Raw genomic sequence first — 64,801 nt, 5'->3', positions numbered from 1 at the left:
ATAACATGGAGAGCTGGTACTTTGACTGTATGTTATAGTGAGACAGGGACAAGGACACTGTTGCCAGTGGATTTGTGCAAAATGTCATGATTTTACAGTCTCTTTACTGGGAGCAGTATTATAGAAGGAATATGGAGCTTCAGTTAATCTCACATTGATATACACATGCCTTTACCCAGCATTCTTCTGTGGAGAGCATGCCCTCCGTCTGGGCACCCCCCTCTAGCAGACTTCACCTTCAGTGATGACTGTGGACGGGGGATGCTCTCGCCTGCTCGCCCTGCAGAGGGGAGCATCAGCCCGCAGTGACGCGCTGTGGCTGACGGCAGAATTGCTGTCCCCGGGCAGCGGCAGGAAAGCGCTGGGGAAACTAAACGAAGCAGAGTAAAATACTCAACATACCAGTTTAATCTCGATTAAATATGTATATCGATACCTACGCTTTTAGATGTAGATCAACACCAAAGCTTTTGAACAAGCATCCACCTGCAATGTATACAAGATACCTCCAATTCAGTCGAAGTTTCACCTGTGTGAAAGGGAGCCCACCTAAACCATAAGACATGTCAGCAATGGATATTAAACCTGACACATGGAAGACATACCATAATGTTAAAGTTCACCAGCGGGTTATAGCTGAGATGGCTGCTGAGTATAACTGCACTTCTTTTAGGGCTTAAGGTTCTGGGAAATACATACTGTAAATATGGTTAAACTTGCCTATTTTTGTAAGCCAATGCTAAAAATCAGTTTGATACTTGCAACAAAAATATAGTTGGTTGAATAGTTAAAACTGCAAAAGAATAAAAGAGAAGAAACCTTTCTTTAATGTCTGAATTCAGTGGCAGCAACTAGGCGCTTCTCTCCCTGTGGCCTTCACAGAGCCGGAGGGTTTGCTGTATGGATTTCAGAGTGTCACTGGAGAGCGTTTGGTTTGTCGCAGAGGCCTCTAGAGAGGGCTGAGCCTTGCCTCATCTCCATTAGAAGGCACCAGAGATCTGCCGTGGTGCTCCCGTGTCAGCCGCGGGAGGCTGAAAGTGGCTGTCATGGGGAGGCCGAGGTTCTGCTCAGCATGTTTCGATGCAGCCACAGCCCCACAGCTCCAGTGAATACTGCACCTTGGAACATCCCTCCTGGTTCCCAGCAATATGTCACCAGGAGCTCACCTCCAGCTGATGCCCAGAGATGTCCCTCTGTGGTGGGAGCCTGGGGTGGGACAGGGCATCTGCTGCTGTGGCATGCCTCAGTCCTAATCTCCTCTTGGTCTTGCTGCTTTCTGGTCTGCCTGGTAGGAAGTGTTGGTTTTGGTGTAAGAAACCTAAGGAAAATCTATGCAAATGAGTCTGAGGTAAGTTCTAACATGCATTTTGGACAGGTAGCACATAGGCACACATGGGCCAGGTGGCATCCTTCCCTCTCTGGCAGGTAGTTGCCTGGATACAGATATGACAGATATGACAGTTCTGCATGCCATCTGTTACATATAATAGGAAATTTGCTGCATTTTCCCTAAGTTCCAAAGTTGGACAAGTGGGTGCTGGTAGCAATGAAGGAGGGTTGTGAGTACAGCAGCAGGTAGCAGAGAAGAAAACTCTATTTGCTATCCCCTGTACACAGCACCTTTGTTCTGTGCTGTGGATTGGTGCCATGTTACACTGGTAAGCTCAGTAAATGGGTGTCTGCTTTTGGGACAATTTTCATTTTCTGTTCCCACTGGAAAACTTCCAATACTGGGAAGTGCCTCCTGGTTCCGAACTGGCAGACTGGGGAAGCTCCTTTTCCTAAGAAAACTGAGCTTTTTTTGTTGTTTCGATTGCAGGCCAGGCAGAGCCCCGGCTGAGGACTTGAGCCTTTGTCTGCTATAGAAAATGAATCCCATCCAGTTCCCATCCAGTTCTGAGCTGAGCAGCATTTTCCCATTTCCCAGCAGTGCTGGGCAGTGCCAGCTGGGCTGGAGCTGGTCGGAGCAGAGGTTGGCTGTTTCCCAGAAGCTGTTGCAGCAGAGCTGCCTTCTGCTGTTCCCTTGCCCTGCTCTGGAATTCAGCTTTACTATTTTATCTCTGCCAATGTACAGAGATACTGAAGCTCTCCAGATGACCCCCCTTCCAGAGAACAACCTTTTCACTTCTGACACCAGTAGCTGTCCTGGTCTTGTCTTAGGTTCTGCTTTTTGTTGGAAAAAAAAATCTCAAGATCGATGTTTAGAAAAGAGTTCTAACAACTTAAGGCAAAATCAAAATCAAATTTCATTTAAATTGCTGCTGTGAGACTTCAGATAGGAAGGATCCTCATTGCAGCAAATTTCAGTCCACTCAGGAGATGCTGTTTTGAACATGCAGAATAGTGCAGGAGGATGCTCTGAGAGGTGAAGTCTGACCTTGGGCAGGGGAGGGAGGCTGAAAGCATCTCTGGTGCTGGAGCTGTAGGTAAATCATTAAACATTCCCTGCAGCAGGAACTTGTTATCCTGCCCACCAGAGATGCTTTCATTTCAGCCACTTTGTTGTTCTGTGCCTGTGCGGTAGCTGTTGGACCCCCATCTGTGTTGTAGGGGTGAGCAGTGGAGGCAGGAGCTGATCAGCCTCTGGGCTGTGTGAGGTTCTCACACTGGGGCTGGTGAGGACATGTCCCCTGGTCCAATTCTTCAGTGACTCCAGCTTTCTTCTCCTCCTGCAACACATGTGTTTAATTTTCAGACGATTTGCTGCATTTGACTAAAATTTGCGAGTTTCAAGGGGACCTGAGCTGTGCTTCAGCTTGTTGGCTCTTCTCCAAGTAACACGTGAATATGGCTAAAATTGGATAATTACTCTGACTTGTAGCTGCCCTGGGGCAAGGACTGCTCTCCCTCAGAGCCCTGGGAACCCGAGCCTGCTCTGAGCACTCAGGAATGAGAGGAAAAGCTGATGCCCAGAGAGTATGGACAATGGGATGGGAAATCTAGTTTGCTCTGGTGAGACCTCCACTGCAGTCCTGCATCCAGCTCTGGGGCAACAGCACAAGAGGGACGTGGAGCTGTTGGATGAGTCCAGAAGAGGCCACGGAGATTCTGCGAGGGCTGGAGCAGCTCTGCTCTGGAACCAAGCTGAGAGAGCTGGACTGGTTCAGCCTGGAGAAGAGAAAGCTCTGGGCAGACATTAGAACAGCTCCCAGTGCCTAAAGGGGCTCCAGAAAATCTGGAGAGGTCCCTTCCAACACAAACCAGTCTGTATTCTGTGAATTGGGGCGTCTGTCTTTTTACAGGACCCATCCAAATAGGAACGGAGGAGATGGTGCTTCTGGGTGGGTCTCAGCCCTGCACAGAGCAGAGTTACTTGAGCTGTGCTCAGCCGGGACCCGGCGTTGAGCCGGGTGTGAGCTGCCCCCCCAGTGCCCCCACCGGCTGGAGGGGGACAGCTCCGCACCCCGGGGCCTGAGCCCCCTTGAAGGAGAGCCTCCTCTCTCCGGGGCAGGCTGCACCGGGGCGAGGGGAGCCTCAGCGCCCTCCTTTGTCAGACCCCTCACTTGTCACCGCAATAAAACACGATCGCACGATACCCGCTAAGGAGAAGGAGCCCAGACGGGCCGGCAGCAGCGGCGCAGTTCGGGAGCGCATCTCCTGGCGCGTTTCCTCCCACCGAGCCGGAGCGACCGGTACAGATCGTCCTTCCCCGGCCCGGGCGCAGCTGACGGGCATCGGAGCAGGGGCTCGGGCTCGGTACCGCAGGCTCCTCCCGCCGCGGGCGGGGACCCTGCGGCCGCTCCGCTCCCCTCCTCCGGTTGCCGCCGCCCGGCCCAGGCTGCTGGTCGGTCCTGCCGCAGCCCCTCCGGTCAGCTCCGCTCCCTCTCAGGTAGGTGCCTCCCTCGGCCGTGCTCAGCCCAGCGCCGGGGGTCCCAGCACTCGTTGTCAGCCGCGGTGGGAGCGCAGGGTCCCGGGAACGGGCTTCGGGAGGACGCGGGCAAAGGCGGCACCGGCGGCACCAGCTCCTGTCCGTGCCGGTGGCTGCGGGAGAGCTCAGTCACCTGCGGTTTCTCTGGGACAGAAGCGATAGGAGAGCGCTCTGTGCTGCTGTTACTGCCTGGTCCCCGTTGTTCAGCAGCATCCCCCGCCCTGAGCAGCGCTTAAGCAATAATGAGGTTTAAGAGAAACTATTTGCGACCCCCTCTGAGCTGCGGTCCCCTTCCGAGGAAGCGCGGTAGCGGCCCATCAGTTGTAACTCTAACCCTGCTCGCCTCGCGTGTGAAGGTCTGACCCTTACCTCAGTGCTGCTGAGCACCTTGTTGGAGAGCACAGCCTGCTCATAAAGCCCTGGCTGTGGCACTCAGGTGGGCACATGTTCTGCCTTCTCCAGGAAGCAGCAGCAGAACGTTGCCTAGCTTTGCTGGGAGTGACCCCTGGGAATCGCCATCAAGGAGGCATTGGCTTTGCGGGAGGTGACCCGAGAACGGTGGAGAGAGCTGAGCCCGGGCTGAGCACATCATGGGAGCAAACACCTCCAGCAAGTCACCCCCCTTCGATGAAAACGCAGATGGTAAGAGCTCTTCCCAGTCGTTGTCTTGAACTGAAGAGTCCACCAATGCAGAGATGGTGACTGAGAGTTGCCACCAGCTCCTGTGATGGAGTTGCAAACACACAGAGGTTTTGGTTAACCAGAGGCATATCAATGTCTGCAGCATGTTCTTGGTTGCCTGCAGAGCTGTGTCCAGTGTCAGATGGTCATTTTGCCTCTTCTCTGTGCAGCTGGGCACTGGGAGAAAGTTGGCAGAGGTTTGGTTTTGAGATGTCTCTGGGATGCTGTGTGGTGTTTTGAAGGCAGTGAGGAAATGCTGTGCTTGTGGAGGTGGGGGAGGTTTATTCTGGAGACCAAGCACAAGGAGGATGAGTATGAAGTGTGATGGTAAGATAGATTCAGCAATGCACGTTCCTGTCCCTGCTTTGGGCTTGGTGGGAGGGACACAGAGAAGGACCTGGTCAGCAGAGGTGGAGGCTCCCGGTGGCTGCCCCGCTGGGCAGCTCTACCCACTGGCACTTGGAGACCAGAATGAGGGCTTGGTTGGCTGGAAAAGGAGAATACATTGCTGAGAGCAGTGTTGGAGGCCGGTGTCACTGTGCTGCCAAGAGTATAGTCAGTCATTAAAAGATTGTTCCATAAATGTATTTTCTGTTGCATGACTCAGCTTGCTCACTGCCATATGCGTTTTCACCTGGGGCAGTAAATCTTCTCAGGCCAGTGATTTCTTATGAGAACCAGTTCTATGCCTGGAAGGGGCTTGGTTCCTGCAAACAAAACCTGGCAGTATGTGAAGCTCTTGTGAGCCCTGTGGTAAAGGGCACTGGGATTCCCAAGTGTGAAATGCTGTGCCACATGGTCAGCATGTTTGTGTCTTGCTAGGAAGTCAAGGGAAGGACCTGGTCCAGACCATCTCAAGTGGTTCAGTATTGAACTGTTGAGTTTCAATGAGCTCAGAGGTCACCCTTGCACTCAGTTGCAGTGTCCAGTCTGGTGTGGTTGTGCTTTCATGGACCTGCCTGAACTGAAAAAGTGGTGGTATGTTTTTTCTCTAATTAGCTGTATTTTAATATACAGGGGTAGAGAGAAACCTAGCTGAAATGGAGACATCCCCTATTCACTTTTCTGTTTTCTTGGCAAATTTGTGATCAGCGATTGCATCAACTTCAATGTCACAGTCTTGTCATTCAGCTAAGAGCTGCTGGGTACAGCAGGACAACGGCTCCTCTGCTCCATGACACTGTGGGGTCACTTCCTGGGCTGAGGCTGGTGGGGAGCAGCTCCACCTCTTCAGCTGTGTCATGGAGAGACTTTTCCTTTGGGACCTACATAGGTGTCAGCAGCAACAGCATGAATGATGTCAGTGCTCCGGTGCACAGCCCAAATCCCACCTCTGCTGGGCTCATGAGCATATGCCATTCCACCCAGGCGCTGGGTCTGCCTCTCAGAGAGCTGTGCTTAAACCCCCCCAGCTAAACAGCTTGTAGAATACTCAGGAAGTTGCAATGGGGTGAAACCTTTTGCAAAACAGGGTCATGAAGGGGCTGACTTGAGGGTGGAAATATCTGGATTTATATTGTGCTGAGTGGACCACTTTGTGCTGTGCAGAGACAGGCACACACCAGGGCCTGTGCTCGCTCATCCTTTGACTCGCACACAGACATGATGCCTCCTGAAGGTTTTCCCAAATCGCTGTTGCTGTAATTTGACTGTTTCCTGTGCACCATAAGTTTTATTTGTCAGGTGACCCCCCCAAGGGGATCCGTTTGCCTTCGGCTGAAGTGGGATGACAGTAGTATTTTTTCTTAGTGTTTCCTCCGAGTAGGCACAGTTGTGCATAACAAGCTCATGAGATGAAAAGAAAATATAATGAACAGAAGGTTCAGTGCTCCAAGGCGATCTCAGCTCCCGATGCAGTCAGGATGAAACCATGTTAAAGCTGGGTTTTGTTTGTGCTGCTTCTGGGCACAGGGGTGTGGAAAGCATCCTGGGGGATGGCAGCCAGATATCCTCCCCAGCTGGCCAGATCTGTTGGAAAAAGCAGAAATAGATAGTAGGTGAGGGCAATGGTGGGGTGAGATGGACATATGTCATTCTGTGGCCCTTTGCTGATGTCCTCTCCAGCCCACCATCGACTGCTCTGCCTTTAAATTGCTCTGGGACTGAGAAGTGTGTTAGATCTGTCTTTGTTTCTTCACCTGGATCTGCATCAAGTTCAGGTCCCCCACACAGAGGGACTTACGTTATCATTCCTGATCTGGTGGCAGCACTTGTTTTCCTGAGGCTACAGAGCAGAGAAGGGACAGAGTGCAGATAATGAAAATGGGGGAAATGTGTGACAAAAGGAAGGCAAGCCCTACCAGACCGTGCAGTGTTGTGCTGGCTGTACTGGGGTGGGTAGGGATGGGATGACCTGAGTCCCGAAAGCATCAACTCCCACTTGGCAGGTAGAGTTTGGGTTCTTGGCAGCGTCGACTTGTCCCCAGTAAGGATGTGTTTGGGGGCTGGTTAGGTTCTGCAGTTTTTTTTAATTTAGATATTGTTCCTTGAACCTGGGTTTAGAAATACAACCCCTGCTTCCACAATGGTGTTTCATGCTTACGCTTCAGTTACTCCTTTATAACAATTCTGTTATCTTCTTTGGCATCTCTTAAACATAATCTGTCTGAGTTGGCACATTGCATGAATTTTCCCTCTGAAGGGCAAATGCTTGGGTTTTTTTTGTTGTTTTAGATGCCATCAGGCAGTGAAATGAGGCTTGTCAAATCTGTAGATGTGTCTTCAGGATGAAGAACACATGTTTGGCACCACAAATTTCAGTACTCTCTGGAAGTGAGACTCAGGATTGGCTCACTGTGAAAACTGGGGATGGTAGGAAAGCTAAACCAGAGGTTAAATGTGATTGTGCCTAGACTGAGAGTTAAATAAAATGTATGCAAGTTAGCTTTCTTGTGACCAGCTCAGCTGTTTATTAAAATACAAGGACCTTCCCCTGGTGTGTTGAAGGGTGTCTCTGTGGTTTGGCCCAGCCAGCAGCAAGACCTTTCCTTAGCTGATGGCTGCTGGGCACCAGCCTTTTGGAGGAGCGTTAGCATGATCCAGAACATTCAACTCAGTAACCACTGCTGTGGTTCCTTATCCAGCAGGCAGCAGCAGGGTTTGTGCCCAGTGCAGTTAAATTGTGTTTGCTGTATGATAATTTGATTTGCTGTTTCTCTGGATCTATTTATTGCCTGAGATGAAACACAGGCAGCTTCATCCTGGCTGATCAGAAACACTTGATATGTAGGGTCCTTCAGATTGGCCCTTACAGAACATTCTCTCTCGCTGTGCAGATGCCCAGCTCCTAGCTCCATCCCCCACAGGAGGCCAGGAGCTGAAATGCACATTCACGTTCCTCCCTCTTGTTCCAATGAGTGGTCTGCAAAGCTGCTGCTCTTCTGTCACCCTTCTGAGCAGAATCAACCTTTCTGGATGCTGTGTGGCAGCAGAGCTTTGCCCACGTCGCTGGGTTTATCTTGCTCAGTTATCAAACAGCTGTCTGGAATACCACAGGGAGAAGAATATCCAGCTGCCCATCAATGTCTTCACTGGTATAAGTGTTTGATGGACTCAACTTGTTTGCATTTGGTTTCAGCAGGAACAAGATGAGGCTTTCATGTTTAATAGGTAGGGCAGAGTGAATATATTCACTGATGGTTCCTTGCCTGACCTGCTGTTGACAAAGACTGACCCAGGGAACTTGCCTTAGCAGCTGAACTGCAAAGAGAAAAAGCCTTTAAACACCAGGTTTAAAACAGCACCCAGGTCTCCAAAAGCAACAGGGTATCCCTTGTTTTTCTCAGCAATTATGGAAAAAGAGTAGAAATCATGTAATAGCATCAGACATTTGCTCGTCTATTTAATATGTGAATGTTTGCTCTTTCTTGCAGTCACCTTTGATCATTTTGAGATATTGCGAGCTATTGGGAAGGGCAGCTTTGGAAAAGTAAGTATTTTGTGAACTAATCACCATTTGAACAGCTGGGAATGTGATAAATTGAGAAATGGGTGAATTAGAGGCTCACGTGAGAGTAATAAACCCCTGCATTGGCAATGAGCTTTGACTGGAGCTTCAACTCCTGGTAATCAAGAGGGAAAAAGAGCCTGATTCCTCATCCACACTGTAGCCACCATCTCTATTACAGGAGATTAAAATAAGAAACCAACAAATCAAATGAGCTGACTTTTGGTATGTTTCTCGATAAGCATTTTCTGACATTTCCCATCAAATCAACACTGAACACCATGATGCAGCTTTAATAAAGAGCTACAGTCAACATGAAAGACCTGGCAATTTTAAGAGGGTATTTTTGTGAGACTCAGAGTTTGCTGTTAAGCATCAGGTTATGGTCATGCATTTTATTTTAATGCTGTTAAGGAACTGCCCATACAGTTGCCCAATACACCAACAGGGTTCTAGAAAGTCATTTGCCACGTCCCGTAAAGGCACACTCTGCCAGGAATGGGGTATGTGCTTTAGGTACAGAGTGTGACAGAAATCTCTAGACAGATTTACTTGGTGGTTGACAGAAACCTTGCATCCCAAACTCAAAGTGCTATGGGAACAAATCTGGAAAACTGGTCTGTTTTGTTTTACTCAGAAAAACCCCAAGTCTTCCCTTGAACCAAGGTTTCTTTCAGGAATTGATGAAATACAACTAAAGAAAGATTAAAATTCAAAATCCAGGAGCTTCAAACAAAGCTCAAGGTTCACTGTGAGCTGAATGAAACTTACCAAGAGGGTGCTGCTCCCCAGTTTCTAACCTGAAGTTCTGTGATGGAAAGGACTTGTCCGAACAGTAACTGATGTGGGAAGGATAGACATGACCAAGATTATTCAGTGCTGTTAAATAAAACATTTACTTGTGTGCACTTCCCTCTCTCCTGTCTTTGTGGTGACAAATTCCTTCCCCTCACCTTCTCACCAGCAACGCTTCTCTGGCTGAAAACCGGGTGAGAAATTTACTTGTGAGCTCCAGTGTTGCAGTGTCAGTGCGTGGAGCTGAGACTTGGTGGCGTGGACTTTGTCGAAGCCCCTGTAGAACACCCATGTGACGGTTTTACCTGTCTAAATCTGCTGAGAACTCATCTCTGCTTTATCTGTTTGCTCACTTAGGTCTGCGTTGTGCAAAAGAACGACACCAAGAAGATGTATGCCATGAAATATATGAATAAACAAAAGTGCGTGGAGCGTAATGAAGTGAGAAATGTTTTCAAGGAGCTGCAGATTATGCAGGGCCTGGAACACCCCTTCCTGGTTAATTTATGGTAAGATACTGCTCCTTTGCTTGCTGGCTAAGTCAGTGTGGTCAGATAGAGATGTCTTTGAGACCCGACTTGCACATTTCTGTGCTCTGGAGAAGGTGCATCCTGTACCATGGGTCAGTCTCATGAGGCTCCTCAGCTGTTCCACTTACTGGGACTCTGTTCTTAGAGGATCTCATCTAATTAAACAAAAAGTTATCTCACCTGGCCCCCAGACAAGCACAGGAGAGTTTATTCGTGTGTTCCCTTGTTGTTTCTTCCTAGGCAGGCATTGCTTGTGACCATAACCCAGTGTTATTTAATTGTGCTCATTACAACAAGCAGCAGCTCCCAGGACCATGCAGTAAGAGCACAGGGTCAATAGCCAAGCAGTGCTTTCTTCTCATCACCTACTGATTCCGATTTTGTGATTTGTTTTGTACTTTAAACAACCTTCCTTAATACCTTCTTGACATTTGACTGAGCTTCTGCTGATCAGCAAAGATAAAAGCAATTTATCAGTGAATTCACTGACAGACAAATAATACCATTCAAATTCTATTGCAGAAACCCAAACAACTATTAGGGAAATGTCTGTGTAAAAGAGTCTCCTTCCTTCAAGAGTACCTGATAAATGCAACATACACACTCTGGTTATAGTCCTTTTTCAACAATTAGCAATGGGATTGACCATCTGAGTGATAAAAGACACACTAATTCTTCCCCATCTGATTCAGTGTGTTTTGCTGCAGTGGGGCAGTAGAAAGGAATTTTAAGTAACTCTATTACTGTTACTCTGCCAGGTTATTTTTATTAGGACACCAGTAATATTTCAAGTCGTGTGGTCTCATACAGCACACGATGCAGTGGCAAATACACTGTGGTCACAGGATCACTCTGGGGTGGTGGGTATTTACATTTATTGGATATTGGATTTATTTTTAGAAGGAGGTAGAACTTACCAATGCTAAACACAAAATGTGAGGCTAAACCACACTGATGATCACAAATCTTTAAATAACTTAGTGTTCCTTTCTGCAGCCTCCTGAAACCTGAATGCTCTTTGGTCAACTCTCATGATTTTGATAGTATGGCCAGTCAGTGTTGTTCTAACCAGGGTATGAATGAGAACCATATATCTAGACCTCATAGAGCCTTGGACATAGCTCCAAACCTTGCACTCCTACTTGAAGAAACAGTTCCAGGTAAAACAGAGCAGCTGAGAACTAAACGACATATGGGTAGACCTTCACAGAGCAAATCAGCTGAATTTCCCTATTTTCATGTTGCTCCTGGCTTAGGGATGCTGTTATCATTTCCTTAGCTTTCCTGCACTCTGAATGGTACCTGCACTATAAGCTTTGTGTGGAGTAATACTTTGTTTCTCTGATGCTGCTCATCACATGAAGATGCTCATGTATTGTGAGAAGAAATCCATGAGAAAAAAGCTCATAGCTGGTCACTGCCTCAGAGGGACACTTGGTAAACAGTTGCATCAAGTGGGGTCACTTAAAGAGGAACATCAGAGAGCAGCAGCTGCATCCCCTGTTGTGTGGAGCCAATGGTTTTATTGACTGTTATGAATCTGAAGCTAAATTATGGTCATCTCAGGTATGCCAGTAGGAGCTTAGCTGCAACAGGAAATGGAGCATGGAAAGGTCATGAAATTATTATTTCCCAATTGAAAAAGTTCCAAGAAATGATGAGTATTCCCAGGAGTACCATATATCTCATTATAACCTGTCTTTTTTCAATGTACTTGAACCATGCTTACACCATTCTAGGTACTCATTCCAAGATGAAGAAGATATGTTTATGGTGGTAGACCTGCTGCTTGGAGGGGATCTTCGATACCACCTCCAGCAGAACGTGAGGTTCCAAGAAGGCACCGTGAAGCTCTTCATCTGTGAGCTGGTGCTGGCCCTCGACTATCTCCAGAGCAGGCACATCATCCACAGGTCAGCTGGGGACCTCGGAGGTGGGCTGGTGCTCCTAGGCTGTATGCTTCTATGTAAAACACCATGTTTCCCAGAGAAATGAGCTGTAGCTCATTAATATCTGTCCTGGTCGAGGGTGGGTAGGCATCAGCATTCAGAATTCCCCTGCTATCACACTCATAGGTATTTGCCTTTTGCTCCTCTCCCTAAGACAAGGAATGAGACCAAACATGGCAGTTCTCTGTATGAGATTAATCCCTTTCTGGAAATGGTGAGAGCTTCTTTTTGGTCACCAAGATTTTTTATGGCCAGTGAAAGAGTATTTGAGCTCTTTCCACACACTGGGAGACCTACAGAGTAACAGAGGAGGTAGAGGTTTTCCCTGCTTGGAGAGGCAGGGTCAGCTCCGGATGAGTGGGTGGGTGGGTGGGTGTATGGGTGGATGGATGGATGTGCAACTGCTTCCTGCTGGTGAACTGGGCCATGCAAACCTCAGGGGTCCTCCATAGTTTTGATTTAGCAGCTGCTAACAGGGGGTGTGATGAGGGAAGGACCAGCAGGGGGTTAGTAAAGTTGGGAAGAAGATGATCTCATTTATAAGTATCACTTTAGAAGCGTATTTCTGTGAGGTGTAAAGACAAAGCATGGTACACAATGTAAAATGATCCTGGTTGTCAGGGAAGGACCATGCTGTGGAAGGGCAGATGAAGACTGAGGCTTGTTTATGTCCGTGGCATTTGGCTGCTGTTTCGAGGAAGCAGGAGGCTGCCGGGTGCTGTGCAGAGCCCAGGGTGCCAGCAGCGTTTTGCTGTGTGCACCAGAGCCGGCCCTGCTTGGGGCAGCTCCCACTTTCTCAGGAGAGCCATGTCCTGTGCTGCTGGTTTGCTCTGTACCTGCACAGATCTCTACCCTGATGCACCTGATCCCAGCGTCCCAGCTGCCCTGGGACGTGCTCCAGTGTGTGGTGACAGGGATGTCGTGCTGACACCTGCTCACCCGCACCAAATAATGCATGAGCATGAATTATACACCATGAAATGGAGCCTCGGTGTCTCTGTCCTGGGCAGTGAGGGGTAAATCCTGCTGCTGGCTTGGCCTGAACTATTTCAGTGGGGCAGAGGCATGAGGAAGAACAGAGAAGAAATCTTTCTCTATGAGTAATACATTACAACTAGTAGTACTGTTTATAGGACTGAAGGGCTAGAGGCTCAATGTTGTAAGAATAAGTCTGAAGGATGATGATGACAATGATGATCATCATAATGATGAAGGACACGACAGCTACAGGAGCACAGTGTGCCTGGGGCTGCAGTCCCCATTCCAAGCTGTAAACATAGGTGAGGAAAAGCTAAAGTTCAGGCTGCAGTGTGTACTTCAAGCAGCTCTACATGGTTAAGGTGAATCAAGCACAACAAAACATGTATGGCAGTTGGTTAAATTTGCAAATTATTTAATGAACACTGTAGTGCAAGTTGTTTAATTACCACTGTAACCCAGTGGGACAGGGGTAGATTGATAGTGACTGTGCTGAGTCAATTGAGCTGCAACATCTGTAACAAGGAGACAGGCAAGTGTTTGCTTGTTTTGTTTGAATGAAGCTGTGCAGAGACAGCAAACACAGACCATGGTTGGAATTATTTCCCATGTGCGTGGAGAAGAGTGGGAAATGTTTCTTTGTTTTTCCAGGGTAGGAAATGGTATAATTAGTTTATAAAAACCAAATATACAAATAGCCAATAAACAAAACTATCCCTGTTCATTGTTTGCATCATGGGAAGGATCTTGCTGTGCTGGTGTAAGTCCATCAGAAAAGGCCCCAGTGGAAAGAAAAACAATAATAATTAAGAAAATATTGGAAGATGGATTAGAAACAAAAACCTTTGTGGTTCATTTCAAAATTTTGAACACACTTTTCTATCAAGGGATTCAAAGAATCAATTTTTTTCCAAACCCTGCTTGCTGAAACATTTCCTAAAGCTGTTGCTTAAGTCAGTGTTTTCTCCCACGCCTGGCATCCCCATTTTTCATGGTCAGATATGGAGCTTCCTTCCCTCTGGGCTGTTTAGCTCTAACCTGAGGCGGTTCTGCTGCACTGACAGGGCAAACCAGCTGCATACCTGAGGCCATCTGAACTCCTGATAAGGACTCTGATCCCTGTGCTTACCTGTGTGCTGGGGGTGGCACAAGGAAGGGGAGAGGTATTCAGTGCCCACTGGAGCAGTTTTGGTGAGAAGATACCAGAGAACAGAAAGCTATTACATGATACTGAGATGTCTTTTCCTGGTTCCAGGTGGTCAAATGAGTTCAAACTCTATCTCAGTGACTGCATTCTCAAAAAGATCCTAAACCTGCTCCTTTCCTTCCTCTGGGCCAGCAGGGCACCAGGGCAGTGCAGGGTCTGTTCTACCCCGTGCATGGTGCTCGGCTGCCAGGTGCCTGAGAGCAGGTGAATGGGGACTGATGTAATGAGCTCATTAAAACCAGGTAATGTCTTGTAAAGTCACTCAGGTGGATACAGTAGGTGTATCAGGTGTACACTTTGTCCCTTCAAGGGAAAGCATTGCAGTAGGTATTATTACTTTGGGTTTTGTTTGTTGGTTGTTTTTAACTCAGGAACAAAACCTGTGGGGACCCATGTGTTTCTAAACAAAGATGTTGAAATAATTGCATTTTTATTTAGTAAATGGGGAACATACAGTACTGAAAGAGATTATGAGGTTAGCAGGAGAAGAAAAAGAAGCTCCAACATTGTCAGTGGACTGCTCTGAGTGCTGCTAGTCCAAACCACAGCAGCCATCACAGCCATAGCCCTGAACCACCCCTCTGCTTCTGCTCTTTAATTAGTCGTTCTCTTATGCCCAAATCAAACCCTGCAGGAATATCAGAGCTGAAGAGCCCCAGCAAAAACACCTTCTCAGGCACAATGTTTCTGGAAGTGAGTTCCTCTGGAGCCTGGGCATTCCTAAAGCATCTGTAGCCATGTGCTATGTCACTTCTCTAGGCTAATGGCTGTCTCTCCTCTGCCTTTTCTCTTAGAGACATCAAGCCTGACAACATTTTACTGGATGAGCATGGTAAGTGTCATTTGCTTTGTGGTTGTGCATATGCAGAAAAGCAGAGTCAGAACCAGGACATCCAAAGTGAAGTTCAGGTTGTCAATTTTCCTCACTTTGTGTTGCTCAATCTCAGCTCAGACAGGACTAGGACCATCCTTTCATGCTTTGGTTGCCGTCTTTTGCTTTTTGAGTGGCGGCATCTTGTACCTTCAGGGCACTGGACACCCTGTGATGCAGTGATGTTTATGAGGGTGCCTCAGTTTTGTCCACACCTCCTCAGACTGACTGACCTGCTGGTGTCCCAGGACCAACACTTTTTGTGTGCCTGTGGTTAGTTGCCTCACAGACCTTATTTTAAGACCTTCATGGCTCCTGCTTTAAACTTTCTCGAAATATAATTTCAATGGAAATGCTCATGTAATTGCAGGCTGGGTGTGATGTAGACTCACAAATAGAATGAATTATGGCTGAACAAATAATCCTTCTCAGGTATTCAGATTCAAGTATTTCCTTTTTCCTTGAGCATTTGACATTGGGAGGGAGCTCCAAAGAGGATTTGAGGTGGGGGATATTAGAGATGTTGTTTTATTTTTCCCTTTAGTCTTAGTTTAGAAATGTCTTCGCTTCAGAGGCTGTAACGGAGATGCTGAAGCTCCCGAGGAGCGGCTGCAACTGCCGCGTGTGACCAGGGTTGCCTGGCAGCGGCCGAGCCCGGGCTCTCCCCCTCTCGCCTCCACGCTGGCTCATGATTTATGGAGGAGCCGTCAGCAGAGCTGCTCCCAGCCTCGCTGCTGCCCCGTGTACGGACCGGTGCAGGGACCCGGGCCCCCTCCCGCGGGGTCCTGTTCGGCCAGGTGCGGGGCCGCGTGCGGTCAGCCCCAGCCGCGGGTGCTCCGGGGTCATCTGTCACCATCTCCAGAGAGCCTCTGTGCCCCATAGGACGGGGGGAACGGGCCACCTGGGAGGGATCTGGAAGCACTAGAGCCACAGAAACGTAGGTCAGCATTCCCAAAGAGGGGAAAAACAGAGGCTTGTCTTTGCAGTTGCATTCAGCTCAGCAGGAGGTAACCTGCAAACTTCTGTAATGACACTGCAATTTAGGCTGATTTTGAGCTTATTCTCTGCTCACTGTGATGTTTTACCTGTCTGTTGCAGAGGTTTCAGTTATTTTGTGTGAATTTACCCCGACTTCAGTGTCCTTCTGGCTACGACCTGTAGTATTCCTCTTCTTCATCCATGGCAACAAAGGTGCATCCTCTCATGCATACAGAAAGCTTTGTGTACACACAATTCAATTCTTTTCTTGTCCCCACAGCAACTGTTATTGTGACATTTTATTTATAGTTAGCCTAGATTGTGCTTGTTTTCCAGCATCTCTTTCCCCATGGAGCAGAGCTGCAGCTTCCCATTCTCTGCCTTCAGTGTTCACCAGGCTTTTTTGTGATCACAAAACACGTGCTATCTGCCAACATCAGTTCTCTATAATGTTCTTGATTGAGACTGGTGCCCAGGGAGTATTTAAGCACCTGAAGACCTTAATTTTAAAACTCTTCTTGCCCCCTAACTCTGTCCTTTGGCTCTTCCTCCTTTCCATCTGTGAAGTACCTCTCCAGCTGTGACTCCTGTATCATGAACCTGGCACACACCTCATGCCTTTGCCTGTCACCCTGTTTGGTGACATTCTGTATTAGCATAGCAATTTCAGCTAAGAAATTAAAGTGAGGCATAAATAAACTGGAATAGTGGGCAACTGTCTTTCTGTGCAATAAATAAAGCAATTGTTCAACATCAGCAACTGGGATCAGGTCTCACAGTGAAAATTCCTCAGCTGCTGACCACCTTCAGCGGTCATTCCAAGCACAAAGTGACTTCTTCCTGTAATGAGCAGTCGATTTGGCTCAGTGACAGCACAGCTCACCTGGGAATAAAGGAATATAACAGATGGCAGTTTCCAAGAACTGTGACTATTTCATCAGCAGGTTTTGGCCATGTCACTTGCCTAATAAAGTTGAATAAAACTGAGCTTTTCTCTCTGCTAAAACTGATAGGGTTTGTTTGGTTGGGTTTTTTTTTTTTTGCCAGAGCCCTATAATGCCTTTGCTCAGTATTATTTCTTGAGGGCAGTGCTAAAATGGATGAGTTCCTGCCAGTGCAGGTACTGCATGCCCAGCCCATTTGCTCTCATCTAAGAATGTTACAGTACAGTTTGTCCAAGAGCCTCTGTACTCCACAGCTCCTAATGTCTCTGTTTTCATATTCTTTAAAATATTACCTTAGTCGAATCTGCAGAAGCTCTGTATTTTCTGTTCAAAAGATGATCTGGAAAGATGAAGGAATTACATAGGAAGAGGTGCTGAATATAATAAGAAAGTTCTTTGCCTTAATGCAGAACCATGGGCTTGATCCGACAGCTTCAGAACAGACAGGATGAGCTTGGGAAGGATGCAGTGCCTGGAGCACAGCTCTGGCTGCACTCTGAGGTGCTGAGCAGCCAGGAAAACATGAGCCTTACGCCTGGCTCTGAGCGCCAGCAGAGGCACCCATCGCATTCCTCAGCCCACCCGTTCCATAGCGCCGCAGCCGCTGTTCCGCCTGCTCGCACCGTCTGCAGCCTTCCCCCTCGGCCCCAGAGGCTTGGTTTGGTCATTTCCCAAGTGAGCTGGCTCATAAAACCTGTGATTTATTTGAAGTTAATAGTTTAAAAGAGACATCCATAAAAAGGCATGTTTGTGCTTGGAATAGCAAATTCTTTACAAGTCTTTGTGATTCATCTTTATGAAAACAGCTCCCCACAATGTGGAATGAGAGCTAGAGATGAAAGGAAACAATGCAAGGACAGAGAGGACACATCCAGATAGGACAGTTGTGTATCATTCTTTCCTCTCAAGTACTCCCTAGTGATTGCTACCTGCTCTTTAGCAACACAGTTTAAGCAACAAGAAGGGACATGTGCCCTGACAGATCTGTTAGATACCATGTGAGAGGTGAGCCCTGACAGCATTCTTAGGTGAAATAATGAATTTAACTTTTAGATTTTCCCCAGTTAGATGAGGTATTTGCAGAAGGGAAACTTGTATCACTATTCTTGAATAACACATGTATAGGCACAAACCTAAAGATTTACTTAAATGCTTCATAGCATTCAGAAGAGACAACAGTTCATTGACAAAGCATCAACTTTCAGACACATAAAGGTGATCTTATTCTTTTCACCTCATGAACTAGAAAGAGTGAATTTCTAGCTGTTGAAGCTGACAATTGAGGGCAGTGTTGTAGCATCTCAGTCAGTAGAAGCCACTTCAATTTGATCTCTGTGGTTAGAGGAAATGAGCAATTCAGCCACCCTCTGTTGTTGCAGAGGAAGGCAATGACTCTGCAAAACACCAGGTACAAAAGACCTGATGTTTTGATAATGAACCCACCTTTATCAGGGTGAGCAAGTTCAGTGCCTGGGAGGATGATGAGGTCTGGAAGAACAAACCACCTGCATCTAATCAGAAGAATTGGGCTGAACTAACCCACAAGTTTCAGTGAAGTGAAGCCAGCCTTATACTGATCACCTGCACTGTTCTGCATGATTGCTATGCTTATTGATACGAGCTTAGGGAATAAGGACAATAAATTTAAGTGCTTGGAAAAAGTAAGTGGAAGTAGAAGAGCAGGGGAGAACTAGGTGGAAGCATTTCCCTCCTCACCCCTGCAGATCACATCCACCTCATATTTCCTTTCCTGTTTTCAGGTAGCAGTGACATCAGAAACTGTTCCTATACCCAGTGGAGGGTTTGATGATGTTTGAATTTCTTGCACAAGGCTCTTTTGCTTGGAGCAAAAGTGTCTGTTCCATTTCAGAGACATCCTCTAAAGATGAGGATGGAGAGCACTTAGTACCTGTGAACCCCAAAGGGCAGTAGGTAGAAAGCAAAAAAATACCAAGGATCCCCCGCTCAAAACATGATGGATTTTTTTCTTTCTGAAAAGGTCAGTTCTCTTTCCCCCAGATTTATGAAGCCTCAAACCAATCATCATTTAACAACTTCTTGGAGAATTCCATTGTTTTGCTCCCCGAAAGGGTAGCTAAGGAGATATTTGATGTAACCAGACACATCTGTGAGCTGCCTCTGCAAGTGAAATACATCTTCCACCAAAATATTTTGCTCCTGGAAACTCTTTTCCATGGAGTATTTTATTTAAAGGTTGATTCAAAGCTGTTTATCCTATGAAATTAAAACTAATCAAGTAAGACATTACCCTCTGTCTTTCAGGACATGTGCACATCACTGATTTCAATATTGCCACAATGCTGACTAAAGACATACAAGTCACCACCATCGCTGGCACAAAGCCGTACATGGGTAAGAACCACTGATAATTGGGTGCTCTTCAGTTGCCATTTTATGGCCTTCATTTGGTAGCTATGGTGGGAAACAGGTCGAGTCCTTTTTGATGAGAGTTCAAACTCTTTTCCCTCCAGTATGTAGCAAAATGAGCTTGTTGGAAATGAGAAACAAGCTCAAGAGGTGCCGCAGGGCAACGCAACAGGAATCCCTCCCCAGTAACACCCTGATGCCACTGGGAAACATGCATACATCTACTGATTGCATACAACAGACCAAAGCAAGCTACTAACACAGATTTTAGAGCCACTGTGCCATACTGTACAGCATGGTTTTGATTACAACAGAAGACAGTTGCACTCATGAGATCTCCGAGCATTTCACAAGCAGCAGTCAAGCCATGTAATGATGTGCATTTTTCTTTTCTACTTTTTGAGAGGAATACAGAAAACTGACTTTCAGTCACTTACTGTGTAAATCAGCAAAGCAGCTGACTTTAAATCAGCAAGAGCCCTGCTTAATGCTTTTTACACAAGCACTGTTAATAAGCATAAAGCAAAATAACACTGACATACCTGTGAGGAATCAGGGCTGGAGAAGGCCAGAGAGGAATATTCTGAGCTGAGGCTGAAAGAAGCTGTGCAAACACAACACAGAACCGTCTCTGTAACTGCAAAGTGAAGTTCTCTAACTAAAACAAAAGCACTCAAAACCATTTCTATACAACTAACACAACTCCTCTCACAGAAGTTACACACTTTCATATGCAGCAATGCTACCTCTGAAAACCAAGCAACAGAAAACACAACTTCCCTACAGCTACTGCATAGCTAAATCCCTCAGGGCAATCTCCTGGGAATCCCCTTTTTATCCAATGACCAAGTTGACCTCGCATCTGTGCATCACAGGTGCAATCCTTTTAAAAAGGAACATGCACCAATGAAGGCTTTGCTCTTGGCTTGGGGTTTTTTAGAGCAATTCTTGCCCTCAGCTCACATCAAAATCTTATTGCATTTTCTTCCCCTTACTGTTAAAAGGGAAATTTATTGGCTAAAAAAAACATTCCATTCTGTGCCTCCACTCCCCCCTATTAGCAGGCACAGAGGAGCCAGAACACTGGCTTTGAACACAGTGGAAGATGTTCTGTGCTGTGCCAATCGCACACGTGGTCAGTCAGCAGGGTCACGTTTTCAAGGTGTATCTGTTCCCATGGCAGGCAAGTGTCTGGGCTAAGCTGGCATCCTGGGTGCTGGGTCAGGCTGGCTCACACCGAGACAGCACTCAGTGCCAGGCAGGACTCGGGGCTGGTAGGAGCAGCAGGAGCAGTGGCTGCACTGCACACGGCAGGGTGAGAGATCCAGGGCTTTGCACCCGTGGGTGTCAGCTCTTCCCTCCACACTGAGGCACCTCAGTGTGGGACATTTCTGCACTGTGAGGCCGGGACAGCAGCCGAGAAACCCGACATGACTGGAAGGTGAACTGCTGCAAGGACACATGTGCATTCTGATCCGGGTCCACCTCTGTGGTGTTTCATGCAGGACTGAGCTACCAGCGCTGCCGCTGTTTTGAACTAAAAAGCAGCAAAGGTGTGGTGAAGGGAAATGGGTGAATTTGTGTCCTGGTAGAACAGCAGGGCTGCTCCCTGGGGCACACACCAAGCGTTCTGGTGCCTTACCCGAGACTGCAGCAGGCAAACTTTCCTTTTTCTGTGTTCTGCAGCACCTGAGATGTTTAACTCCACAAAACCCACCGGCTACTCCTTTGCTGTGGACTGGTGGTCACTGGGGATCACGGCCTATGAACTGCTCCGGACCCGGGTATTGTGCATGTGGCTCCTGTCCCCATCCATCCATCCATCTGTCCATCCATCCATCTGTCCATCCATCCATCTGTCCCTTTCCTTAAACACTCTGTTGGAAAGATTAATGCTTTAGAACAGGGGTGAAAGACCCAAGCAAATTCCAAGCTTCCAGGGTTATCACAGTATAGGAAGCAGAACCACATCTTCACCAGGGTTCTTGTGATCACAGCTAAGAGCTGTGAGGAACTGTCGCAATACAGAACAGCATATCACAACAGCTCCCTGCTGCACTCAAGGGAGTGTAAGCTGGGCAAGGCAAATGAGCAACAACTCTTCTAGTCTGGGCCGCAGTATAATTTACTTTGAGCTCCCATCTTGCAGGAAAAAAACAATTGGAAAACAAATCTCATTGCTGTTGTAATAAGATTGAGCAGTTTGAGCAAAAGCAAGCTGCAACATGTAAATTAATAAAGAACAATCCCCACCTGTCATGTCAGTGCTCCACTGCTAACTCTGGTAAGGTTGGGAGCTGTGTAGGCAGATGATGAGATTTGTGGTTTGGAAGTGCTGTGTAAAAAAAGAGGGACAGAATTATTCAAATTGCATTCTTCTAGGCAAAAGGTATTTAAAAGAGTGTGAGGATAGGGAACTGCTTCGAGTACTGCTATAGTGTGCTTTAGTATGAGGTGTCCCTGCCCATGGCAGGGGGGTTGGAACTAGATGATCTTAAGGTCCTTTCCAACCCTAACTATTCTATGATTCTATTTTACGTAGAATGAGCTTTTAAGAAACTCTGCCCTCAGTCTTTGCAGAATGCTTTATAAAATGCCTTGATTAATATATTTCAAAGAACAGATTTTCAAATGGTGAGTGATCAAGTTAGTGAACATGAAGGGGACACGGCTTTGTGACCTGTTGGGTAATGGAGGTGGTGTGCCCCTGTGAACATATTAACATAGCACTTGAATTTTGCATTTGTAAAGTGAATGGAAGGACTGTTCATCACATTGATTTTTGACTTGATGGCCCTGTTTCCAGGGATGGGAGCAGAAGTGCTGGTTTGGGTTTTGCCTCCCTCCTGTCCTTCATTTAAGCATCTGGTTGTTGTCACAGTTCCTGCTGACATTATTATTTTGTTTATTTCAACTGCGCTGCGATCACACAGGGAGAGACTTTCAATGGGAGGATGGGGAATCTATGAGGAGATTTCATTTGAAGCTTTTTTGCTCTAAAAAAGATTTCCCCAGGGGTCTGAAAACCCAGATAAATTAAAATGCTTTCTTGGTGGCACTTTTCCCAGAGGCCGTATCACATTCGCTCCAACACTTCCACAGATGAAATTGCTCACGTGTTCAGGACGGCCACAGTGATGTACCCTGCAGCGTGGTCCACGGACATGGTGTTGCTCATCAAAAAGGTGAGTGCAGCGTGGGCGCAGACGGCTCAGGGCAGCCTGTATCTGGGCACTGAGCCCCTCGTTGTGCTTTGTAGCCTTTGCAGCCATTGCAAACTGTCCAGACCCAGTACTGACGACCTTCAGGTGGTAAATGTCCAGCTTCTCATGCTGCAGTTGCACTAATACAGTAACCAGCTGGCAGTGCTGCATCCTGGAGTGATGGGGATGGAGTTTGTGCTGACAAGCATGGCTGCTGCTAATGTGGTTCTTCTAAGGACACAGGCAGACTTTGCTTTCACTGTTTCTCCTATAACTCTCTAGAGTGACATACCATAGTAATAGATATTAATATGTGTATCAATAATTCTGGCAAAACCCCCCACATTTTTCCCAGTAATTAAAGTGCTGGTACTGTTGAAATCCTTCGGTGCCATGTGCTTTGCACACCACTGCAATTATTTTTTAATAAAGCTGCTATCAAAATTGCTTTAGAATCATTACTGGAACCATTCTGAAGCTGGAATCATATCTGAAGTGAAGCCACATCTTCAGTAAACAAAACGATGGCTTGACAGTGTCAGACACTGTTTGCTTACAGTGGCAGCAAAGCTGGAATAGTGAACACTACATAACAGCACTAGCTGCAAGTTTTGGAAAGTATGCAAATACTTTAAATAATTATCAGATGCAGGCCATGAAGAAGCACTTACTGCAGCTTTCATCTGGCCTTTGTTCCAAATGTTTTGTAGAAATATTTTGTCATCTCTAATGAAACACTCCCAAACTTTTTCACGAAAATGAGACATCAGTTCTTTGCTGAGACAGAACTGTGGCATATTTTCCAAGAAGAGAATTGAAGAATATCTCCATTTGCTTAAAATTAAATGGAGCTAATATTTTATTAGGCCTAGCAGTAACACAGGGTATTTACTGCAGATGTCCTCTGTGTTGTTATGTTGGAAGCGTTTGCCCAGCCTATGACACACCACAAGCTGTACAGGCTCCTGTGTGAATGAATAATGCAATGTTTTGGTTATTTAGATTTCCAAGTGCCCCGTGGCATTGGGTGCAGCAGCCAGATGTGTTAGACATGAGCCAGCTGTGCTTCCGTCCCAGCTGTATTTGTTACTGTTCAAGCAAGCTCTCACTTGCAGCAGAGCTGCATTGCGGGCGCTGGGACCGGAGCACGGGGCTCTGCAAAGGGCACGACCTGCAGGAACAGGAGCGCGGCACTGGCTGCCCGACCCAGCACAGGGCAGGGGCTGGGGACTCCTCATCCACCCCTTCCGGGGGGGTTTGGATCATCTGGGTTTCCTGCCACATCTTTGGAGTGCGTATTATCAGGAGTTCATGAAACCGAATCCTTGAACAGAGATAAACCTCAGTTATTTCCTTCCACACAAGTAATTCCTAGGGCAAAATAAGCTGTGTGAATGCATTATTTCACATGGGAATGACACTTATGAATATTCCATTACTAGAGTGAGAAAACAGAGGATGTTTACAGATATAGTGTTAAATTGGGGACACAAAGGCATAACTAACTCCCCATTCTGAAACCTTTTAACCTTAGACAGACTGTTTCATGTCACTGCACTGCCTCATTGCCTGAAATGGGGATAAAAGTTGTTCATAAAAACAAGAGTTAAAGGCTGTGAGCACCTCGCACACACTGGTGAAGGGTCTCTGAGCCAGAACAAGAGAGGAGGCATCAGTCAAAGCCGCAGTGTTAATACAGTGTCACTGGTGCTGTGTCCTGAGCCCATCCAGTGGAGTGTCTGAGTGTCTGACCAGGATGGGAGCGAGCTGCTGGACCCCAGAACAATCTCTGATCTCACATCTCAGGGTCTCCCTCTCTCACCTCTTCTGTTTAATTCTCACTGCAGTTGCTTGAGCTGAACCCTGAGAAGCGTTTTTCTCAGCTGAAAGATATCCAGGACTTCCCATACCTGTCAGACGTGAACTGGGACGCTGTTCTCCAGAAACGGATAATGCCAGAATTCATTCCCACGGTAAGGAACTGCACTTTTATAGGTGTTACAGGCTGCAGTCTGTCCTCACACCAGGCACCAGGCCACAGGAGTTCTTACAGATTTCCACAAGAGCATCAGATGTCACAAGGGATAGGGGAAAGAGAGGCATGGGCAGGATTTCCACTTTCCTGTGTGTGTAATAAGGAGTAACAGGGACTGACTACAAAGTGTGGGTGCCCCAGAACTGATCTGCTCTGTTTATAATATTCCCAGAATTTCTGGATGCAGAACTGGTCAGAGCAGGTGAAGCACACACTGACAGCCCTCATGAGCAACCTGCTCTGAGCAGCCTTTCTTAGCTGCTTCAGACCTGCTCTGGAAAGACAAAGACCAACCACCAGATACAGGCTCCTGAGCAGCCTGGAGATCCCCACTGATTCAGGACAATCGTTTTTTCCTGCAATGGCTCTCCTGAACAAGCCTGTTCTTTGTAGTAAAATAACAAGTGCGATAGATGAGAGTTTCTGACACTTTTTTAATTGGATTGAAAGCACAGAAGTAACATACCCCTTATGGAAAATAAACTGTTGGTGCAGCATTACTCTGGTTTTCAGCCAGACAAAAGTTGGGCTAAACTACACATATTTGTGACCTGTGTTTCCCCCCTCTGTAGCTGGTTTTCCCTGTGGTGGGTGCACATGCATTGCTTTAAAGCCAGGTCTGCAGGCAGCTGCTGCACTCCTCCCCAGCACAGACACACCATCCCTCACTTCAAAGCAGCTTAAAGGCAGAGCAGAAGCAGGGAGCACGAAGCGGTTGATTGTCAGCCCTCGGCAGTGTGCCCTGGCTGAAGGGATGATGGAACGCGGCAGCAGTGCAGAGGGTGCCCTGTGTGTGCAGAACCATGGGTTCAGCTCCGTTTTGCAGAATTCAGCTCCAGGAGGCAGTCCAGACCTTCAGACAGGCTCTGATCACTTCAGGGCACCTCTCCCTCTGCAGAAAGGCAGACTGAACTGTGATCCAGCCTTCGAACTGGAAGAAATGATCCTAGAATCCAAACCTCTTCACAAGAAAAAAAAGCGCTTGGCTAAGAAGGAGAAAGACACCAGCAGAAGCAATTCCTCCCAGGTGAGAGCAAAGGTACAAGCATGTGGTCAAGAAGTCTCTCATTTTCCAGTTAAGCTGATTGCCATCCAGCAAGAGCACAGCAAACTGTATAAATGGACCATTTTTTTCCCTTGTGACCAACTTTATTCCCAAAACTCTTCCGTATCTTCCCTTTGGTGGCAGGCAGCACATGTACACATGGGTTTTGTAAGAGGAGAGTCTGAAGGCCCTTCTCCCCACTGCAGTGCTAAAGATGCTTTTTATACCTAAATGTTTTTTATGCCTAAAGATAAATATATTTATACATAGATGCTTTTTATACATGAAAATACTTGTATCACCTTGCAATTCTCCTTTTAATGTCTGTGTCAGCTGTGAATCTATTCCTCATCTCTCTATTTTTCTATTTGTGAAAGGCCTGCCACCTGCAGAAGCACCTGGAGATGCTCCAGAGGGACTTCATTGTTTTCAACAGAGAAAAGTAAGTACTGGTGCAGAAGCAGCACAAGAGATTCTGTTCTTGCCAAAGGCTTTGACAGACCTGGCTGTGGGCTCTTGGTTAATGCCACCCGTGGGGTGGAGGCACAGGGTACTGCGGGTCTGCCGGGACCCAAGTGGCATTTCTGTGCTCAAGGTCCCAGCCTGCACTGGGTGCCCCATCTGTGCGGGCAGATGCTCAGTGCAGGGGCTCGGGGCTGCATGGGCTGCAGGGCTCAGGGCAGCCCCTTGGGAAGGCACAGCTCATGCCAGGGAACAGGATGCTCCCAGGCAGCCACATCATGGTGTGGGTCATGGTACTGCCCGGGCTTTCCCCCACAGCAAAACCATCCCTTTCTTTCCCTAAGAGCAAGACACCACCACAACGACACCCAGGAGACCCTGACACTAGCAAAGAGCAAAGGCACGTACAAGGAGGTCAACCAGAACAACAACCTCTGAGCACACCCACACACCTTCACCATGCTGGGACACCGATGCTGCCAGGACCCTGCCGGATGCCTGGTGCCAGGCAGGAGTTGGGGCACCCACTCCCTCTGCTTCCACCCTCCAGCCAGTGGATCCTGGGCATGGGGGGAGAGGCTGTGGGTGCTGCCCTGTGATTTACCACAGTCAGGTAGACTGAGATCCTGCTAATTCGCCTGTCTTGGTGGCAGGAAAGCAACTGTGTGAAATGGATGAGACACTCTTCATTCACCATTGGGTTGGCTTGCCAGCATCACAGCCCTTGGTACTGCCAGCAGCATGACTGAAGGACCATGCATGCATTGCTTGTAGAAGTGTCATCTCTCGTATCACTCCTGGTGACAGCAGTGTGGGTCCAGGCTCTGTGGAGATCGGAACACCCACATCCTCACAGCCCGTTGCTCTCAACGAAGGAGAGCTCACCCTCAGCTGTAGGGTCTCCACTGAAGGGTGGCCTTTGCTTACAGACACCTCCTGGGAGCACCCTTGTGTGGGCACAGAGGGCTGGAAGTGATGATCAGCTGGGAGGAGGCAGTGAAGGTTTCCCGTCCATCTCCCCCTCTCTATGCTGGTTCCTGTGCTCGTTCCTCGCAGATCAGGGCTGGTGTGCCAGCTGTCAGAGCATGCAGGCAGGGCTGGAAATGAAGAGGCAACAACCAGGCACTGGCAAATCACCAGCATCCAGATGTTTTTCCAGGTCAGCCTGAAAAACCCATTCACCACCACATGAAACTGCTGCAACCCACTGAATCTGATGGAGTTCCAACACCAGAGGTGAATTTGAATGGGTATTTTTATTCTCTTTACTATTTAAATCATGCTTGATTTAAGCAGCTACTATTTGCAGTAGCTGTACTCCTGGTGCTGTCATTGCCAGGACTGAGAACGGCCAAAGCATTTCTATTACGGTAATGCTGGGAAAGATGCTGTTATTTAAATGCTTTGGCAGACCTGAGGTTTCACCTTCTGATTTGCCATTTTTCCTGGTTTCAGCAAGATAACAAATGCACGGAGAACCATCTGCTTCCCATTTACCCAAAGGTGTTCATTGCCTCCCATGTGCTTTTCTCTCTTTCTGGTTAAATCTGACCAACTTAAAAAAAAAAAACTGAATAAAACCAACAGCATATGAAAGGCTCAGAAGCCAGTGTTACTTCTGAGGTCACTTGCATAACAAGGCAGAAAGGGCAGAAAGCATGCCTGCATCCAGGGCAGGGCATCACCCATCCATGCAACTGACCACAGCATCCTGTCTGTCTGTTCTGCCTCTGCCATGGCACACAGCATCGAGCAGCTCAGCCGTAGCTCCTGCCCAAAAATCAGCGCCAGTTAAGTGTCTTCACTTTGTGGTCCCTCCAGTGGTGGTGGTGGTGGGGTGTACTGGAGGTGAGGCAATGCTGGGGATCCCCTGCCCCACTCCCTCTGTGCTGGGAGCTCTGGTGTTGGCCTCTGAGCCTCCCCCCTGATGGCTGCAGCCCCCCAGGACATCCTGCACTGCTCTCACCCACAGCAATCTCTAACAGAGATGTGAGTGGCACAGAATGTGGTTGTAGGTCTCGTAGGTACCCTACCTTAACAGGCAGGGTACAGGGAGGATCCTGGCACAGAAGGAAAGTGCCTCCCCAGGGTCAAGGGGTCTAGTGCCGTGCATCCTCTTCCTGAAATGGTGCCATGACAGTACATACCTTCACCGCTGCACAGTGAAGATACAAACTCCCCCAGTTTTAGATGACTACAGCAGTTTCTTTGCTGCCATCACGAGGGTGCTGGTTCAGGGCTGCAGCACTCACTATGCAGCACGTCCCTGTTTGCTGTGCGCAGCCAACAAGTGCCCTGCAGGCACCCGGGTTGAGGCACTGCAGCACCACCACCCTCATCCACAGCTGCAGCCTGGTTTCATCTGTTCAGGTCAGGCTCTTGGCAGAGCTGCAGAACAGCAGGTTTGTGTGTGCAGGGCTGGGAGCAGAGGCAGCAGCATCGCTGTGCACTGCCAGCATGGAAACAAACGACCAGCAAAGTGTGACCCTCTTCTGTCTGGAGAGCTGCAAAGCTGGGGTGGAATTAGTTCACCAGTAAGTGGTTATCGGAGTCCTCAAAAGGAGTCATTGCAATGGGAAAGCAAAGTCATAGTACACCCCAATTGCTGTGGCTTCTTTTCTCCCCCTCCTCAGCCATCCCTCTTTTGAAAGGGGCCTCCCCTCTTGCTGTTCCCAGGGCAGCCTCCCCACTGATCCACAGTTCTTTGGCCAGTCCAACTCTGGGTCTGGGGCCAGGCACGGTCCAAAGGGGCTGTGTCAATGGCCATACCTGTCCCCTGCTCAGCACACAGCTATCGCTGCCTTGCTCTGGAGCAGGTGATGGTTCACGCACTGTAAATGTGTTATCTGGAGCCCCAGACAAGGAAACTAGCCCTGCTCCTCACTGGGGAAAAGTCTGCTGCAGCATAAACCCTGTTGCACTGGCTGACAACAAAAACCCCCAAAACTCAAGTACTTAAATGGCAAGAACATCTTTAAAAATCCCCAAAGGCTTCCACAACCATCTCCCCTTTTCTCTCTTCCTCTGTAAACAGAGCTGCATTCTCAGCTGAATCCCTACCAAGCAACTGGGAGAAATCTTTAATTGCTTGATAGCAGAACTTCACAGAACTTGCAAGCATGAACAACTTTCCCCACCCCTGGAAAACTGTTCTGGCATGGCCGCTTCAGGACTGCTGCATGGATGACTTGTCCAGTCTGAGCTCAGGCATGTAAAAATAAGTATTTCAAGGTCAACTACTTTAGGAAGAAAAAAAAAGAGAGTATTTATTTAGCACAGCCTGAATTGACTCTTCATTTTTTGTAATACTTCAGAAACAATCCAGATTTTCGTGCATGCTTTGCAAGCTTCAGGAAGGCTGTGACCCTCAGTTTGATAAACACCACTTGGTAGAAAGGGAGCATGGCACTCATAGGCGCCCACAGAAAGCAGCATCTGAGCCAGCCCCAGCTCCATGCCCAGGCAGGGCTGTGCAGGCCGGGCTCTGTAACCGGGGGTCACCACCGCCATGCCTGGACAAACTGAACAGTCTGCTAGGAACACCTCACCCTGCTGGGTTGGACACTGCTTCTGTCTGGGCAGGCAAATGAACACTGCCACAGCGAGCAGCACAGAGTGTGCCTGACAGCCTGTCAAAGCCCAGACACTGCCCAAAGCCCCTCCTCAGCCCCACTGCCCAGCTCAGCCTCGGGCACAGCTCCGTGCCACCCCTGCCCAGCTGCAGCACCCTGAGGGAGGAAAAAGTCACCCAGCACCACGAGCTGTTTGAAGGAACATTTTTTTCTTAATAAAGTGTACAAAGTAGTAAACGCCTTTGTGAGGCGCTGCGACACCCTTAGAGATGACCCAGGCTCCCCCGCGGGCCTCGTGGTGAAACGCCAACAAGCACTGGGTGGAGACGAAGGACACGAACACAACACAGAGCCACCAGCTCCCGGGAACCTGCCCTCCCCGTCCCACACCGTGCCTGAGGCCGGCCCCTGCCTGGCCGGTTCACCCATGCCGTGCTGTTCCCACTGTCCACACCACAGCACCCCACACGCGTTCAACACTAACAACACACTGACCCGAGCGACCTGTCTGAGCGGCATGCATACAGAGAGGAGTGAAAACACAACTCGACCAAACCCACAACAACAACAACAGAATTTTAAGGCTATGCATAAAACAAAACGAAGCGGTATCTTTAAAGCTAGGTAGGAAGTAGCATTTGTGAAACATAAGGCTTGAGGCTTGTTGATTCTTCAGAACAGGTTTTTTTGCCTTTCCTTCTTAAACACCAATGTACCATTTTTCTTCCTTGGCTTGAACAGGGATTTCGTTTCCTTCTCGGCAGGGACATTTAACTCAGGGAGGTGATGTTGGAGCGGCCTCCCGGGGGCGCCACGATGCGCTTGCTCGCTGAGCGAACGCCTTCATCAATCTGGGTACCTGGGAGAGGACAAGAAAGCACGAAGGGAAGGGAGGAAGCGAAGTTAAAAGAGTGTTTTCTTCCCTGGACTGAGCAGTCAGGCAGCCTGGGGTCTCACCGAAGTGCTTCCCAAGCCTGTCTACAGCAACCTGCTTCCTCTCCAACTCCAGTAACAACCCCAGGTCTCTGGAAACACCTCTGCAAACAGACCCATGCTGCAAGAGCAAGGTCTGATGCTGTGCTGGCACCTCCATGGCCACAGCCTGCCTTGCTTCTACTGCAAGGTGCAGCAGGGTGGAGGGTCAGCTCCAGCCACGTCCTTATGGACAGCTCCACTCTTGTGCTCAGCTTGCCCCAGGTCATCTCCCAACCTCCTCCAGCCCCAGACCAGTGGCTCTGCACTCTCCCAGCCCACCGCCACATATGTTCACCTGACAGGCTGAATCCAGACTGATGGAGGTTCCTGACAGGAGGGGTCTGCCGCGTGGGGGACCCCCTGGTTGACCCTGCAGGGGTGCCCCCCTTCGGGGTGGTGGTCAGGTCAAACACGGGTCCATCATACATGCCCCGGGGCACAGCATGCATCTCCGCCATCTGTCACCAGAGAGAAGAAGGCAGTGACACTTCTCTGCTCCCAGGGAGCATCCTGCCATAGCAGTGCCATGCTCCAGTGATCCCTGGCCTCCCAGGTTCACACTGCCAGACCTGCGCCCCTCTGTTCCACATGCCCAAGACCTTCCTGCAGCTCTGCGGCCCTCTGCAGCCCCAACACCCACCTCCTATGTGACAGCCTCCCTTCACTCCCCCCCTGCAAGGTGTGCAGATCCTGGTGCAAGAGGCGATCCCTCAGCATGGATTTATGCTGTGTGCATGGGGAAGGTGCAGGCCATTTTCCCAGTCTCTGGTTTTAACTCAGCACTTCCCTCCAGACTCCTGAGGCAGCAGGACAGCAACATGGACAGGTATTGCACACTTTCAACCCAGATGAGCCTCCAGTGGGAGCCCTCCACCAGCACTAAGGTCAAAGCTGTCTACCCAAGCATTAGCTATACCAACCATAGGTTCAGGATATACCTGAACAGTTTGCAGATACACAGATATACAGTTTGTAGCACTGTTTCCAGGGTCCAGTGAGAACAGCAGAGGAGAACCAATCTGTTATTATGGCAAATGCCAATTTCTGCTAATGGAGTCCCATTTCTATCTCCTGGCATCCCTGTCTCCTCACCTTCCTTCTGGCTTTAATGCGCTTGTAGACATAGTCAGGGAAAGGGCTGCAGGGCAGGAAGCGTCCAGTCCCCTGAGTCACATGCAGGTTGCCATCCTCCAGCATGATCTTCCCCTGGCATATGACAACCAGAGGGGCCCCACGTAGCTCCATCCCTTCAAAGATGTTGTATTCAGCCGCCTGCAGCAACCAGAAGATGGTGGTCAGGAGGGACACAAGCACTGCCTGCTCACTCAGAGCAGTTTAGTGCCCACACCTCATTGCTGAAGTCACCAGTGCAGGGAGAGGACAGCTCTAACAGCCTTGCCTGCCACAGAAGCCTCCTTTAGTTCACTAGTCCATCACACTAAGAACCCACCACAGCTCCCAGCATGAACCAGGACCTCCTGCTTCAGAGCTCAGTGTGAGCAAGGACTCAACAACTGAGAAGGGCAGGACATAGGCTTGAGCTGAGGCATGAACAAAGCACACTGGCAAAGCCAGGATAAAGTTCTACCTGGAAGAGGAACCCAGAGGAAATGTGTGTGGGCCATGCAGGCCAACCTGCATGGCCAGACTCAGGAGAAGAGCAACACAGCAGGGTGAGAAAAGCCCTGTGTGCAGAGCCCAGGGCTCACAGGCATCCTACCCCACAGTCACAGCCTGGACTCAGCCCCTCATCCTCAACCCCAGCACGCAGGGCAGCACCAAGCTCCTAGCAGCCAGGCAGCCTTTATACAGTGCTGCTCAGACCCCATGCATTCCCACAGACAAGCAGAGGACTCACAGATTGATGGGTTTTTGCTGTGACAATCTTCACTGCATCAGGATCCCATATAACCAGGTCGCTGTCTGAGCCCACTGCTATTCTCCCTTTCCGTGGGTACAGGTTGAAGATTTTTGCAGCATTAGTGCTCGTCACAGCCACAAACTGGTTTTCATCCATCTTCCCTGTGGCCTGCTCAGACACAAGAGAACTAAGCACTCTTCTGGGGAAAGGGAAGGTAAGGCCCTGGGAAGCATCACACTCACACAGAAGCCACTGGCTGGCTGGGCGCAGCCACACAGAGTCACACAGTCACAGCTCCTGAACCCATGAGAGCTGCCTCTCCTGCTCTGGCTTGCTGGGACTCTCAAAGCCAGATTGGAGACAGGCAGCTGGGTGCCCAGCTCTGCAGGGCAAGAGCATGGCTGTCAAGGTGCCCATCAACCCTGCCCGCTCTCCAAGCATGACTCTTACCACTGCCTTGTCCCAGATGACAGACATTCGTTCCTCTATGCCATTGGTCCCTTCTGGGATTGCTGTGAAGTTGTCTTTTCCAATTGCTTTCTGTGCAGTGCTGAACGTACAGTGGGCACTTCCCGAAACCTGCAGGTCACCACTGAGAGTGGAGGTAAAAAAAGCATCATCAGTCGTTTTGCCATCAGACAACAGCAGAGGCACAAGGGATGTGAATCTCCTCTGGGCATGGGCAGCACACAGTTCAGTTCCATTTTACACTGCACCCTCATTTCTAGAGGTCCCCAGCCTGAAGACTTCCACCCAACTCATGAAACTCCCAACACCTGGGGCCATGGGGACAAAGACAGCTCTGCTACCATGCTATGTGGGACACAGAGCAGCCAGCACACAGGAGGAGTCAACAGCTCAGCTCCCAGGGAGCAGGGTGGCTTTGGGCCAAGCCAAAAGATGCCCTTCCATACCAAACCATAATTTTCACTAACACAAAGAGGAAAAAGCATCCCAGTGTAAGTGAGAAAAACCTTTTCTGGCAGTTTGTCAGGTCTGCTTGGGAGAACAGCCTTTGCCCCCAGGGAGGAAGAGGCCTCTCCACCCAAGGACTGTCCCCAGAGCCAGCCCTTTCCTTTGCACTGCCAGGCAAGCACAGCCCTCCCTGGCCCCACGGGAACCCATGGCAGGCAGACATCACCCACCCCTGTTCCTGTGAAAAGGGACAGGGCTGCAGGAGGGGCCTTACAGCTGCCCATCACTTGCACTGCCAACCTTCTCCAGTGAGGAGAGCACCTCAGCCCGGCTCCAGGGCTCTGGCCTGAGACGTTTCAGTGGCAGAAGCTTGTCAAAGGCTTCCCTCAGCCCCGCATGGACACTTACCAGCCTGAGCTGCAGCAGCCAGCAGCACAGACTGAGAAGGTGTGCTTGGCAAGTGCTACAACAGCAAACAACTCCATGGCCACACGTAAATCTGACAGTGGGATGAAGAGTCAGGACTCTCCAGAAGCAGCTCTCCACGAGGCCCAGAGAAGCTTCGGTGCAGCACTCTGCAGCGGCTGCTGTGCAACACTATCATCCAACCCCTCTGCCCATATGGGGTCACCCTTTGGATGAGATGACCTGATCCATCCTGCTCCTGACAGTGATGGGAGAGGGTGGGAATGGGCAGAGCCAGCAAGCAGGACGAGGAGGTGCCCATGGCTCCCTGGAAGTCACCCAGGCAGCCACGGACAGGGAGCGCTGCCAGGCGGGAGGAAGCACAGCAAGGCCACCAGCTCCCGGCACTGCCATGTGAGGAAAGTGTCCTCCAACACCCGGCTCCCAGAGCGGGGGCCTGTGGTACGGACACAACGGCCCTGCACAGGGCTCTGAATCAGCCCTAATCCACCTTTAATCTCCATCTTCCTCTGGTAATTTCTGCCATATGTCTGACTGGCTGCACAGCCAGAGGCCCAGGCTGATGACACAACATGCTTCCTAATCCCCACCAGATTTGTCCCAGTGGAAGAAAACAAGGCAGCCAGCCCAGCTGGAGCCTTGCAGCCTTTGGCCCTGCTGAAGCCTTACAGAAAATGGCACAGGAAAGGTGTCAGGACAGACACCTGTGGGCTTGCAGGGATTCGGAAGTGCTATTGGCTCTGGGGTAAATTCCAGGTGGAAGGGAAGGATTAAAAAGCCAGTTCAGGAGCCAGGTTCACTTTTTGCAGCCAGTCCTTAAGACCTGCCCCTACTTCACACATCCAGACTGAGGAGAGGCATTTCTTACTCCTTGACCACAGCGAGATGCAGGCTAAGCTGAATATTCAGATCCCAAATGAACTGGCACCTCTCGTATACCAGCAATGGCATCTCCATTCTGGCACAACCCAGGTTTACCCTAACATGCCCTTCTGCCAAGACACATCTGACTGACCAGGCATTCCTAGCTCACCTAGTCAGAGATGCTTTTAGCGTTACCTCAAATGTCGTTTCCAAACCCCTCAGTGTCAGTCATCCCTTGGCTAACACAGACCAGCCACCATGAGCACAGTTCAATGTACAAACACAGAAAGGGGTGAGAGATTCACACGTGGTGCATGGACAGGGCCAGCAGTGTGTCACTGACTGCTGTGCATGCCTTGCCAGTGAGAGGATGGTGTATAACTGCGAAAGGTCAAAGTGAATTGCTGAAGTGCTTTTATTGTTTGCTGTCTATTTTCAACAAATCCCTTCCCCACCCCTTTGCCTTCAGAGTGAAAAATTACCTCCCAGCACTGTCAGATGTGCATGAGCTGCTCTTGATGGTCTCCTGCAGCCTGCAGGTTGTGCTACTGCTCACCTCTACAGGTGTAAGAAAATGTCTTGCTTTGTGTTCGTCAGCTTGTGACACCCCTCCACTTCCTTTTGTACCATCACAACCCAGGCAGCAATTCCCCACTGGGTATGTGCAGAAGGGCTTCTCCAGCTTGGTGAAGGCCTTTGTTGACAAGTCAGTGTTAGCTGGTCCTCATTCCTTTGCCTTCTTCAGGGCATTTAAAATCATTCATGACTACTTGCCCTGCTATTTTTCTCATTACTGATGTTAAAACTTATGGTGTCTCCCCTGTCCTCCTTCTGCTCCCAGGAGTAAGCCACCATTACTCCCGAGACAAAGCCATTACATCAGCCAGCTCATCAAATACCTACAGTGAAGTGGTCTTTGTTGAACTAGTCTATACTGCCCGGGTACTCCCTATCCTCTGGCTTCCCCATCCAGGGCCAGAGTCCACTTCTTTCCTCTAGCAGCATCACTCAACATTGCTGTCACTCACCTGGCCAGAAGGGAGTTGATGTAGTCAGGAGTTGTTGGGTCTGGGCTCAGAGGGGGAGAAACCACAAATGCTGCAGCCTTGGCCCAGTTCTTGCTCCAGTAGTGCGTCCCATCAGTCCCAAGACTAGCTGTGATCGGCTCACCAAACACCACATTGCCTGGAAAGGGGACAGAAAGGACAGTTCTGGTGGAGCCTGGAAGCACACAGATTGGCAGACAACAACACAGCCCAACACTGAACCTATGCCAGGCCAACAACCAAGGCCCTGACAATGTCCTTCATAGCCTCCTGTGCATTCTTTCTCCCTTAGCCCTTGCACATGCTGACCATGTGCCACCAACCAGCTGGCAAGCTTGTCCTCCTCTCCTGTTCCTCACTCACCTTCCAGTGCCCACTGAGGGACAGGGGAGAGGGGTGGGTGACCATGAGCTTTTTGTGGAGCAGGGCTTGTCCCACTGATAAACTAGTGTGGTGACTGAGAAACTGCTTTTCTTTCCAAACACACCCTACAGCCTGAGCAAGTGCTTCTGGGAGACAGAATGACAAATGGAGCCACTGGCCACCTGAAGAGGCACCCAGACACCTCTGAAGGGCCAGCATTTCAAAGGGAGACCAGAGTTAAATGCAGCAGCTCAAATCGCTTGCATGTGGAGTGGACAAATTTCCTCAGAGAGCCCTTCACAGCCACAGACAAACTTTGACGTTCAAAGCATTGCTCCTACCTACGAACACATGTTGATGTTACCCAATAAGACAACAGGAGGTGGCTCCCCATGGCCTGGTGCAGTGTCCCTGTGCCCTTTACAAGTCAGGTAAATCCCTGAACTAGTTGCTCCCCAGCAGCAGGGGAAGCACTGGACTGCACTCACGGCAAAACAACCATGGAGACAACTTGACCCAGGTGTCCAGGTCCCAATGGCAACCGCAAGGCTGTGTGCAGCACCAGCTGCCACTCACCCTTTTTTCTGGCTTGTGAGATGAGGTCAGCAGCACTTTTGCTCATCACTTTAGTCACATAGAGAGGACAGTTGGTCTGGCTGGCAATAGTGATGGCCCGGAAGACAGCTTCTGCCTCCAGCTGGAAGAGAGAATGGCGCATGGCTGCAGAAGAGCAGCGGGTGGGCAGGGAGGAGCCCTGCTCCTCTCGGCACACCACAGATGGCTGCCAACACCCTGTACCCTCGCTCTTACCCTTGACTCCCTAAGGGCAAGGAATCAGGAAGACCTGAGGGGGGAAGCTGCAGTCTCCCTGTATCTGGCCCAACACGCAGGCTACAGCCACATGATGCTCAGCCAGGGAGCGCTGCCTGGACTGTGTGCAGGGGCCAGCACCAAGCTGCATCTGCTGATTTTTCCACTGCCTGGTTCCAGCTCTTCCAGCAGGCAGAGGGACTGCTGCCCATGCCTGACAGTGCAGCTCACAGCCTGACAACAGGCAGCAAAAGGGGCTGCCTCTTGCAGCCACTCACTGCTCCAGGCTTTCCTGTGGCTGCAGGTTAACCAAACATCCCCATGCCTGTGGCTGGGCTGCGACAGGCTCTGCTCTGCCAGGCTGTTCACATCAGGGCCTGCCTGTCCTGCAATGCTACTGCTACTCAGACCAGCCCGCTGACACCCGCCCCTACTTCCCTGCCCTGCTGTTAGCAGAGGGCGGGTTTCCATCACGAGGGATATCTTTGGACTGTTACATCAGCCCATGCTCAGCCTGAGATCAACCCCAGAGGTTCTCCAACTGTTTGCTCTACAGTTTGGCTTCAAGCTTTGGCATGAGAAAGTTCAAAACAGAAGCCTTAAAAAGCCAGTTTACCAAGCAGCTGGCTCCCAGGGGAGGCCAGGAGAGCCAGCTCCAGGGAATGCAGTGACGGCCTGTGGGCAGGCAGCTGGCCGTGCAAGCTTAACTCTCCCAGTGCAGGAGCAGCAGAACACTGCACCCAGACACACATGCACCCGGACACCTTCCGTATGTCTGCAGACCCATTTCCTGCACAGGGAAAGAGGCTTTTCTCTTCTGCTTAAAGACTCTTTAAACAGAAGGGTACACAAGAAAATATTTTCGCCAGTGCAAGCAGTTACAGACTTCAGTATTTGGCAGAGTTTAACATGTGCGCAAGAGCAAATATCCATCACTGAATAGCCTTCACAGCAAGTTACTTACCTGTAGCAGCACCATCCTGCCCTACCTAATCACCACCATCACCCCATAGAAGAGTTTGTCTTTAACCCCCACTGAGGTCTCTTTGGGACAGAGTAAACCCACAGACCCATGGATCACTTTCCCAGTGCTTTTCCATCAACCTGCAGGCTTTATGGGGAGTAGCTGTGATATCTGTGCTGTAGCTAACATTTTCTCAGGTAGGGTATGTTCTGGAAGAAGGACACTGTTTATCTCAAAAGGCAGTGAGATCTGGATTTGGCTGAACAGATTATATCTAGAGCTTTCTTGCACTATTCTCAGTTGCTTTATGCATTAATGGCATTCCAAGATGAAACACTCAAAAACATTTTACCGGCTTTGGATGAGAACCGCAGTGCTGTCTTAGAATAATAGGACAGTTCTCAAACCCTGGCACAATCACAGCATCCTGTAATTGTGGGTTAGCTTGCCAACTAGTGGCAACAGGCCTAGAGCCATAAAAATAAATGGCAGTTTACACACACAGGGACTCTGGTTGACTGCATTTGACTTTAAGTCTCTTCCCTGTACAGGAGAATGCCTTACACTTTCATACTTCAAAGAGAATAAGCACTGCATTACACTAGGCTATATATATATTGTTACCAGCCATAAAACAGTCAACTTCTTGCACTTAATTTAAGCTAACTGATTTTATTTCCAGCAGACACTGAAGTACAAATCTGTCCCTGTGCCCCCCTGCTCAGCTTTGCTATTGTACCAAATTCCTATTTTCTTCTTTCACGTGCCTCAGAAAGTTAAAAGCACCTCTCAGCAGGGAGCTAGCTCAAGAAAACCTACCTGAAATTAGACTCAACTCAGATTAATGGACCAAACGGAAAAATACCCTGAGAGCTAAAATTAGAAGTAATCTAATTAGTGTCTTGACAAAGATTGGTAACCAGGGAATTTCCCCTCTCCTTCCCTCCCACTGCTTCCACCAATAGCCTTTGTCTGTCTGACTTTGAAACACACTTTAGACCCTAAGCAGAGATTAAACAGGAAGAGGCTGGAATCTGTCAGTACTCTGACAGACATGAACAGTGATTTTACAGAGGAACTAAAACTCACCGTGTGATTCTTCTCGGGCTTCTCCTACCCGTGGAGTCACCTATACAAGACAGATGCCCCCAAACCAGCCTCAAATGCTGCTACAGCCATACAGTCATTTTCATTGACTGATTAATTCTGGGAGACTCAGAAGGCCTTGTGCCTGCTGGGAGACTCAACAAGACTGAAAAACGTTTGTCGTGCCTGTGCTTGCAAGGGAAGCTCTTCAGTGGTAATGTCCTTTGCATCTTACCTCCTCAGGTCTGCTCAGCACATGGCCCTCGGGGCCGGTTATTCCCATTTCCAACATCCTGGTTTGTTCCTAGGACAGAGGGATGTTACAAGGCTATGAAACTATCAGCCACACATTAAAACAGATTCCTCCTGTGTTGAGCTCTTCCCTCTGGACACCCCGTGTCCAGACTACCCATGTGAACACCAAACCACATCCTTTGCAACAATTCCCTTGCAAATCCTGCTCCATTAGCTGGCTGCCTGCTTACAGCAGGGAGAAAATTCTTCTCTTATCATGGCACTTTTCAATACACTTTAGCTCTTTTAGCTGATTATGTGCAAGGCAAAGGTCTCTGCCTCTCCACACTGAAAAAGCTGTGGTTGGAGTGAACGTACCATACTTGATGGCACTCTCTTCTATTTAGATAATTGCTAATTCACTATTTCAGATTCGCTTATGCACAAATACAGCAGAAAGTCTTGGTAAATTTGACACTGCTGCTGAGCAGCAAAGAGATCCCCTTGAAGAAGACAACTGTGCAGCTCCAGAGTCATTTTGCTAATGCCCCACACCAAATCTGCCTGCAATGGATTTTCAGTCCCTGCATACCAGAAGAGGAGTTTGTTACCTGTGCAATTATATCACCATTTTCAGCATGAACTTGAGCTATGGCACCCAGCTCTGCCAGGCAGCTGAATATCTCATACAGCTAAAAAAGAGAGAAGGAAAAATGACTGAGGAGCAGACGTGCCCTGGCCTCTGCGGGGCCGTTGTACCCGCATGGCTGCCATCCCCCCGCTGCCCTCGCACAAGGTGGCAAGCGAGGTCTCACCTCAGTGTTCGACATCTGGTACAAATCCTTGTAGGCCATGTACACCATGAAGGAATTAACTCCTAGGGGCAGAGCAGAGGGGAGAGGGGGCTGAGTGGGGCTCTTGCTCCTGAGGGTCCCGCTTGGGCCCCTGGAGCTGTGGGCAGTGGGAGCCAAACCTTTCTCCTGGACCAGGGCGTGCAGCTCCTGCCGGACGCGGTCGCTCCAGCGCGGGATGTCCACGTGCAGTGCGTAGTCACAGCAGGCGTTCCCGTCAGCCCACTCCCGCCACCGCTCCAGCGCCTCGGCCAGGCTGGACTCAGGCTCGGGCACCACGTGGTCCACTGCAGTGGCACCGCGGGGCACGGGCTGGCCAGGGCTCCCTGCAGCCACCGCGCCAGGTCCCACGCGCCGCTGCCACCATCCCCGCTCGCCTCCTGCGCAGCTCCGGGGCTGCTCCCAAGAGGTCCCCATGGCCTCCACCAAGCGCCTGGGCTCCTCCAGGAGCAGTTATTGGCAGGGAAGCACACAGACACTTTGCTTAATGGCCTCTGGCATGGGACCAGGGCCTTTTACAGGCTTCTGCTGAGAAATCAGCTGAAGGGCCTTGTCCTTCCTCACCCCCATTCCCACCCCATTAACACAGCCTCCTCCCATGCTGAAACCCTAATGCACCTCTTATGGCCCACACACCATCCCCATGCCCTGCCACAGCCCACTGCACACAGTTAGTTTTTGGGCTCGAGGGGAAGAACAGCCAATGGAAGGAGGACAGGAAGCCTAATCCTTTACTGGAAGGATCAACAGTTGCTCCTGCATCCCAAGAAACCCTGCACTGCACATACCTGTGATCCTGCACAGCACTAAAACCCAGACCTCAAAGCCATGCACAAATATGTTCCCCTCCAGGGAAGGACCTCAGAATTCCCTTTCCTTTTTCGTTAGCACTGTTTATTTCTGATCAGCGCCGGATGCCAGGACACTGCTCTGTTCCTCTGCTCAGAGTCATCTGAGCATCATGCTGCCCTATTTTTATTTAACAGGGGAAAAAAGCTGTGCCATTGTTCCTTTTTGAGGGTCCCAGGGCATCAGTGACTGCAGACAATGAAGCACTACAGAACAAGGGGCCCTATGCAAACCTCCTGCCCACTATTTCACTATTATTAAGGATCCCAAAGATTCACTCCAATCCTCACTCTCTAGACTGCGCTGTCAGAGAGCGCAGAGAAGATAAACACAGTGCCACGGAGCTTTAAAACAAAGATAACTGAGAAAAGCACAGAGAAAAAGAAATAACTGGGCAAAGTTCCAAGAGTGCTGGGTGCTGCCACGTACAGGACCTGCTGCTACACTCACTGATCATGGTGGTTCCACCAGCCAGGGCCGCCTTCGTTCCTTGGAAGAAGTCATCCACCGCTGTCATCCCCTTGTACGGCATCTGCAGGTGAGTGTGAACATCGATCCCTCCAGGGATCACCATCTTCCCATTGGCTTCTATGGTTTTGACCCCTCCAGGGACGATCAGATTGTCTCCAATCTGCCTGATGAGATCATACCAAGAAGGTGAGGCCCATGTGAATGAAAACCAGCCACAACATAACCAGTGAAGACCACAGCCTGCAGAAGCGCCCCCTCTGCCCCACAGCAGACCTGGGCTTGCTGGAGCCAGCAGTGTGACACCAGCTCACGGCAGCAGAACACACACTGTCTGCCTTGCTCAAACCTACGCGCTGCACAGTGCGGGGCGGCCGCCATCTGTCCCACTGCTCTGGTGGTGTGCGGGATGGTACCCACTGTCTGGGCAGGCACTGGGCTGGGGCAGCAGTCTTACCTGGGCACCCAGGGTGCATGCCCGCACAACACACCGCCAGCCCTGCTTCCAGTAAGCTGTACCCCACATCTCTCCCTCAACCTTCTGCCCACCTTAAGTAAGGCTCACATCTAAGGCTTACTTACAAAGAAAGACCTCCCCTCTCATGTTGTCTGCCTGATAACCCCTGAGAGACACCTTTGCTATCAGAAGGGCCACACCATAGTGAAGGCAGCTAAAATCCCAAGTACCTAAAAATACCTTCAGAAAAGAGGAAACCTAAAAAGCTCCAGTATACATCTCCTCGAAACCTAAAATACCATTATAGTCCTTTGGGGTTTGTACTGTTCTAGCACACGACAGTCTCCTTCCTAGACACCCACCCTCCTGCAGGCCAGGTCACCCAAACCTCAGGATTCTGTTCTGCCCCCTGCCCCCTCAATCCTTTTATCTGTCCATATGTAGCACTCAGCCTTCAAATCTCTTCTTTCAGAAATCCTATTTTCTTGAAGCCTTACTCAGTCTTCCCTGATAAATCAAGATAAAAGTAAAGTTGATTTTGGTGAAAAACTTCGTATTTTCCCTGGCACACCAGGGAGGTAAATGAGGAGCAAATTCCATTTTCACATTTCATTCAACTTCAGTCAATTTGCAGGGTTGGTTTTTCTTTTTCCTTAGAACTGAAGAAGTTCTGTGAACAGAGCTGCTCACTCCAGTGTCCTCACAGCAATAAACCAGAAGCTCTTTCCACTGCTTCTGTTGAGATCAGTCATCACCTGCTCACTGTATTCTTACCAGAATTCACTTGTAAGAGTATTTTGGTTCCAAGGCAATGAAATTCTGAGACTTCCAGACTACAGATGAGGCTAAGAGATTTGCCCGAGGACACCCAGAAAGTCTGAGCCACAGCATGACCTGAAGCTGGCTCTGATTCCTGCCTGGGTAGAAATGCTCTGGTCACCAGCTAAAAACAACCTCATCAAAACACAGCCCCGCTTTGCACCATGGACACGGTATCATGAAGTCTCCAGCCCAACCACTGGCAGTCACTGAAGTTTGTATGCAAACATGCCAGGCAACCACATAGGTGCTCACACACACTGCAGACAGCTGAGCTTCTAAGCAGAGGCTCCCAGGGCTATTAAGTTTTAGTGGCTGGCAAGTTGCATACAGACTATGTCCACAGAAAGCCAAACCATCAACATGAAACCGATTTAAGGGCAGATGGAGATAACAGAAGTCCCGTACTTACTTTATGAGGCCATCCTCCATGTAAATATCAGCATAGAATGACTGGTCATCATTGACTATTCTCCCTCCTTTAATAAGGAGACGATCACTCTGTGAAGGGAAGCACACAGCAATTGTCAGTAACAGAGAACACAAACACTCCTCAGCAGCCAGGGCTTGGGTGCAATCCTACAGCATCAGACAGCAGAAACTTCACATCTGTACCGACACTTGAAACAACTGGACAAGAGCAAGACTATGACTTTTTCAATCCTCAGGACTGCTTCTGAGTGGAACAGTGCTGCCAGAAACACCCCTGAGGCAGAATGAGTGGACAGGAGAATCACTGAGGACACAGCAAAGATGCTTCCATAAGATACACAGAGAGAAGTCAAAAGCTGCCTACACCGGGTCATTATACACATCTGCAGGCAGCTCAAGCTGCACACCAGCATTTAGAGCAAGTTTGTTACTAAAGGTGTGTCCTTAAATTTTATCCAAATACCACACAAAATCAGTTGCATTGAAGAAGACAACTTCTATCTCATCTGTTACCCCCTTGCAAAGACCACCAACATGACAGGCAGCCCTGAAGATGATGCATCTGCTATTAGAACCTGTCCCTTCACTACAATGCTCAGGGTAGTCCTGAGGCATTTCACAATGTCACAGCTCTACACAAGACCCAGAAGGCACTGAACTGTGTTCCCATCTCATCATTTACCATCTATTCTGTTCTCCTTTTACTGACCTAGAGTGGTCAGCAGCCTTCTCCAAAGGAGGGCAGCCAGGGAGCAGAGGAGCACCCAGAACAGAACTGCTCTATGCTCTTCTGCATTCACACTTGTGAACCTGGGCAATCGAGTATGCACTGATGGAAGAGAATGGGAACAGTCTCGTGGGGAACAGATCCTGTCCTGAAGAATAGGGAAGGTCAAGGTCCTGTTCTTCTACCTTCATGTGCACAAGCCCGAACCCCAGCTGCAGGCCGTACAGGGGCAAACAGCCCCATCACACACAGGACTACCATGTATTCTGGTGATATAAGCTGCTTGTGCTGCTCCAGAGAATGAAACAGCCTTCCTGACTGCTTAAAATGCTTCCAACAACCCTCTAGCTCTCAAGCTCCCCGAATTTTCCTCTCAGCTCCCCCCTGGTGCCCACAGCCCAGGTTTTGGCATGTGAGTACACCCCCCCTTCCACAATGCAAGCCTGGACCAGGGCTGACAGGAGCCTTCAGCAGGGCTCACACACCAGCCTCACCCTGTGAAGCTCTTGCACAATTAATTCCTATACAGGGACCTGCATTTGTTCTTCATCTGCCCCCCCCCCCCCCCCCCCCCCGGGGTGATCCTGGGTGTATCACCACAGTGGTGGTAATTTGCAGTTTCCTCCCTGGCAACAGAAGGATGCACAAGAATCCCCTGCATCCCTGCAGCAGCCAAAGCCCGGAGACCCACGTGCATTTTTACAGCAATCTCATCCTCACAGCGGAGACAAAGAAACTGGGTGGGGAAAGGACGAGAACGCCCGGCGTGGCTGCAGCTCAGCGCTGGTGCAGTGGGAAAGCCACCGGCCCTCCTGCTTCCCAGGCAAGGGCTTCCCCATGGCCGTAGGGATGACCAGCAACCTGAGTCCCAACAACTGGGATTTACCTTCCCTGCTCAGCACAGCCTAACGCCCATCAGGAGCCGAGCATCCCACCAGGAATAGCGCAGGGTCGAGTTGTTCCCCTGTTCACATCCCAACCACAGGCAGCCCTGGGGTCAGCCCCCCTTCTCCCCTGACCTAAGCTTGCACATCAGCACAAAGGTCTAGCAGAACTTTGGTGGCTAACAGGGAAGGAAAGTCTGGAAGTAAGGGCATGATGCTGGTCACAGACCTCACCCCACAGCTCCTTTAAAGAGACAGCTTTAACAAATCACGAACTGCACACGGAGATACCAGCGCTGACTAGTGACCCAGGGGACCATCATTACCACCTTCTGTGCAAATCTCCCTCAGGAACAGCTGAGGCAGGAGGACAGCACTGGCTTGGAAGTGCCAGGTCTTTGGGCCAGCTCTCAGCCGCCTCTCTCCCTGATGGGCACACACCAGGTAAAGCTCAGCCTCGGGGCTGAAGACCCCAAGCACCAATAAATGCTGTTGACAAGCCACTGGTTCTGCTCCTCACCCAGCACAGGGAGCTTGTCCTTCCTTTTGTGTCTCTCCAGCTGTCATCTCACCAACAATACTGTGATTTTTAGTTCAGAAACCCCTAAAAGAGCCACGTGTGACCACAGCCAGTTGCTTATAGCCTGTCAGTCACAGCAGACAGGCAGCTGAACCCTGGCTCCCATGGATGCAAATGGTGAGTAAGTAGCAGTATAAGAAATGTAGACAGAAACTATCAAGCAACCACCAAGTATCAGACATCAGCTATGGATGAATGAGGTCTATGGTTAGAAACACAGGCAAGAACACTGCTTTTTATATTTCATACACAGAGTTTCTCCCACCTAGGCAGTTCCCCATGCCCTGGCAGATCCTCCTTGGCTTTACCTAGCCTACACGAAGGAAAAAGTCTCAGATCCAGTAACATAACTGGGACTCCTTCTTTTATTTTTGTCTTGCCCACACCCTTTAAACCTCCCCAGCTCACGTGGGAGCACCAGCAAACGCCGATGCTGCCCTGCCTCTCCCTGCACACCAGGCAAGAGGAAGCAAAGGGAGACAGGCATGGGCAGCTTGGGGCCAGGCGACTGCAGCACTTGACAACTGCGGAATAAACTGTTAATATGAACTCAGAAGATGTGCCTGCCCACAAACACAAACGGTCATTCTGTGGCAGATGCAAAAGGCTGCTCGGTGCTAACTCTTAGTACACAGAATTGTGAGGTCCATCATGATGGAACTGGAACAAGGCGTTCATTCAGGGGCTGCCCCAAGCCCGTCTGCCGGACACCCCAGTGCCACAGGGGAGAAGGGAGGCTGCACGGGCAGCTACCCAGTGTGAAGGGAGAAATATAGCATAAAATAAGTGAAAGCCAAATGGTACCACATCCACGGGCCCTGGCATCATTCAGGAGTGCATCCAGGCATTCAGAGGCAGTGAACAAGAAAGGAAGAGAATAAAGCAGTTACAAGGAAACCAATCTGAATTAACAGACAGGCTTCTGCAGCCAGAACAGCCTCAGATTACAATAAATGCACTGTTTCCTCTGCCAGGGCTCATTTGTGCATCTCCACAACCACCACATCTCCCTGCAAGTCAGTGTCAGTCTGTGTCATCAGCCACTGTTAGCAGATGGAAACACCCTCAGAGGCTCCACAGGCAGCACCTTTCTCCCAGCCTGGGAGAAGCCTCTGCAGGGCACCTCTGCTCCAGCCCAGCCCCTGACTGCGCCTCAACAAGTCTCCACGCAGGCAGCGACAGCCCATTTGTCATCAGTGTGGTGGTACCTTACCTGAGCATCCATTTCTGCAGGCCCAGGGGCTGCCCCACACGGCCAAGCCTGGAAGCATCTTCCAGCAGAGCCCTGCCAAAGCCTGGCAGGATCATCACCAGCACCCCTGCTCTGCTGGAAAGCCTTTTTGCTCAACACTCCCTATCTCTCTGCCTGTTGGTATTTGGGACCAAGCTTCCAAAAGCATTGCTCATGCCCACACTCTGCTCCTGATGCTCTTAAGCATCATCCAGTCATTTGAGATGCCAAAATATCAGGGGACCTGTTAACATTTCTCAGCGTGATGCTGCAGAAGGGAGGCTGCAGCTTCCAGAAGGCTACTGAAACCACTCAGGAATAGGGCTCACCTTGATTACAAAGCACCAGGGTATAATGAGTATAATGCATGGAAGCAGGTGTATGGCCTTACTACTCTTTCCCTTGGAAGATAAGAGACACTAATTGCAATGGTGTTTCATCAGTAGTTGGATGTCTCCTCCTTACTAATGCACCACACAATAGCATGGAAAATCCTCTGGCTGGAATCACAGGGACTGAGGGCAGGCACCAGCTACCCTCAGTGATCCCCCACAGCCTGTGGGCATGGCAAGAAATGCCAGACTGGTGACTGCCAGATTGCCAACATATACCTAGTCAGTAACTGAGGCTTTTCTCCCCACTTGCACCCAACACCATTTGCTAGATCCCCACACAGACCTCACTGGTTTTAGAGGTGCAAAAAACATCTCAGAGGTGCCACTCCTGGGCTGTGACAGGCAATGGAATGGGACACGCATGATGCACACCCAGAAAACACATGGGAAATCCAGTCTACCTCAATAGTGTAACCAAACCACAAAGACTGGGCAATTTTGATTCAACCAACAGCTCTGTTAACAGTTATTTGGTAAAACTAGGACTCCCTTTATTTGCAGGCTTGGTCACTGCCTCAGCAGTATCAGATTTGAGATCTACAGGTGAGCTACATGCCAGACCTGCCCCCAGCTATGATGCTTTAAAGGCTTCTCAGGTATCTTATACCCTAATGGCACATTACAGTCCCTAAAATCTCCCTCCTAATGAGGGCAGCTTAGCTGACAATCTACCACCCCAGACGTCACAACGGTCCTGATGTGCAAGAACAGATTCTGGGGTGGAAACCTCAGAAGGAGGAATAAACAGTCAAAGGAATGCTGGGGGGGTGGGGTGCGGAGAGAGGCACAACCTGCAGAAAGGGACAGAAGAGGCTTTGTTCCAGGAGAAACACCATATCTGAGATATTCCTTCTGCCATCCCACTAAAACAGAGACACCTAACTTCACTTCACCGCTTCCCTGGGACTCAACTGCGGGTTCAGAACATATGGGTCATTTGACAGAATTCCTGAGCCATCTTCTCCACCCCAACTAGGACATGATAATGCTGCAGAACAGGGAAAGAGAGTCTCCAGACTGGTAATCAAGCCGCAGGACTCAGAGGAGACACCACTCACTGAGTGCATTCAGCTTCAGCAGGCGGAGGAAAGGATTTAATGGGGAGAAATAAAGCAACCTGAGAGATTTTGTTACCACTGAAGTGAGAATTTTCCTGCCAGATCCCAGAGGAGCATGAACAATCCCTGCATATCAATAAAGCCTAACAGAATAAAGGTCATTGTAGAGATGCCTCAGAGAACGAGGGAAATCCCACCTGCAGAAGCAATGTCCTTATCATCATGGTGGTCTAAGGATACAGGAAAGGCAAGATGTGCAAAGTGGTAACATTGCTTATTAAAGCACCTGAATATGGGTTGACAAAGGAATTTCTCTTTACAGCGTTAACGATCTTCGTGCTTCGCTGGGAGCATTTTGTTCACATTTGTACATTAAAAAGAATAATGAAATACTGGTACTTCGATTTTCCTTTTTCTCCAAGGGGCCAAAGCTGCCCTCACAAGGACAATCAGGAGCCATACAAAACCAGCGACAAGGCACCAGCGAAATGAAAGCCCTGCCCTCTCTCCCCGAAGAAAGCCCGGTGCAGCCTCCTCTGGGGGGCCGTGGAGCTGCTGCAGCCGCCGCGGGATGCACAGAAGCTCCGGAGCGGCAGCGCTGTCTCCGGGACCAGGCTCCCCGCGCCCCGAAGCGAAGACGCCTGACAGCGCCCCGCGGACGGGCTACGGTGGGTGCGGTCCCCGCGCCGCAGCCGCACCTGATGCAGCAGCACCGGGAGCAGGGAACGCCCTGCGGGACAGCCCGGGCAGCGCTCGGTGGGTTTGCGGGGCCGGTCACCGCGCCCGCCGGGGCGGCTCTGCGGGAGGCGGGGTGGTTCCCGGCGGGGCCGCGGGCAGTGCTCCGGGAGCGGGCGCCGCCGGGCACCGTCCGCCGCAGCTCTCCCCCGGACTGACCCCGCCGTGCGCAGCCCGGGTCCAGCGGCGGCTCCGGGGCACCTGCGCGGGCGGCGGCTCTTTGTCTGCGCCGCGACGCCACCGCCCCGGCGGGCACCGACCCCGGCCCCACGGGGCGCTCGGCACCGGCAGCGCCCCCCGCGCAGCCCGTCCCGTCCGCGGCACCCACCGTGATGCGCGGGATGTTCTTCTTGCCCTGGTACGACATGGCGCTGCCTGTCCGGCCCGGCCCAACGCCGCCCTCCGCGCCGGCTCCGCACAAAGGCGAGCCCGAGATCGCCGTGCCCGCCGCCACCGGGGACACCGCCCGCCCCGCCCCGCCCACAGCGCCGCCCGCGGCCGCCAGGGGGCACCTCTACACCGGGCACCGCTCCCGGTGCGGCTTTCGCGGGCTCCGCTCCCCGCACCAGGTACGGCCCAGCACGCAGCAGGCACCGGTCACGGCACCGGTCACGGCGCCGGGCCCCGCCGCCAGGCCCCGGCTCCTCCGCCGGGGAAGGCAGGGGCTCGGGGTGGCTGCGGATGGGTCACGGAATGCGGCCGGGTCTGCACTCGGGTGCGGCGATGGCCACGGGGGGAGCAGGGACCAAACGGCTCGGCGCGAGCTGACACCTTCCCGTGCGGTCACAGCGAGGCAGAGAACAGGCCCGTGACACGCGGGTCACCCTCAGCCTCGAGTCACAAGCACAGCGACTGGAGGCTTTAACAAAGCAATAAAATGCATCACGCGTCTGCCCCGGGAATGCCGTGTCCTGGGGAGACTGCGAGTGCTTGCAGCGCTGAGGACCTGAGATCGAGGTGGGAAGGTCGCAAGTGTTCAGTGTATGCCGAGACACACAACCTATGTATACACTAGCCAAATCTTACACATGGCAATTTCTAGCTCTTCTCTAGCACCCTGACCTGGATGATCAACACCCAGCCCTCCCCTCAGTTTGTTTTCTGAACTGTAACTGTGGTCTGTGGTAATTGCAGGAATCCACAGAGCACTCTGCTCACCAGCGTGTGCACAAGCAAAGCAACCTTCATAGCACACCCCTGACACTGCAGCCGGCTCTGCTACAAAGCACTCAAGTGGGTGACAGTCGCGTGGCCCATCCTGAGCACTGCTCTGCTGTGGGGTTCAGCGCGAAGGCACACTCCATGGCATCAATTATACGTTCCCCTTACTGAAGGGTCTAAGTACACAGCTTGGTGTGACAGCCCTCCCTTAACACAAGTATTGATGCCTCCATCAGCTCAGTGATCCAGCCCAAGGCTTTTACTGTTCACCGAGTTTGTTCTGTGAGCACTGAAACTCATAGAAACTTTTACTGGATACATATTTCTTCTAAACCCAGAAAGTTTTCACCAGCTTAAAGTGAAACTCAGCAGCTTCTCAAGAATATTACTTATTGCTGCCAGGACCAGGAGAGTATCTGCAAATTCCAAGGGCTGCGTGCCGCAGCTGGACCACTGCCTCCCCTTCTCCAGCTCTTGCACCCTGCAGCTGGCAAGAGACCCTCTGAAGCCTTCCCCTCCCTGGGGATCCACGACAGGGAGGCCTCTGCAGGGCTGAGCCAGAGCCCCTGCAACTGAGTAGCACATGGGGAGGAAGTAAGGTACCAGACTGAACTGTTCTGCCAGGGTGCTGCAATGCTTCAAGAGCAGGTCCTGGTTTCTACTGAAACTAGACTGGGTGAGGGTGGAACGCAAGAAAGACCCTCAATGCCTATTGCCAAACATCTCAAACTTCATTCACCCATCTCCCAGCAAGTTTAAGAGTATCCCCATGCTGGGTGGCACCACCATATTTCGTGTGAAGTAACAGAAACAGTAGCAGTTAATTAGCTACTAATAGATAAATGACTAGGAGGCCAGATGTTGATGACTTGAGCACTCAGACGGTGCTCAAGTCCCCTGAATGCCAGGCAACCAAGGTGACTTCAGACCCTTCTTTTGCAGAGATGTGCTTTCCTCCTGGTCACTACATGATGCTCACACAAATCACAGTAAAACATGCTGCCTGAGCCCAAAACATTCAAACTGGATTTGTCCAGTTTGTTTTTTTTTTTTTCCATAGGACCTCTCCAGGTGCATCAATGAGATGTTACCCATGTGCTCCAAAACATCCTCAACAAGAAGCATGGTCAAATGGAAAGTTATTTTAAAATGACAATACTCTTCCAGCTCATAATGGGAGGCAGGAGCACATTTATCCCCTGCCAGCTTCAGTGGATGATCACCTCCCTCTGAAGACATGCTGGAAAGGCAGAGCTGCAGTGCAGAATGCATACATTCCCCTTTCATTACCATTCCCACCTTCCTCTCACACCCTCCCCAGTCCAAGCCTCCAGGTCCCATGGCTCCCTTCCCAGCTGTCACCTGCCTTCTCCAAGCCTCAGGAGAGCCAACCTAGGCTGAAAACTGACCCAAATCCCACCCACAAACACATCCAGACTCACACCACCTGCAGAACAACTGCAGCCACAACAGTGGAACAACTCTTTTGTCACATGGGACCAGAACACACCGCAACCCATGATGGTAGCTCAGCCTCTTCTGCCCTCTCCCCACTCCCTTATACATGGGTCTGACATGAGGGGAAGGTCTGAGCCAAATTCAGGTCCCTCCTCACTTCTTCAGTGTGTATGTTGAAAAGCAGGATTTTTACTAGGCTCAGCTATTTCACCATGATGTGAAAGGTACCTCCTGTTGCTTCCTTTCTCCACTGACACTTTGAATCTTTGTGAATCTTTGTTGTGCAATTTGAACTCTCTTTACCTCATACTAGCAAAACCACATGCACTGTGTCCCACTCTGTGCAACAAGGGGCAGCCTGCAGGGAGCACTCTGGGAATGACTGACAAAGCAGCAGCTACCCAACACTTCCAGATACAGCAGCTACCCAGGCTGGTGGACCATAGCTGGGACAGGGCCTTGGAAGGTGTCCAGGCACAGAGTGAGGACATCCCTGCACACAGCAGATGTCCTTGTGCATCCATGATGCCTACGGCCACACCAGCAGCCGGATGGAGCAGCAACATATCTGGACATTGCAATGCCCATTGCAGCGTGGACAAGGGCACAGAGCACCAGCCTGTGGGAGATACCTGCTCCCACTGTAGGCAGCTGCTTCCATACCTCCTTGGATGGATATGCCTGAGTTAGGAGAGACCACTCACCTCAAAATGGTATGCCAAGCCAGGAGAGAGATGGCTTCTACTTTACACTTAGCTCCCTCCATGAGATGAGCTTTGGCTACACAAGAACATCTGGATTTCCACTGAAGTGACTCAATTCCCTCAGAGCATGGACATGCCAACACAAGTCCATGAAATACAGGCACCTGTCTTGCCACCTTTAACATGCAAAGCAAGGACTGGCAAGGTCTGGGCTCTCTGCTTAGCATCACTCCTTTTCCCCCCTCATGGAATGGAAACACTCATTACTGGATCCAAATCCGTGTGCTGTAAAATGGAATTCAGCTGCTCCCAGCAGAGCAATGGGAAAGATGCTGCTGGATCCAACCCACAGCTGAGAGTCAGCCCTGCAGAAAGAGCCAAGGTCCAGCTGTATTTTCCAGCTTCTCATCCCTGTCTCCAGGAAGACTGCTGGCATGTTTGTTTTGTGTTTCTTCCTCCCATTTCCTCCAGCCACCCATAGCAACTGCTCCTCAGCAGAAAAATCAACCCTCTCCGCCTTCTACCTCGTGGCAGAGGTGACAATGGAAGGAGTCTGTGTAGGGAAAGCTTCCACCCCAGAAAAGTGGCAGAGCAAATGCAGCTAGGAAACAAGCTAGTTTCCACCACGGCTTTCCTTGGGATTAGGGCTGACCATCAGTGAACAGCTTGCACTCCCCCAGACAACCTCTGAAGAGTAGGCCACACGTACGAAACTACTTTTCTGGGTCTCATCACAAAATCTTGTACATTTCACAGTCCTTCTGTAGGTCTGTTTACTTGTGCTTTTCAGAGCTGAATCTCTTTCTGTCATTCCCGGATCATGTCTCTGAGTCCCAAAGGTCATGTTGGGATTGTTCCTCCCCAGCACCACTGTCACCTTCACACATACTGTACCTCTCTTTCCAGGTCATTTGTGATACTGGAGAAGAGTTGCATCTAACACAGATGCATAAAGCTTCCCACTGAACAAGTCACACACCCTCCTTCTAGGCCCCATACAGTTTCCCTATGGAGCTGTATCCACCTAGTCAGCTGGGGCTATTCTGGCCTGTTGAAGGTACTGACATCTTAGATAAAAAAGAAAAAATTATTTTGGTCTGAGGCAACTGTTTTGCTGTGGCCAAACCACAAACTTAAATGTTTAATTCGATCTAAACCTACTGAAGTTTGCATTTGACACTTTCAACTACGTTCATAGAAAAATGCTTAGAGGAGTTTCCAACACACCAAAGCCTTTTCCAAGTGAGACAGCAGTGAGTCTTGCCTTGCAAAGCTCACAAAGTTTAGCTGCTTCCCAGAATTTTTTATGGTTTTCCTAAAATGGGCATCTCAGAAGCCACACAGATTTGCAAGAACATGAAGAAATGTCCAAGTACCTTGTGTAGTTTGGCTCCCAAAGCACGTTTGCAGATTGAATGTTACCTGCCAGGAGGCTCCTGGTGACATCTCCACAGCACCTCTGTCAGGACAACAGACGCCTGGGGATCAGCTCTTCGCTTCTGCCCCTCGTCCTAAAGCCAGCGACTCAGCAGGGACAGAGCCTCTTGTACCCTGCTGAGCTTCATCGGCCAGAACCACCTCAAGGGAGAGCAGCTGCCATGTCCTGCTGCAGGTGTTCTTGTGGCATCCCACATCAGTGCACTGGGAGAGCCCACTGCAGGTCTGTGCTCAAGACAGAAGCAATCTCAGCTCCTCTGGAAGCTACTCACAACAACAGACTTTTCCTGATGCCACATCACGTGCAGCTCTTGCTGTGTTTTCTGATAACCTCAGAAAAAAAGACAGTATTAAAAGAAGCATCACCTCTTCCAACCTGCTGAAATGGGCTATTGCCACAGAATCTGGTACACGTTTTATGTACTTCATGGCATGCTTGGTGATGCCCCATTGCTCCCCTAAAATGTTTCACAGCTAGAATCTATTATTAGTTGTTAAATGTGGAGAAACAAGATCACTGGGGTTTTATTTTAAATACAGAGTCTTTTGGAGTATCATTTTGTGAAGATAAAGAACATTATAAACCCTGCCACAGGCATAGAAAAGAACTCCCTCCTTGCCCTGCACATGAGCCCCTTCTAAACCCTGTCCCCCCCAGGTCACAATACAAGAGAAAGGCAGCAGCAGAAATGCTCATCCTGTAGGTCATGCCAGCCAGCCTATCCAGTGCCCTGCCCCTTCAGAGAGGGGAGATCTGCTTCAAGAAGGCTGAAAATCACTACCCAGAGTGACAACCACAGCATCCTTCCAAGCCCAGTGCCATCACTGCTCACATCTGCAACCGGCTCCTGGCTCTGCCACTACTGACACCAGAGCAGCCACTTGTGCAGCCTTCACCACCAGAGCCAGGAGCATTGGAGGAAGGAAATCAAGGACTGTTCCCACAAGGTAAATCAAACTATTTCTGTTAGGGTGAGATTTCTGGTAACACAAAAGCTCTTTGCAGCAAGCAGGAACTCTTCAACTGACTCCAGTTTCTTTATAAAAGTGGCCCTACTGCATAACTCCCATGAAATCTGTGTCTTCTCACACAGGGTGGTTTATCAAACCGCAGTTCTGCATAACTGCTGGCACTAAAGTGTATCCCAGCATGAACAGCCAAAGAACTGACCTCTTGCTGCTGTGCTTCAGGCATCAGATTTCTTATTAAAAACAAAAAACAAACAAACAAAACTAAAAACCCAACACAAAAATGAGTGGGATTTTTTTTTTCAATAAAGATCAGAGTATTTACCATCAAACTCTGTGAATTATCACAGGTTTCCCTGTTTTGTTTGCATTGTGGGAACTAGTCCAGTGCCTTGGGTTTGTTCTATTGTTTGCAGAAATACCAGAAATAATGTAACTCCAAATTCTTCTCTTAAAAAATGTAAAACCAAAACAGAAACCTGAGCTCTCTGTGGAATGGGGTGATACTGAGGTTATGAACTGATGCTGTCCAAGTGCTTTATGATCTCTTTCACAAATGGAAGATTTTGGAAGAACTGTGCAAAAAGGCAGCGCACAACTGCAACTTTAGATCATGCTAAGTTCACCCGTGAGGAAAAGGCTGCAGTTGGCTTGATGTTTCTGCCATAAATTACTGGCAATGGAAACAAAAACGCTGAATGCTGAAGTCAGAGCACATTTTACACGTGTCAGAAAAACTAAGAGAGGATCGAGTCGGTTCAAGCCTCACTCTCCACTGCAGGCAGCCCCACGTCTCCAGGATCGATCACACCAGATCTGAGGGTGTCACACAGCTGGAGAGGACAAGACACATCTGCCCAGGAGCAAGCCAAGGGCAGGGTGCCATAGGTCCTCGGGAGGGGACAGACCCCTTTCTGGCTTTCACAGCCCAGTGATTTCCCTCACACTCGTGGCTCCGCTCCTCGCCCTCCGGGGCGCCAGGCTGATGGAGCTGCCCCAGCCCGTGAGGCCGCTGCAATGCCGTGTTTGTGGGACCACAGCCAGTTGCCTTGGCAATGACGACTTCACTGCAGAACCACGCAGTGGGACGGGATGGGGGTGAGCGCAGCAAGGCAGCGCTCCCGCCTATGCTGCTCAGGAAGATGAAAAACGTGGGTCTGCACAGCTGGGCAGCAAGGAAGTGAATGGGAGAGGCTACACAAGCTGCTGCTGTACCTTCTCAGGCACTGAGCACAGAGCATAAAGCTCCTGCCCTGCTCTGTAAGTCATGTTTCCCCTGCAGAGGCCCAGTGGCGCGGCTCTCCAGTATCTGTTCACACATTACTAGCCCTCTGTGCACATCCTTACCACAGGAATTTGGAAGGTTTGTCTGTGACCTACAGAGAAACTCTCTGACTTCATTTTAGTAAAGTAATCCACCCCAGTTAGATAGAAGGCATGGAAGCTCTCAAGGAAAACTGCAGGAAAACCTGAGAGTCCACACAGGCTGTTACTGAGGGCAACCTACACAGAGTTACACAGCTCTTGTTAAATGAGGTCTGCAAAACAGTCCAGATCAGAGCAGAATCCAGCCCCCCAGCACTGTTCCTACACACTTCAAGTGCTCTGCAACAACCACCCTTGCTTGCAGCAGAAACTCGTGGCAGGGAAAGCAGCCTCCCAAAAGGCACATCTTGGTTGGGCAAGCCCAGCACCACGACTGGGCACCGGGATGCAACCAAGTCGCAAAGCCCATCTGCCCACATAGGCAGAGCCTCTGCAGCCAGGGCCCCAGCAACCCGTCACCCGCTCTGTCCCTGCGCCAGGTAGCACAGCTCAGGCTCCCCGTGGTGAAGCCAAGCAGGCACCTGACTGACCTGAGCCATACCCCTCATGCAGCATAGCCATGGCTTCACTGTGCCCACACCCACAGCTCAGGGTTTGCTCTTCCAGTAGACCTGGTGATAAAGCACAGTGAAGCCTGGGCCTGTCTCACACTGATGGGTTGATTTACCTCACATGTTACACACTGCAGTTTCTTCCTGCAGAACAGCCAGCACTTTGATTGCAATTAATGCCATTACAAAGAAAAAGCAAAAAAATAAAGATGTGTTGGTCTGGGGGGCTTCCAAGAAACTGCTCACTGCAAGGATGAGGAGACACATCTCTGCCTGCTGCCCTGTGTGCAGGCCACTCTTACTTGCAGCTTCCCTGCTAAGTTTCTTGGTCAAAGGTAGATGACTTAACCTCTCTCTCTTTCTTAATCTGTGAATTTATTCAAAGAGGTTCGATTTGCCCTGACAAAAGAGCCTTTGTGTGCTCTGAACCTTCAGGGTTCAGCAGAATTTGGCACATGGTGTGCCTCGGTGTGCATGGAGCACACAAACTCCTGAACTTGAACACTGCAGCAGCGAGTCATAGGATTCCTTCCAGCCACATACACACAGGAACCCATCTGTGAAGCCTCCCACTTTCTTAGGCAAGGCATGCAGATAAAAAGGGTTTGGTTCCTGATGCTTATCTGGTGGAAGGCCTCAGAGGAAGAAATCTAGGAGTAGAAATCCTCAGGAAGAGAGAGGCTATTGAAGGAAAACCCCTGCCACAAAACTCCAGAGATAAAAATCTACACAAGACCTTAAAAGGGAACAAGACTGTTTCAAATTTTTGGTAGGGCTAACAAAGTAAAGCTCATAGTAAAGCCTGCAGACAGGCTGAGGTTCTGTTTCTTTCCCAAAAAGCAGCAGCATAAAACTGTTGATGCAGTGGTCAGTTCTGCAGTTGCTCTTCAAACCATGTGGACAAGGTTGGTACTGAGAGGAATAATGTCAACTTTGTTCCTGACTCTAAAACAGGCTGTAAAGGAGCAAAGCTCAAAAACGGGAACCAAAGAATGTGCCAGGAAGAAGCCAGAGAGCAGAGGCTGAAGAAATTAAAGTGCAGTGAAGAAACCTCAAAAGCACTGCCTAGCTGAGAGCCCCTACAGAAGATGCAGACATTAAAGTTGGTTGATGCTTTTCCTCAAAATCAAAACAGGCCAATTGCATCTCAGTGCTGCTGCTCCCATCAGGCTGGTGAGGTGGGTCCTTCAGATCACACACTTTATCTAGGTTCCCGCTCTGGACACAAGCCCCCAGGACACCCATCACTCCCCCCCCAGGCTAAGCTGCAGGCTCGCTATTTACCTCAGTGTTTTTTGCTTCCATTTTTAAAAATGGGTTTTATGAATTTGCCCTGTTCATCCCTGGACACCAGACAACTGTTCACTGTACAGTACAGCCCCAGATAAGCTCACCGACCACTCACCAGTGTGGGCTCCCCTGCCCATTTTGAGCAACCGACACACTGACCCCCCTAAATGAGGGGTTCACTCAACACCATTAACTTCACCATCTCCCAGCCAAACTTACACTGGTGTAAACGGGACCAGAACCACAAAGCAAGAGGATCTGTGCTGTGGAGCTGATGAATCTGTTCACTACCTTCAGCGTGGCAGAACTGGAGAAACTTTGCCTGATGACACCTTCAGTAATGCCACTTCCACATCAACGAGATGTCCCTCTCCTCTAGGGTGGTGCTTCGGAGTTGTGTCAGTGTGAGATAAGGATCGGCCTGTTTGGAGTTACAGCTCTAAACCCCCCTTGGTGTGGGGGTATGGGGGCAGGTATTCTTTCATTCAAGTACAGAACTAGCAACTGCAGTAAGCCCAGTCAGCCGCTCTAGCACTCGGCTCTCCCGCTCCCAGTAACGCTGTGAGTGCCCTCGGACCGGGCCGGGAATCGCGGACAACGCGTCCCGCGGGCAGGAGCATCGCACACCGGCAGACGGCAGCGAGGCCGGTCTGCCCTGCCTGCCTGCTGCCCTCACCCCCATCTCAACAGCGATGGCAGCAGTTATGCCCCGGCAGCGGGAGCGGGGCCCGTCGCCCGCACCGCCCCCGGCTGCAGCGGGACCGGCCCCGGGGACAGCGGCTGCCGAGCCCCGCCCGTGGGCAGCTTCCCGAGGTCCGGAGAGGCCCCGCCACCGCCCGAGCCCCAGCGCCTGCCCCGCGCCCGCCGCACCCGTCCAGCGTCCCCGCCACGCCGGCTCCTACCGTGTCATCCGCGGGGACCAGGTCCTGGAGCCGCTCCTCGTCGGTGGCTGCGCGGAGGTCACCGGCAGCCGGGCCGGGGCCGGCAGCTGGAGCGGGGTCGGGGTCGGGGCGGGCGGGCGGCGGAGCTCGGCGCTGCCCTACACGCAGCGCTCCGAAGTCCAGGGTCTTGCTCTCGAAGGCCCCCTCGACGCTGCAGAAGAGTCCGCCGCGCTTCTGCCGGGGCACCGCCGGCGCTCCGGGTCTCGCCAGGTACACCGGCAGCTCCTCGCCGCCGCGCCGCCCGCCCGCCGCCATGCCCGACGGGACGGGTCCGCGTGCGCGGGGCGGGGCAGGTCACGGAGGCGCGGGGCTCCGCGGCAGCGCTGCCGGTCCCGTTCCGCTGCCGGCGCGGCGAGGTCTGGCGGAGCCTGGGCCCGGCGCGCAAACGCCACGTGCACGGGCGGGACCAGACGTGAGCAGAGACCCGCCCCGGCCGGGGCCCGGGAGCGGCCGCAGCCGCCGCCCGGGCAGGGCGGGGGCGGTGCCGTGGGGAAGCCGCGGTGAGGAGCCTCCAGCCGCGCTCCCGGGACGTGTCTGCAGCCCCTCGGGCCAGAGACCGGGCACCGACAGACACGGGAGCGCCCTGCACTTGGCTTGGGCGCCGAGGCGGTGGTTTGGTGCCGGCGTGAGGCTTTGCCCCCGCAGGACACTGATGGTGCCGCGAACGTGGTTCTGGGCAGCGGGCTTCAGGCGGGTCACAGCTGAAGCTTTACCTGTGCGTGTGCACGCGTGCTCCTGCCGTGCAAGCACCAGCGGGCACGGTGCACAGGCAAGTTCCATGTAGTGACCGAGTCAAGGTGCTGCTTTGAGAACACCGTTGTAGCTTCACTTCAGAAGTGTAGGAGACCCAAAGGACAGAGGGACAGCCAGGACGAGTCTTAAATATGCTGACGGCCAGGGTAGCAGCAGCCTGTGAAATACATCACACAGCACTGAAAGTGGAGTTTTGACCTAAAATTCTTTTTCCAAGTGCTCACTTTTTTTCATATAGAACAAATGTACATTGTACTTGGGCTCACATCCTGTCAAAGTAGTTTCTCACACCACACATTTATGTTACAAGATGTGGTCCGTTACAGTTTTCCCAACACTTTTGTGAGCACAAAGCAGTGCCATTGTCTCTGCCTGTCCTCTGAGGACCAGTGGTTCTCTCTTACGGAAAAATCCACAAGGAGCCGGACAGGTCATGGAGAACAATGATCCTGTGATTATGGCTAAGAGGGAGTCTGTGGGCACTGGCTGACAGAGGCAGAGGGAGGAAGCGGTTTGGGATCATTTCCTTCCTTTTGCACACTGGGAAGCAGTCTGCTTTTGTAACTGAACTTGTATCGGTGTCATTAACTCTGTCCCTTTTTAATCCACCTGGGTGGAACAATCTATAGGACCTTGAATTTTTAACTAATTATTCAGGTCTGAAGGGTTAGAATAGATGATGCACTAAATATGAACAGTGTGTATCAGCAAACTTGGATCAGTAGCAGCACTGTGTTACACACTGGAGTAAAACACTGAGCAGTGTCTACCCTTACTTTCTCTAGAGCAGCACCAGAGAGGGTTAAATTTGGTTGTTCTCATGATCTTCCATGAACTTTCACAGGCAGCTGCCCTATCTTCACAGAACTTCACAAGAACAGGCTGCGTGGAGACCTCATAGCAGCCTTCCAGTATCTGAAGAGGGCCTACAGGGATGCTGGAGAGTGTAGTGACAGGACAAGGGCTAAAACTTAAACAGGGGAGGTTTAGATTGGATATAAGGAATAAATTCTTTACTGTTAGGGTGGTGAGGCACTGGAATGGGTTGCCCAGGGAGGTTGTGAATGTTCCATCCCTGGCAGTGTTCAAGGCCAGGTTGGACAAAGCCTTGGGTCACATGGTTTAGTGTGAGGTGTCCTGCCCATGGCAGGGGGGTTGGAACTGGATGATCTTAAGGTGCTTTCCAACCCTAACTATTCTGTGATTCTAACTTAGAATCATAGGCTCCTTACCTGGCTCCCCCAGCTCCTTACCTTCCCAAGGGAACACCCTGGCATGAACGAATTTATCCCCTTTCGCTGCAGGTTGGACCCACTGAGCAGAAGCTGAAATCCCTCTTCACCAGCTTCTGCCCCAGCAAACGGCTGATTTCAGAATACTTTAGACCATGAGCAGAGCCTCCACCTTCTAGTTGCCAAGTCAAAGCACTTGAGGAAGTGAGCCTTTCTCAGGACAAAGAGTGTGCTCCTGAGGTGCATGGCTTTGTGCACTGACCACAGTGAAGTCAGAGTGAATCCCTTGTTCTGGTTGGGACCTCTCCATATGGTTGTGTAGCTTTATGAGGGATTAAAATTCCTTGGAACAGGGCCTGGCCTTTGGTTCTGCAAATGTGAAAAAGTTTCAGCATTGTACTTTAACAGCAATATTTATCCAAATCCTGATTCTGATGTTTATCTTTCCTAGTGCCTTGCTGCATAAATGGCTGCACTGAAATTATCGGCACCAGTAAGGAGCACATAGCCTCTCCTAAGTAGCAAAGGCTTTAAAATTTGGCCTTTAATGGAAATTATTCACTGTATAAAAGGCAATTCTTGATTTTATTTCTCAAATTACCATTGATTTTAAGAGTCTTTTTGTTAAGTGTTGTAAGTTCAAGAATACCATGAGAATTAAGTTTGGGTTCAGTGAGTGTTCACTGCAATAGCCTTGCCCTTGAGCCGAGCAAATGCATTATTTAGATTTCTGTGTATGTATGTCTCAGATCAGATTTGAAGCTTTTAATTATACGATGACAAAATTCTGCCATCTGTCTGTCATACAATCTGTCCCCTGTAATTAAGCACATTTTCTTTTCCTAAATCACATGTTGACATGCTAGTTGACAAAAATGCTTTCCAGGCAAACAATCCGGAGTGGTGCATCTTCAAAAATCCTGCTGGCAAAGCAGATCTCTCACTTGTCAGTGCAAAGGAGGTGAGAGATAGAGATCAGGGAGGGGATCCCATGGAAGAGTGAACCCAAAGAGGATGGAGATGCTGGTGTTTGAGCCCATGTGCTTGGGTGCTGCCACAGGACCTTCTAGAGGCAACATGTCAGCCCTGCAGCGTGTTTCCTCGGCTTGAGGACCACACTCACCTCCTGACCCCAGAACAAGGATGCCTGTGTCTGTCCCTTGTGCTTCAGGAGTCTGAGCCGAGCCTGCCAGATGGGCACTGCTGGTGTGTCCTGCAAGACAAGAAAATAGGCTCATATTCTGATGTAGGGAACAGCATTTATTTTATGGGAAATTACATTTTGTAGTGGCAAGCTTCTAATTCATGTCTGATTAGACTGTGTCTTTCTAGTTGAGTAAGAACTTTTTTATTAAGCAGCACTTAGAAATGGAAATCAGTCATGCTACCAGGTGAACCACACTAGTTATGAACGGGGGAGTGGTGCAGCCTCCTTGGAAATGGTCTTTAGGCAAATCCCTTTCTGCAAAAGGATTAGTTAATAAGACGGCACATAATCACCCTGTCTGGGGTGGGTGTTTTCTTATTCTGAGTGCTCAGCCCCTGTGCTGGTTTCTTTTGTTGTTCTCAGCATCTGCTGCCAGAGCACCAGCTGGGTTTCCTGTTCTTACCTATGCAGGGGAATCACAAATGACAATTGCCTGATCTGCTGAGTACCCAGAGGGAGGCACAACACGGTAGAACTTTCACAGGGATTTTCTCCATGAGGCTGCCCACATGCTAAGTGTCATCTTCTAAATGTTTAAAGGGGAATTTAAATTGCCAACTGAATCATTCAGTTATTGACAGAAAAGTCAAATTCATTTTCCATTTCTCAGGCCTACAGGCACCTTCTTAATTAGCAAAAACTCTGCACTGTCTGTTGGCAAACTCCTGTGCTGGTTCGCAGATGCTCTACGCAACATCATTCTGGCTATAATAAAAGCAGAAAAGGATTGAAAACAGTGAAGCATGTCCTGGATGTGTCCAAGATAGCTGTTCTCTTTCCCAGGCCCTTGGCCACTGCTCTGGCTTGTCTAAGAGATGCGCTGTCTGCCTTGCAGGCAGAGCTACGCCTGCAGGCTGACATGCAGCAAAGGAGAAGTGCCAGGTCTAATCTGACCCACCTCTCCCACCACCATTGCAGATAGGTTGCTGACAAGACCCACATCAGCCAATTGTCTGTTCTCCTTGCAGTGGAGCCAAGATGAGGGGGTACTGACATTCCTCATAGAGACTGACTTGTAAAAGTCATTTGAAATAAAATGTACCCATCCAAATTTCACTTCCATTTCTATACTGCTTGCTGTCAAAAGTATCAAAAATAATGATAGTTTCACCTTGCTGTGTTCTACCTGGCTAGGAGTGGAACATTCTTATTTTAACATTCCTGGTGTAATTCTGGATTGAGTGGGAAGTACCTCAGTGGAGATACATTTACACTTAAAGAAACTCACTGATATTTATACCATGCATTGCTGGAGAAAAAAAAAGGGGGGGGGAGGGAGGAAACTTCATTGAGTGTAAAGAACAAAGGAAGTAGGTTAGTAAGGACGAGAGAGAGTCTTTTGGCAGATCCAGCGCCAGCAAGCCACTCCTCCAGCCTATCTAGTTATATCAGTAATTGTGTTCAGTCTGTACTACTGTCCCACCAAACTTCCCTTTGAAATCACTGCCAATTTACCCCACCATTAAGGACTGCTGGGCTATCCCTTCAACACAGATGTTAAATTAGATAAAAATAGATAAAGTCCATCTATGCTGTTTGCAAGTGTGTCCTGGGGAAAAGCAAGCATAGCTTATGGCTCCAGTTTTGTGGGGTATCAATGCCAGCTGAAAGGGTGACACAATAAAAATCTTGCCTCCTAATCTGTGGCAGTTTTGGAAGACTACAAAGATAGGGATTATCTGGCTTTATGGGATTACCATGTTGCACAGACAGTAAATTAACATCAATGTTTTGTTTTATAATACATGTTCATATCCACCTTTGCTCCGTCTGAAGGGGCTTTTCCTAACTCTGCCTTGGTTCTTTCAGCTGCTTTTACTTCTAAACCAAGTAACCAAGGCACCACCATGGCTTGTGGGTGCCCTGCCATGGGCAGACTGCAGTGAAAGGAATTAAACTGACTCATCACACTGCAGGCTCATTCCTCTTTAACAGGGAATTGTGCACCACAAAATACCATTGTGCTGAGTGTCACCACTCTATGAATTTTACCAAGAATATAAAAGTTAAGACCAAAGAGAGAGGCACCAATGAACAGATAAAGAGCCAGATGATTTCTTGCTGGAAAAACTGGAACCCAGGATCCAAATTACAGCACTTTGATGTGGGCCCTTTACAGAGAGGGGTGAGTTATGAATATCAGTGGCTGTGAACTTTCAAATCACAGTGAGGTGTGTTATACTGGAAAATTGTGAAAGGCAGCATATTGGTCATTTCCCTAGGAAACCATGTGACTGTGGCATCTGTTCATGATAAACTTTGATGTCTGAGTTTGAAATCAATCTGCACCCCAGATGTGCTGATGCCTTAACTGCAATACAGCTTTCACACATCCCATAAAGCATACAGTATTTTAAGAATTTCATACCCATAATCACCAAATGAACCACCCTCAGTCTGAGAAGCTAAAATCCTTTTCCTTTTCCTTATATATGCCCTGTTACTACATACTTCTCTTGGTAGAAATGGGTAAGAATGTGGCAGGTTACTTTTGCAGTGTGACCGTTCTGCTTCACCCTGTTTCCCCTTCACCTTTCCACTATTTCTGACATATGCACTGCAATATGGAAGTGAGGACCTGTGTGTGTCACACCCAAATATGTGCAGAGGTCAAACAGTTTTATGTATGATATCCATGGTATGTTTTTGCAGGCTTAGACTAAGTGACTATCCATCATTAGAGTATTCAAATCCTTCATTCAGTGCCTAGGCTGGCTGATAAAAATCCAAGTAATTGATACCATGGTGACCTCTGGAAGTTTCTGTACTACAAATGTAGAAACAATGTCATTGTCTTCCCAAAACAAATGTCTTTTCTGCCAAGCCAGAATGCTTGAATTCTTTACACAGTCCCTATCAGTTAAGCAAGTACAATTGTACTGGTTTACCTGGGGCTTAAAGAAGGCACTTTGGGGAACTGGTCACTTTAAAAGTTCCCTGTTTCATGTAAAAACGAATCCAAACTGCTGTAGGTTGCTGTCTTTTTATTATAATACTCAGTGGATATTGCCTTTCTTCTTCATTCTCTCCATTCCCTGAAGTTACAGGGAAAGCATAGCACCAATGCTTTCTAGCTGTGTCTGAAAGCAGAAGGCTTGTTTGAGAGTGGGTGTTAGTTGTGGATGAAGAGATTTACACAGAGTGCTTCCTGAGCATCACTGCTGGAACTCAGGGGCACTTGAACTCTAGCTCACATAGCTGCCCACTGCTTTTCTCTGTCTTGTCTGGAAAAGAGATAGTAGTGTGCCTTAATCCTGTTAAGGAGTGTGTACTTTTTCTATACTTTCTTT

The 64,801-nt window shown here is 49.8% G+C and overlaps 2 protein-coding genes across 4 annotated transcripts; one reads left to right on the top strand and one right to left on the bottom strand.

Moving 5' to 3' along the window:
- The first annotated feature begins 4,432 nt into the window (after positions 1-4,432).
- STK32A (serine/threonine kinase 32A) lies at positions 4,433-26,318 on the top strand. 2 transcript variants are annotated; one of them, XM_031047391.2, is made up of 12 exons: positions 4,433-4,510; positions 8,422-8,477; positions 9,648-9,799; positions 11,560-11,733; positions 14,749-14,786; positions 19,031-19,120; positions 20,822-20,919; positions 22,204-22,320; positions 24,186-24,311; positions 25,272-25,400; positions 25,796-25,860; positions 26,225-26,318. In XM_031047391.2, exons 1-12 carry the CDS (start codon positions 4,459-4,461, stop codon positions 26,316-26,318), a joined length of 1,191 nt encoding a protein of 396 aa, XP_030903251.2. In that variant the 5' UTR covers positions 4,433-4,458. The 2 variants fall into 2 exon arrangements, with proteins under 2 accessions (XP_030903251.2, XP_033922823.1); XM_034066932.1 differs by having other exon boundaries at positions 4,459-4,510; positions 24,186-24,333; positions 25,216-25,400.
- A 3,324-nt stretch (positions 26,319-29,642) lies between these two features.
- Positions 29,643-58,679, bottom strand: DPYSL3 (dihydropyrimidinase like 3). Of its 2 annotated transcripts, none has more exons than XM_034066665.1 (14): positions 58,281-58,679; positions 42,853-42,941; positions 41,147-41,331; positions 39,970-40,134; positions 39,812-39,873; positions 39,608-39,688; positions 38,998-39,066; positions 36,479-36,599; positions 35,522-35,678; positions 32,739-32,880; positions 32,286-32,456; positions 31,520-31,699; positions 30,723-30,885; positions 29,643-30,311 (listed from the first exon to the last, which is right to left on the bottom strand). In XM_034066665.1, exons 1-14 carry the CDS (start codon positions 58,572-58,574, stop codon positions 30,223-30,225), a joined length of 1,968 nt encoding a protein of 655 aa, XP_033922556.1. In that variant the 5' UTR covers positions 58,575-58,679; the 3' UTR covers positions 29,643-30,222. The 2 variants fall into 2 exon arrangements, with proteins under 2 accessions (XP_033922556.1, XP_033922557.1); XM_034066666.1 differs by lacking the exon at positions 58,281-58,679 and adding an exon at positions 48,811-48,954 and having other exon boundaries at positions 30,016-30,311.
- Positions 58,680-64,801: the final 6,122 nt, after the last annotated feature.

Source organism: Melopsittacus undulatus, chromosome 10, assembly GCF_012275295.1.
Source record: "Melopsittacus undulatus isolate bMelUnd1 chromosome 10, bMelUnd1.mat.Z, whole genome shotgun sequence".
NCBI lineage: Eukaryota > Metazoa > Chordata > Aves > Psittaciformes > Psittaculidae > Melopsittacus > Melopsittacus undulatus.
The sequence above is the reverse complement of the archived record's forward strand: the minus strand, read 5'-3'. Positions and strand labels throughout refer to the sequence as shown.

Coding starts and splice junctions, on each gene's coding strand:
- DPYSL3 (XM_034066665.1), bottom strand. CDS start 58,574: ATGGCGGCGGGCGGGCGGCGCGGCGGCGAGGAGCTGCCGGTGTACCTG. Junction 42,942..58,280: donor TGGTCCCCGCGGATGACACG/GTAGGAGCCGGC, acceptor TTCCCTTCACAG/AGTGATCGTCTCCTTATTAA. Junction 39,689..39,811: donor ACCAGATGTCGAACACTGAG/GTGAGACCTCGC, acceptor TCTCTTTTTTAG/CTGTATGAGATATTCAGCTG.
- STK32A (XM_034066932.1), top strand. CDS start 4,459: ATGGGAGCAAACACCTCCAGCAAGTCACCCCCCTTCGATGAAAACGCA. Junction 22,321..24,185: donor TGGTGTTGCTCATCAAAAAG/GTGAGTGCAGCG, acceptor TTCTCACTGCAG/TTGCTTGAGCTGAACCCTGA. Junction 25,401..25,795: donor GCAGAAGCAATTCCTCCCAG/GTGAGAGCAAAG, acceptor TATTTGTGAAAG/GCCTGCCACCTGCAGAAGCA.